The following is a 72,089-nucleotide window of genomic DNA, read 5'->3' as shown; positions in this document are numbered from 1 at the left end:
CCAAAATAGAATGGTCACATTTTTAGGGTTCTGTTCCAATATACAGAAGACCAAGATGGAACTCATTAGGCTTGTACTTTCAACCTAGGGAGGGGCAGGGAACTTCACAGATATGGGAGTAGTGGTGATGGCAGTGGGCAGGGCAGCAGGAAGATAGAAGTGGGGGAATAATAAAGGTATAATAGTACTAGAATTAAGCATGGCTTAGTGGAAAGAGAACAGGCTTGGGAGTCAGAGGTCATGGGTTATAGTCCCGGCTCTTCCACTTGTCAGCTGTGTGACTTTGGGCAAGTCACTTGACTTCTCTGTGCCTCAATTACCTCATCTGTAAAATGGGGATTAAGACTATAAGCCCCACTTGGGACAAACTGATAAACTTGTATTTATTCATTCATTCATTCAATCATATTTATTGAGTGCTTACTGTGTGCAGAGCACTGCACTAAGCGCTTGGGAAGTACAAGTTGGCAGCATATAGAGATGGTCCCTACCCAACAGCGGGCTCACAGTCTAGAAGGGGGAGACAGACAACAAAACAAAACATATTAACAAAATAAAATAAATAGAATAAATATGTACAAATAAAATAAATAGAGTAATAAATGCGTGCAAACATATATACATATATACAGGTGCTGTGGAGAGGGGAAGGAGGTAAGGTGGGGGGGATGGGGAGGGGGAGGATGGGGAGAGGTAGGAGGGGGCTCAGTCTGGGAAGGCCTCCTGGTGGAGGTGAGCTCTCAGTAGGGCTTTGAAGGGAGAAAGAGAGCTAGCTCGGCGATGTGCGGAGGGAGGGCATTACAGGCCAGGGGGATGACGGGATGACATGGTCCGGGGGTCGACAGCAGGACAGGCGAGAACGAGGCACAGTGAGGAGATTAGTGGCAAAGGAGTGGAGGGTGTGGGCTGGACTGTAGAAGGAGAGAAGGGAGGTGAGGTAGGAGCGGGCGAGGTGATGGAGAGCCTTGAAGCCGAGGGTGAGGAGTCTTTGCCTGATGTGTAGGTTGACTGGTAGCCACTGGAGATTTTTGAGGAGGGGAGTAACATGTCCATCTCCCCCAGTGCTTAGAACAGTGCTTGGCACATACCATAGTAAGCACTTAACAAAAACCATCATTATTATTAGTAGTAGTAGTAGTAGTAATAGTAATAGTAGACTGTAGACTGTGACTAGACTGTAAAGTAGACTGTATGCTCCCTGTGGGCAGGGAAAAAGTCTACCAACTGTTACATTGCATTCTCCCAAGTGCTTAGTACAGTTCTCTGCACACAAGTGCTCAATATGATTTATTAATAGAAATAGTAGTGATAGAAATATTAGATATTTACAATGTGCAAAACACTGTACTAAGCACTGGGAAAGAAGTACATGGATGCATGTAGACAAGGTCACTGGCCCCAAGGGTTTCACAATCTAAGAATAAATGGGGAAGGGAGTCAGTGACAGAATGCAAGAAAAGGCAAGCAAAAATGTTAAAGGCAAGGAAGTTGATAAACATTCATTCATTCAATTGTATTTATTGAGCACTTACTGTGTGCAGAGCACTGTACTAAGCGCTTGGGAAGTACAAGTTGGCAACATATAGAGATGGTCCAAAAACGGGCTCACAGTCTAGAAGGGGCTCACAGTCTAGAAGGGGGAGATAGACAACAAAACAAAACATGTGGACAGGTGTCAAAACATGAGCAGTGTGATTTAAGGCTCCTCACAGTTCAGAAAAGCAGCTAAAGAAGTCACTAGTGCGGCCTCAACAGTGACCTTGTCAATATTCTAAAAATGAGGAAATTCTCACACTGTCTCTATTTGAACTATTCCCAGGTTGGCTCAGAGGCTGCAGGGCATCCTGGGATCCTCTGGATGAGTGTAGCATCTCTCCCATACTGCTGGGCCCTGGAGGTCAGGTGAATAATAATAATAATGGTATTTGTTAAGCACTTACTATGTTCCAAGCATTGTTCTAAACACTGGGGTAGATACAAGGTCACCAGGTTGGAAGCAATCCCTGTCCCACATGGGGCTCACAGTCTTAATCCCCATTTCACAGTTGAGGTAACTGAGGCCCAGAGGAGTGAAGTGACTTGCCCAAGGTCACACAACAGACAAGTGTTGGAGCTGGGATTAGAACCCAGGTCCTTCTGACTCCAAGGCCCATGAGCAGTGAATGACTGACATGACTGCTGCTGTTTGAGAAGGAGATTGGGTAGCCTACTGATGAGGCAGCATGGCCTTGAGCATGGCCTTGAGCACAGGCATGGGAGTCAGAGGAGCTGGGTTCTAAATCCAGCTCTGCCACCTGCCTGCTATGTGATCTTGGGCCAGTCACTTAACCTCTCTGTGCCTTTTCCTCATGTCCACAATGGGGATTAAATCCTTCTTCTCCCTCTTCAACTGTGAACCCTGTGTGGTACAGAAACTATGTCCAGCCAGGTTATCTTGTATCTACCCCAGCATTTAGTATGCTGCTTGGCATATAGTAAATGCATAACAAATACCATTATTATTTTCAACCTTGGCAACAGCCACTGCTATAGTCACCACCGCTGCTGTTGATGATGATATTACCACCACAAGGAGACTAGCCCTTCTTTGGGCTATTTTTGCATTTCTGGAGTGGCCAGAAACAGTTATTCTGCCACACTGGAAACTTCCAAGGGCAGCCTGAAAGGGTCAGTTCCAGCAGGGCTGCAGGCAGCTGACTCAATCAAAATTGTGGGCCCAGTCATTTCTATTTGACTGAGGTGGCAACTAATTGACGGCTGGGACCACTGATAGACACTCAGTTTCTGGAACCCAGAAGAACAGACCCTTAAGCAGCATGGTATAGTGGATAGAGCATGAGTCTGGGAGTCAGAAGGACTTGGGTTCTAATCCCAGCTCTAGCACTTATCTGCTGTATGACCTTGGGCAAGTCACTTCATTTCATGGGCTTGGAAGTCAGAGGTCATGGGTTCTAATCCCGCCTTCGCCACATCAGCTATGTGACTTTGGGCAAGTCACTTAACATATCTGTGCCTCTGTTACCTCATCTGTAAAATGGGGATAAAGATTTTGAGCCCCACATGGGACAACCTGATTGCCTTATACCTACCTCAGTGCTTAGAACGGTGCTTGGCACATAGTAAGTGCTTAACAAATACTATTATTATTATTATTATTATTATTATTATTATTATTATTCACTTCTCTGTGCCTCAGTTACCTCATCAGTAAAATGTGGATTGAAACCATGAGCCCCATGTGGGACAGGGACTATGATCAAGCCCATTTGCCTATATCCACCCCAGCACTCTGGATGTTGCCTGGAATATAGTAGGTGCTTAACAAATACCACTATTATTATTATTATTACTTGGAAATTTGGGACAGAAAAGTCTACCTTACGTCCACTTTTCCTGGGTCCAAATAGCTACAGAGGAGCAGTGCTATCAGAGTATGGGAGAGAACTGTAAAAACAGAGTCAGCAGAGGTCACTAGTGGCAGCAGCAAAGATGGAAGAGAAGGATAACAGTGGAAAGAGGCATAGCAAGTTGCCCATCTTCCTGCCTTTCTGTTCTCTTTTCTCCACTTTCTCAACTCCCCCATTCTTCCCTTCTTGCCCTATCTGACTTTCCCTGCCTCTTTCCCCTTATCTCTCTACATCCAGAAATCAAATGGGATGAGGTGGGTCCAAAAAGAGTAGCACTAGAGGGAGGGAGAAAGAGATGAATTCCCAGGGAGATGAATGGCACTTATGATTCTAAATTTATACTCTCTTTAAGCGTTACAGCATATTGATTTTGTCACCTATGTCACTTGCCTTTATATCACTAGCTCTACCAATAGCAGCACAGGTGGTGTTGGGATTAGGGGGGCGGGGGGGATGGACAGGCACCATAGGGAAGTGGAGAAATAATTTTAAGAGCAATGGTGGGAAAGGAGGGAAAAGTTTAAAGAGGGCAGGGGATGGAATAAGAGAGGCAGGGATGGGGGGTGTCTACCTGACCACCCTCTTGAGTCACCCAGGACTGGTCAGCACAACCATTTTACTTAGAGTAAAATAGAAGTTTACTACTCTATCATGCAATCTCTAGGACTCCATTTAAAATGCATTAATGTAGCTTTATTATTGATTGGGTACAAAATTATTGGTAATTTGGGTAAAAATTGAGCATGTTCTTGGTTCTGGAACCAATCCCCTATTTATAACATTGATCTTGTGGGAGAATTAGTTCTAATTTACAGTGTCTTGATTTAAGGAGCATTGTTAAGGAACCACTTGTGTCTAAGACTACTGGCCCTAGACATGATTCTTGTCCTAGAGAAGCTTACAATCTAAGATAATACTGACACAGATAATATAATGACATAGAAATAAAAGAGCAAATGAAGAACAAATGCCCCATATCAATAGATTAGGACAGATGTATCCCACATTACACCAGGATTTTGCTCCTTAAAAATGTGATTGTACAGTGAAAGCTTATATTGTAGACTACATTTTCCCATAGACTTGCAGATAACACTTTAGCATATCTCAGGAAAAAAAACCTCAATTACAGATGAACTAATGCTAGAGGTAAATAAATCTCTCCCTACTTCTGCCCATACACTCCTTCTCATCCAGCCCTCCTGGTTTAGAGCAGTTTTTCTCTCTCTGTCCCCAAACCTGGAACCCACCCATCTCCCTCCCCTGTCTCTGAAGCCCTCCCGCTGTTGCCTCTCATGCCCTTTTCTTTCCTTTCATTATTTTATTACTTTTAAAAAAAGAGCACAGCTAATGCAGATGGTCCCCCAAGATTCCTTCCCTCCCTCCCCTCTCATACTGAGCTAGCCCAGCCCCTGTAACCACACTAGCATTTTTCAATGTTTGAACTTTAATTTTTAAATTAGTGGCACTGCTACCACTGCCATCTCCCACCTCCTCCTCTTTTCTGGCCCTGTCTCCATCCCTGTGGCTTTGGCTAAGCTAAGGAGACAGGGGCTGCAAATCAGTTATAGAAAAGGAGTGGAGCTACTGGCAAGAACAGCAGTGGTACAGTCTCTACGTTAAAAGTTAAATTTTTTAAGAAGGAAAAGGTCTCACCAGTTAAAGAGGTTTGACTGACCATGTGGGAGGGGGGAGAGCCACGTGAGGGGGTGGTTTCAATGGCAGCCACATGAAGTTTTAGGAAGAGGAGGAGGAAAAGGAGGAAGAAGAGGGTCAGGGAGAAGGAGAAGAAGAAGGAGAAACAAGAAAAAGAAGAAAAAAGGAGAACAAGGAAGAGGAAGAAGGAAATGGTGTTGGGGGCACACAGGGAGGCCAAGGGAGACAATTTGTGGTGACAGGTTGGGGGTAATAATACTGCTGGGTACTGAGGAGGGTGGGGAAAATGCTCAGCCATAACATCAGTGCTTGTCAAGCTTATGTGTGGACACAGACTCATAGAATACAGGTCCTAGGGGCAAGTTGGAATTATGGAGTGGTCATAACCCTGGGTACACTTGTATTTGCAATATGTACAAATAAAAGTGCAAGTGTTTTTAGTGATGTAGTGAGTGAAAGGGAGTCATGGGAGTTTCCTATTAAGTTAGGGTGGGCCAGGGAAATATATTCTGCTTCTTTTCCAATTGCAGAAGCAGTCTTTGAAGCACAGTTTGAATGATGAAAGTAAAAAAAAACAAACTACAGGCAGCTCTCAACTTAAGATGTTTCAAGTTGTCAAATAGTACTTGCAACATTTCAAAATGTACACCATTTCGGCTTTATAACACATTGGTTTTGACCTCACAGCACTAGTCTCCTTTATGACACTAGTATCTTTTATGGCACTAACTCTGGGAATCAGACAGTGGTACACAGTGGTGATGGGGGGGGGAGCGGATAGGTGGACTCCACTAGTGCTAAGGGGTATTGTAGAAACAATTTCAAAGCCATAATGAAGGGGAGAGAGGGAAAGTTTAAAGAGGGCCAGGAATGGAACAGGACTAGGGTTTGGGGAGGTGGGAGAGGTGCTTTGATGCACTGGTGGATTTCCCAAGGAGGCCTAATACGTCCATATTATTTCAATCACAGTAAAAGTTGGCTACCCTATTATAGAGCCTCTCTAATGCAATCAATGCCATCTATAGTCGATTGAGCATAAATTGAGCACAAAAAAATAGGGTGTCCAACCTTGGTTCAAGAGCCAATCCCCCATTAATTACATTGGGAGAAGCACCGTGGTTTGGTGGAAAGAGCATGGACTTGGGAGTCAGAGGTCGTGGGTTCTAATCCCAGTTCTGCCACTTGTCAGCTGTGTGATTTTGGGCAAGTCACAACTTCTTGGTGCTGTAGTTCACCTCGTCTGTAAAATGGGGATTAAGACTGTGAGCCCCATGTGGTACAACCTGGTAACCTTGTATCTACCCCAGCACTTAGAACAGTGCTTGGCACATAGCAAGAACTTAACAAATACCATCATTATTACTATTACATTGTTCTTATGAGAAAATTGGATCCATCTTTCAACATCTTGATTTGAGAAACCATTTTCAGGAATGAAATGAACTTCCTGTAGGATATCCTAGGAGCAGAATATGGCTTAGTTCCCACAACAAGTAAGGCCCAGAAATAAGGATTTCCGGAGTCCACCAAATATATTCAGAGAGCCTCTAAAGTATAATGCCCTGTGGTTGGGATGTTGGAATGGTTCTGGGCTGACCCTGAAGCTCTTTGTGGGCAGGAAACCTTTTATACTGTACTCTCCCAAGCACATAGCACAGTGCTCTGCACCCAGTAAGTGCTCAATAAATACCACTGATTGATTGATTGACCCCAGATTGATCCCAGGATTCCAACTGGGTCCTGGGAGGAAAAGAGAAAGTGAGACTTAGGCACAAATTCATAACAGGTCTCTCTCTAAGATACCTGACTTCCCAAATCAAACCTGAAACCATTTTGGGGTCCTCTGGTCTGGAGATCACCTCGTGGGGCCAGTGAAGACCTGCACAGCTTCTGTGGTAGCCTGAAACGGGTGTCGCAGACCACATGAGATGGTTCAAACTTTGCCTAGATATGTCAATCAATCAATCATATTTATTGAGCACTTAAATGTGTGCAGAACACTGTACTGTGCACTTGGGAGAGTACAGTATAACAGAGTTGATAGGCATGTTCCCTGCCTACAACAAGCTTACTGTCTAAATGGGGAGATACATCTCTCAATGGGACATCATTTCAAAGTAGCCTCTCAGAACTCTTATTTTTGCTGTCTTATAAAATTTTCATTGAGATGAAGATGCTGCACATTTATTCCAGTTGAACACAAAGAAGCCGATTCAGAATACAGCCCTAAAATAAGATGACTTTAGCATCAGGATGTGCTGCACTTTCCTTCTTCAATGTTAAAATATTCAATTTGTTGTTGCGTCTATGTGAGCTTATACATATGATATTTAATATTGAAATGATGATCATAATTTTGTTAAAAGTAGCAATTTATACACTTAATTTCAAATATGAATTTAATAAACATCGTTGATTTATACTCACTGATTTCAATTTTTACCCAATTGGTTCTATAGTTTCCTCTCTTAAAGGACAGCTGTTTATAAGTCAGGTTGCAAACTCTGCCTGCATTTCACACAGATCTTCCAGAAATTGGAATTGAATAGGAAAAACATACCTCCCATCTCTCCTTCTACAGCCCAGCCTGCACCCTCTGCTCCTCTGTCGCTAATCTTTTCACCGTGCCTCATTCTCGCCTGTCCCACTGTCGACCCCTGGCCCACGTCATCCCCCTGGCCTGGGATGCCCTCCCTCCCCACATCCGCCAAGCTAGCTCTCTTGCTCCCTTCAAGGCCCTACTGAGAGTTCACCTCCTCCAGGAGGCCTTCCCAGACTGAGCCCCCTCCTTCCTCTCCCCCTCTTCCCCCTTTCCATCCCCCCCACCTTACCTCCTTCCCTTCCCCACAGCACCTGTATATATGTATATATGTTTGTATGTATTTATTACTCTATTTTACTTGTACATATTTATTCTATTCATTTTATTTTGTTAATATGTTTTGTTTTGCTCTCTGTCTCCCCGTTCTAGACTGTGAGCCCACTGTTGGGTAGGGACCATCTCTATATATTGCCAACTTGTACTTCCCAAGTGCTTAGTACAGTGCTCTGCACACAGTAAGCGTTCAATAAATACTACTGAATGAATGAATGAATTTAAGTCTGTGTAAATAAAGCCAATCTTCTTTATGATCAATGCAACTTTACTTTCTTTTCTGCAGATCCCCTACTTTACAGTATAACAACAGACTGAAGGAGATTATATTGCAAGATTTGGCAGTCACAGAGTTTATTTTTTTCAGAATATTTAATAAAAGGCCACCAAATGTTATAATAATTATCTATTTCCTGCCTATGTGCAAAGTTTTTCCATGACAAGAATTCCCCAAATTCTTGAAAATAATTAAATGGAAGTCTCTAGCTCCTTTCAACAGGAAGCAATGTAAAACATACAGCAGTTAAAGGATGAAAAATTATTGTTTTCTCCCTGGTTGCTGTTGTTAAATCATCATACCTTCCAAGTACAAGTACAGTGGCTCCAAAGAAACTTTTCTTCCTTTCCTCCTTGCTTATTGCGTCTATTGACTGTTAAACCTAGTTCCAAAGCTCTTATTTTTATGTATTTCTTTTGGGGGCATGATTCAGGTTCAGATTCAGGTTGAATCTGTTGATTAAAGGAAAATCTCTTTTTTTGCCTAGGATCCTCCAGAATGTTTTAGGGTCTTTAAAAAATTACAGGTTTAATGGCTTTGATTCTCTCCCAACTCTGGGGTCTGATAGTATTAAATAGATGGCCCTTAAGAAACTCTAGGTCAGAGGGAGCAATGATTTTCTGAGGGACCTGGGGTTTCCCCGATGTGCTCACAATGCTTACTTGGTAGAACTGAAATGAGTATTTCTGTCCACTGGGAAAGACTAAAGTCCAAGTAGCACTAGGAATCAGGAGACCTGGCTTCTAGTCACAGTTTCATTCATTCATTCATATTTATTGAGTGCTTACTGTGTGCAGAGCACTGTACTAAGTGCTTGGGAAGTAAGAGTTGGCAACATATAGAGACGGTCCCTACCCAACAATGGGCTCACAGTCTAGAGGGGGGAGACAGACAACAAAACAGACACATTTTCACCACAGATGCATGCCATGAGTCACCGAGAGGTATAGAAAAGGAATTCAGAGACAACAGGGCTCTCCGAGTCAGGAACCATTAATCCCACTCCTTCCTGAGAGGTCTCAGCACATGGTCACCAGTTCAGACTCTGAGCATGGGGCGCTTATACAGGTGGGGTTTTTAACACGTCTGTTCATTTGCATAAGCCCACCCTGAGCTGACACAGTCAACTCCCCTTGGCCTTCCCAAAGATGACCCTGCAGGAGTGAACCATCATTAGTGCCCACGCTGTCAGTTGTGTTCCGTGACTCCTCATTGGCAGTTGAGCAAAAAGTTGGCATTCGTCCATCTCCAGCGGTACCTGTTCATCACTCTTAGTCCCTCCTCAAATGGTCTGTTGATCTCCACCTCGTGGCCCGATCCACCGTTTTGGACCCATGCAGTCTGGAGGGGTAGGGAGGTAGGGGTCAATTCCAAAATACGAAGGTGTTGGGAAAACACAGGATTCTTGGGTCATTTTGGCAGTGGAATAGGGTAGGGGTTGGAGATTTCCTGCAGAGGCTCCAGGAGAGGCTGCAGACTGCGCTCCAGGGCAGGAGCTGGGGTCATACCCTGGCCTGAGGTTTCAGGGTGTGTGTGTGGGAGGGGAGCAGTGGTCCTGGGCCACTCTTGCTGGTCAGACAGTGGAACCAGGCCCTGGGACTGATAAGGGGTCGGGGGATGCTGCATGCAGACACTGTGGATGCACTCTAAAGCAGCAGTGGCAGATCAGGCCCTCAGCATGCATCACAGGCAAGAGGAAACAGACGGAGGGGTGGAGTGGCATCAGCTCCACAACAGTGGCAGCTCAGAGCCTCCTCTCATGCTCTGGGGTCCACCCAGGACCAAGGGGATGACAATAGAGCTCACCTCTCCCCACAGCACAGAGCTCAACCCAGACCACAGTTTAGAGCTGGGGAAGGGAAGGAGTATGGGGGGGAACACTGCCAAGGCAGCAGAGGCTCTATGCACAGGGCTCCATAGCAGAAGCAGCCAGGAGCTCACCTCTCTGCCACAGAGCCCGAGCCTGAGGAGGGCAAGGGGAAGAATGCACTTAATGTATCTCAGCTTCTTCCTGTTTAAACGGGGGTTAATAACACTCACACCCTATCTATATCCCAAAAGTGATATGAAGAATAATTAAATAGTTTCTATAAAGGTCACTGAGATCCTTAGGGGAAAAATCCTACATAAATGTAAGATTTGATTAAATACAACATACTGAGCTCTATTTGCTCCAGGAGGCATAGATAGGTGAAAATCTCAGAAAGAAGAAGAGGATAACTTTACTGTTTCCCCCTCACTTTAAAATTTAATGCCTGAGATAGTGATACTTACCTCAGTCACTGAATTGGAGGCGCAAGTTACATGCTGCGCTCTGTGTCAATCCCCTCAACCTCTCTTTTCTGTCTCCTCCTCAAGATTCCCTAAACAGAACAGGCCAGTGCCCTGAAACTGTAATTTATTTGTTTGTATTGATGTCTGTCTCCCCTCCTCTAGACTGTAAGCTCATTGTAGGCAGGGAATGTGTCCCTGTTGTTGTATTGTACTTTCCCAAGTGCTTAGTACAGTGCTCTGCACACAGTGAGTGCTTAATAAATACGACAATGAATGAACGAAAACATCCTGATGCCCATGGTGGTATAGAGAAACCTGTGGTGGTGGTAGTAGTGGTAGTGGTAGTAGTAGTAGTAGTAGTAATGACATTTATTGGGTAGTAGTAGTAATAATAATGGTATTTATTGGGATTCTATTGATTGTAACACACCACGCTAAGCACTTGGGAAAGTACAACAGAAACAAAACACATGTTTCCTACCCATGTGGTTCTTTTGAAATAAAGCATAGAGGTTCCTCCCAGCTGCTAGGATCTGATATAGACCCTATTGCTAGCACAGAACAGCTGGGAGGAGCAGCTAGTCCCAGTCTGAAGTATCTCCATGCATTCAGAATACAATCAGCTACCCCATTAATTTGGGATAATAGAATTTATGATTATTAAGGCCATAGAGTGTATGCTAAAGTCATGCTGAAAGAGCCCTCATTTCCACTTAACAGCATTCTGTAATAAGCATCAATCTGATTTGAAAACTCTATTGTAATACCATAGCAGATGTCTTAGTGCAAAGAAATATACTTTCTGTGTATGTGTGTTTTTTGGTACTGACATTGTTCATGATGATGTAGTATGTTTGTACACCACTAGGAATGCTCCTCAGCCTGCAATTATTTAACATAAAGTAGTGTACAAGTCCCCTGTTCTTAATGTGCATTTGGTATTATTTAGGAGATGCAGTCTCATTCTCAACCTTCATCTATGCCCTTGTGGAGGCTAAGTTCACTATTCCAACTTTGAACTGAAAAATGATTTGGCCTGGCAAGGAACTGAAGTCCACTCTAAATTTTGAGCCCAGAATTAGCATCCTGAAAGTGTTTGGCTGGTTCTCTACTTCAGTTGAAAAGCACTCTATTTTATCTTCCCCCAATAACTCATACTCCCACTTAAATTATTTTCTCAATTATCTCTCAAGACTGCTGCATGAGGTTTCCTGAATGAAGACTGGAAATATCTACATCACATTCCTTGTCACCTTTTCTGATCCAAATTATTTTAATTGGTAACTTAGCACCGATCTATTTAAAGCCTAACAATATCCTGTAGCCTTGGAAGAGGTTTGGGAACTTTTTGCCTCATCTAACCTTATATTATTCTGGGAAACAGCCAACTTTTTTCTCAGGAGTGTAGCTATTTCCCATTTAGCTAAAAAAGATATTTTAGATTTGGAAGCTAAATTTCATAATTGTGAAAGGGATTTCCAGCACACATTTTCCATTCAAAGCTAGGCTAAATTGGAAGCCATTGAAGTTTCTTACTGTAAACTTTCAGACCAGGGTATTGCCTCATCTCTTATTTTCTAGCCATTTATTTTATTTGCTTGATTTGGAGCCAAAGGAATTGCTGGCTCAGCACATTAGATTCCAAAGAGCCTACAGTTTTATTCTATCCACTTTGAATTCCAGGGCACATGATTTAGCCACAATAAGGATATACCGATTTTTAAGCTATTTTAGAATTGATTGCACTCTGTTCATGCGTTGTGAGCCAGTCCCTGTTATCTGTTTCTTGGTAACAATAAAATCCCACTTCTCTCTGATGAATTTATAGACATGCCGAACAGCTCTATATAGTTTCCTGAATTAATAGTCATCACTTAAAGGTCTACAGTCTTTTAAGGCACAGAACTCTGAAGATGAACAAGGCACAGAGTTCTGCATGAAGATAACCCTCACTCTAAAGGACCATAGCCATGTTAAATCCCTTGCTGAACCTGAAGCCTCCAAAGTAGTTGCTGTCATCCTCAGCCCTCAAGGCATGGAACATGTCTACCACCTCTGCTATATGGAACACTCCCAAGCACTTAATACAGAGCTCTGCACACAGTAAGCACTCCATAGATACCACTGATCGATCCTAATAGCTTTGGGCTGTGAAGGCTGTGAATTGGAATGAAAGACTAAAAATACAGAATTATCTAAACATCAAATGAAACATTTCAGAAAAAAATGTTTAAAGAAGTGCATGCTAGTTTTCAATCAACTCTCATTTCACAAAAATGACTGATATTTTTGCAAGCTTTTGAAGGAAACATTGCAGTTTATTTGGAGGACTAGTTTTTAAATCACTGACACTAGGAAATGCAGGGGTAGGAATTATCAAATTCCATTCTGACCCTTAACATCTATCTTCAATTTCCTCGTGTAGAATTTGACTCTGCACTCAAAATCCATCATTTAGGCGAATGAATGGCAAGTCTTTGATTCTCAAAATTTCCTTTGTTTTCATGAAAAGCAGAAAATGATTCAAATTAAAGCTACATTAATAGTTTACATTTTGTTAAAGATTACTTTGAAACAACTGATGCTACCATTGTGTTTTTATGACCAGGCTGCAACTTTGAAAGTTGGCAGTGCCCCTACCCTCACACTCCCTTCCCACCCTACCCACAGGATCTCAAATATCTGGGGAATTCCAGATCTGTTCTCTTCCCAAAATTGACCATGGAAACATTCAGGAATTATTTTGTAAATCCAGAATTTTTTTTAATTTCTTTAGAAGGTAAGCCTAGGAAATATCAGTCAATCAATCAATCAATAGTATTTATTGAGCACTTACTGTGTGCAGAGCTCTGTCAAGTGCTTGGGAGAGTACAACATAACAATAGAGCAGACACATTCCCTGCCCACAAGCTTACAGTCTAGAATGTAGCTACAGTCTAGGAATGTCCTCAAGAGATGGAAAGATTAGGATGGGAACCTCCAGCAAGATAAGTCATGATCTTCATTGCTGGTTTCTCAGAAGAGCTAGTGCCACTTTGTTCCATTACCTTTCTCAATGCAGAACTCCCTGGTTTCAATGAAATGTTGGATGGAAATAGGTAAGCAAACTCCCCAACCTTGTAAGGAAATAAATGCTCTGCAGGCAGCAAAGTAAATATCCTGACCACAGTGAGGCAGGTAAGCACATGTTGAGAGATGCTGAAATGATTCCACCCACCTTTTAGCTTTTTCAGTTTAAAAGCAGTCATAAAAATCTCTACACAGGCCTCCTTCCTCCAGGTACAGTCCCGCTCTGTATTTCTTTATTATGATTCTTCTGACTGATTACTGTCTTAAAAATTGGCATCTCTCCATTTCAACTTTCATAAATTTTGCTGCTAGGCATTTTCCCTTACCTCTGTTTTCTTTGGAGACTCCTTTAAATTGTTCTTTCCTCTTTCTATTACAGGTCTTCTCCTTTCTTCATTTCCCTGTCTCTATCTTTCAACCTCCTTATTCCTTCTAAGAAACTACACTCTCATACCAGCTCAACCAGATCATTTATTCCAGATCCCACTGTTGTTTCTCTCCTTTCTTTACCTTCCACACTACTCAGACCATCATCAGTAATTTCCTTGTGAACAGGCAATGTGTCTATTGTTATATTGTACTCTCCCAAATGCTTAGTACAGTGCTTTGCATGCAGTAAGCACTCAATACACTTGAATGAATTTGATTGGGTAGTCTGTGGGTGAAGGTGAGTGCACTGTCACTTCAGTGCTCTCTCAGTCTTTCATGGAAATTGTGATAAATGAAACCTCACAAAGCTCAATTTTGCCTAGAAATTTCAAACTTATGATGTTCAAATGCGTTCATAAATTCTCCATAATGAATTTCTACAATCCCTAATTCTCTATTTCAGGTTTCAACTGAGCAAGCAGCTTTACCTGTTTTTACAGAGTCATTCAGATCTTGGCATGCACTTCCCTGCTGCACTTTGTCAGGTTTTAAATCAGTGGTTGGTTCTGTGATCCAGCCACTGTATTTGCTTTTGTTTTTTCTCATCCAAAAGATGATCTTGTAAGATGTATACTACAACTACTATTCTCTTAAATGGTATCTTCTGTATCTCAGTGTTATTAAAAGTCAAAAATATGTGCATCGCCCACTGGGGTAAGTAGATGTGTTTATGTCCAAAACTGGGGAAAGGATTCAAGTGTGAACTTTTTAAAACAATGGCTTCCTTTGAAAATATTTCTTCACACCAAGTTTTTTTCTAGACCTTGAAAAAGGGCTTATAGTCCACTTTATAAGATGCATAATAAGAATTATGAGAGTCACAGCTACATATGAAAGACTAGTTGTGCTCTTTCTGTTGTTAAGGATCAGCCTAGAACCCAAGATAAACACCTGAAAAAGATTTTAGGACATTGTATTTCTTACTGTAAACAGGATAGGAAGGAAAGAGTGAACTAAAGTTAAAGAGAAATGTCCTTCATTAGCTTGCTTTTCTTAAAGATCATTTGGGGCTTCTGTCCCTGTGCCTACAGGCTTCATTAGCCACCATGAAAATTGGAGAATTATAGGCCCGAGGACAAAAATATAACCAAAAAACCCAGATAGGACTGATAGAAAAGTAGTTCAGAAAAATCTCACTTACCATCCACAATTAAATGATTGCTATGATATTAAAGACATATTTTGCACTTGAAGACACCACTGATGGCAAAACTGTGATATTAGAAAAGTTGGCAAGCATTTTCCTGTATACATTCAATGTAAGGGAAAACATCCTAGCTAATTTGCTATCAGAAGCAGCTCCATTCATAAACTCAATCTACTTTTGGAAAACCTTCTTTTTAACATGCCACCTTTAATGATGAGATCTCATTAAAAAAGGGTTAATAAAATAAATGAAAAGAGTCACTCTGAACCACCAATTCAGCCCCATGACACCAGGGAAACTTCTACAGATAGATCAAAGATATGGAATTAATGGTCTCTAGATGCAGGGATGGAGGTAGAAGAGGATCACAACAGCCACTTTCTGCCAGATAGAGGCCAGAGGTGCTGGAAGCTGGAAGAAAGGAAGATCCTGGATAAAAGGGAAGAAAGGAGAGGAAAGGGTATCCCAGGTCATAAAAGGGTAATATGTTTCGAAGTAAAAATGCATTGCAGATGACAGTACCTTGCCTGGCTTGGTTCTTACAAATTGACAGAAAAAGAAAAACCCAATCTCTGCAGGATTCTTAAGTGGAAGGCAACAGAAACTGAAGTTATTTTAGGAGTAAGTTCTTAAAGTAGCTTTAAAACCATTTTGGCCACTTATCCTGCAAGCCTCTCTTTGTTAAGTATATTTTTTGTTTAAACAAGAGGTGGAGATACTTGATAAATAGCAGCACCTCGTTTAAAGGTATATTGGAGACAGAAAAGAGTAAACATATAAGCTATAAGACCCCAGTTTCTCCTTGTATACATATTCAGATAAAGCTTTCTCTTCTAGAACTTACTCAAGTGCTTAATAACTTCCTATTTCAGGTGATATTTCAGCAAATTGTTTTCCTGTTCCAGTTCAGGTAGGTTTTTTTTTCCTATCTTTGATAGAGGAGCTAAAAATCCACAGATTTTATATTCACCTTGCTGTAACTGCAACATCACATTTACTGAAATAAAACTCACTGACAAACTAGGTCAGGTGTGTCTTTATCCACAACAAATGCCATATTGGCCCAATTGTCAGATACATACTTCACCTCTGCTGCCTGGATCACTTTGCTAAAAAGAAACATTCAGTCCATGTCTTTCCCACTCTTCAAGAACTTCCAGTGGTTGCCCAGCTACCTCAGAATCAAAGAGAAACTCCTTCCATCAGCTTTAAAGCACTCAATCAGCTTGTCCACTCCTACCTTACCTCTGTGGTCTCCTACTACAGCCCAGCCCCCATACTTCATTCCTCTAACTCCAGCTTGCTCATCTATCTCACCGCCAACCCCTTTCCCACCTCTTCCCTCTGGCCTGGAACACCCTCCCACTCTATATATGCCAGACAACAAGTCTCCCCACATTCAAAGTCTTATTAAGATCACATCTCCTCCAAGAGGCCTTCCCTGATTAAGCCCTCTTTTCCCTGACTTCCTCTCCTTTCTGAGTCTTCTATGCACTTGGATCTATGACCTTTGGACATTTGATATTTGTCCCACCCTCAGGCCCACAAATTATATAACATTCATATTAATATCTGTCTCCCCCTCTAGACTGTAAATTCACTGTGGACAGGGAACGTGTCAACCAATTCTGTTGTGTTCCATTCAAAACATATAATGGGAATACACATTCTGGCAAAAATGAGTGAGCTAGTTCCTACGTGTTTTAGAAAAAAAAAACAAAGGCCCCATGCCTTAGAACATCTAACTGAAGTTCCATACTAATCTGTGGATTATGAAAGAGATGAGGGCAGAGCAGTGTCTATTTCTGAGGTGACACATAGATAATATTATGTTCTATAATCAGACCAGACCCAACATTTCAGCCCACATTCTTTGTAAGTCTCAAGCTAACCTTTTCATTATGTCTTGTTCTTGACTCTACTACCTATAACCCCTTGCTTAAACCCTTCCTCCTCCTCAATCAGTGGTATTGGTTGAATGCTTACTGTGTGCAGAGCACTATACTAAGCACTTGGGAGAGTACAACAGACGGGTAGAAATGTTCCCTGCTTACAACGAGCTTCCTCTACACCCCAGGTCTCCCCATCTTCAAAACTCTTCTGAAAATCCACATCCCCCAAGAAGCCTTCTTGGATTGTTCTCCACCTTCCAATATTAATTCGATCCAACAACTGATCATAGCTTTTCTATTTCGACATCTACATGTAGCACATATGAATAGTTTTGGCATATTAACACACTTATCAATTTAATCTTCCAAACTGTTAACAACAACTGTAACATTATTTTATTCTGCTCCTCTCTTTGTGAATAGCTGGTGTCTGTAAGACTCTGGACAGACTGTAAACTCATTGAAGGCAAGGACACTTCACCATATTCTCCCAAGCACTTCGTACAGTGCTTTGTCCACATTAGGTGCTGGATAATTGATTGACTAATTGATCAGGGATGAATGAGAGTATAGATGGTACAGAGTTTATACAAATCAAGGACATAGCCTGCTGATGATAATATATTTTTTCTTCCCTTCCCCACAATCTCCAACCTTAAATTCAAGTACTATATTAACAGCCAGATTAATATTAGTCTCTCAGTGGCTGAAAAAGCAGTATCACCTTTTGGCAGCATCATTTGATCCTGACTGCACTTCCCAATGGGACAAAATAGCCAGAAAAGGTGCACTAGTGTCTGTTAATAATAATAATGATAATAATAACGATGGCATTTATTAAGCACTTACTATGTGCAAAGCACTGTTCTAAGCACTGGGGAGGTTACAAGGTGATCAGGTTGTCCCACAGAAGGCTCACAGTCAATCCGCATTTTACAAATGAGGTAACTGAGGCACAGAGAAGTTAAGTGACTTGCCCAAAATCACACAGCTGACAACTGGCGGAACCAGGATTTGAACCCATGACCTCTGACTCCAAAGCCCATGCTCTTTCCATTGAGCTATGCTGAATGACATGCAAATGCACAATTGTATATATTAAAAATGTTCACCAAGCCAATACAAAAATCTTCCAGTCACAATTCCACTTTTTGATGTCTAACAACAACTAAACATTAACTATGGCTAACCACAGAAAATGCTTTATTTCTTTTTAATATGCTTCTCCCAGAATAACATTGTCACTAATTGGCCAGTCCTATGCCACACAAAGTGAAGGGGAGAGCTGGGTAAATGGCTGGATAAATCAGGCTATGAAAAACACTTCCCATAATGATTCAGGCAAGCATAGATTCTGTTGGCTCAATTACCTGGGAAATTACAGATATGTGCATCTGACCATAATGTCAAAATCAGCAAGCTTCTAATTTTTAATTGTTTTATCCTCACAGAAATCTAGTTTTTTTTTCCACACCTTGATTTTAAACCTGCTGCCCACATATCTTATTAGGAAGTCAAAACAATTTGTAGATTAAATGTAAAAACAATCATACTGTTGATACAGGTTCTAGGCTATTGTGATCTGAGTTGATACTGTGTAATTTGATGTAATTTTCATTTACATCTACAGTTTTAAGGCCAGCAGTATTCTCCCATACTCTCAATTTTATCCTTTTTTTATTCTCAAACACTTTTTTTCACCATAATTTAAGAGGAAATGAAATTAGATTGTGTTCTTATTTAACAAGAACATAAAGTTCAATTTCCAAAGCAGCCTATCATTTTGTGGTGGCAGAATACCTTCAAAAATAGAATTTGTAAATTAATTGCTGCTAGGGAGCCAACAGAGGGAGCACAAAGCATTGTTTTTTGTGACATTTGAAAAAATAAGTTACTAATTAAAAAAAAAACTTTCTTAGCGCTACACTGTAAGATTTGAAAAAAATGCATTATGTTGATTTTCAAAAACATTTACCAGGTTATAGTAGTTGAAATGAGTCACATTTCCTGATTGAAAATCTCTAGAGAAATGCAATAATGACTTATGAAATAGCCTCCACTTTAGGAAGAAAGGGTGTTAACTGGTAGTTTTTCAATTCTATTATTAAAGGCAAACACACCATTAGTAATTCTTTTACTCTTGCTCTTCACTTTCTCTCCTTCCTTTTAATTAACTGCTTAGGTTTAATGAAACTGTAGCTGCACAGCCATCTCTGTGACTCAGATTTAAATTTTGAATCTGAATTTGTGCTCTCTATGCTTTCAAAATACTGTAATCTTTAGACCATTAAATGCTAGTCACTGGAACTAGGAACATTCATTCTGTCTATAAATAATGGTACTAGTATCAGCAGCAACAGCAGTACTAGTAAATAGTGATAATAACAGTAGTATTAGTGGTAGTTGTAGCTGTAGCAATAGTAGTCGCAGTAGTAGCAGCAGTACCATTTATTGAGCTCCCACTTTGAACTAGGTAAAGTGACATGTTCCCTACCCACAAGAAGCTTGAACTCAAAGGTGGTAGGCAAACTTTCAAATATTTACAACAAAACATCAAAATGAATACATTGAACAGTCATAAATGGAAATTGTTTCATGTCATTCTTAATAGACTGTTGCTTAATTTAGTTTTTCAAAATGAAGAAACGAACCTGAACACCTAAGCTTCATTGATTTTTCTATGGTGGTCCGTTTTCATTGCTGTCTCAGAGAAGGTTTGAGGACCGTATACAAGCAACAAATAGTCTGGTACTAAACACAGCAAAAGTATTAACCTAAAAGAGAAGTAATATTGAGAGAAAAAGAGTTTCCTAGTGTTACAAGCACTGGATGGTGAGTCAGGATACCTGTGTTCTAATACTGGCTCCACCACTTTCCACAGTAGGCAAGTGTGATGATGAGGATGGTATTTTTTTAAGTGCTTACTATGTGCCAGGCACTGTATTGTGTGACCTTGGGCAAGTCATTAAACTTCTCCATGCCTACATTCCTCATCTGTAAAATGGGATAAAATGGACACCTATTTCCACCCCCGCTTAAACTGTGAACTCTATGTGAAGCAGAATTGTTCTTTATCTGCTTATATTCATTCAATCATATTTATTGATGATGGCATTTATTAAGCACTTACTATGTGCAAAGCACTTTTTGAAGCACTGGGGAGGATACAAGGTGACCAGATTGTCCCATGTGGGGCTCACATTCTTCATCCCCATTTTACAGATGAGGTAACTGAGGCACAGAGAAGTTAAATGACTTGCCCAAAGTCACACAGCTGACAGTTGAGCACTTACTGTGTGCAGAACACTGTAATAAGTACTTGGGAAGTACAAGTCGGCAACATATAGAGATGGTCCCTACCCAACAACGGGCTCATTATATAATATCTACACCAGCACTTAGTATGGTGCTTGGCAGCTAATAGGTGCTTAAATACCACAACTATCATTATTAGCAAGTAACTGTGAAGGAATATTGATTTACTTTTGTTTTCTTCTCCATGTAATAGTTATGAGTATCATGATGAAAAGTCTACTAATCCTAATGTGCACACATTTTATTCAGTTTTTGAAAACAACATTTAAATAATTCCATTTGGGGTTAAAATATTCATGCTTCATTCTCTTTTTATATTTATAATACATTAGAAGTTTTTGCTTGAATATGTACCTTAGAATTATAGTGGAGTTTTCCTTGCTGCACAAATTATATGAGGAGATATTTTTCTATAGAAAAACTTATGACACCCTTGCTTCATTTTTATATTTGTAAGTCTCAGGACTATTGGTTATTCAAAAATGTAAAACTAGTCACCAGATGTTGTAGTCTAACAAAAGCACTATGCATAACCAGCTGTGCCACATAAAATCTCCATTGTTGGCCTTTTGTTTGCTTTGGAGAGTTTTTTGTGTTTTTTTAAATCATCAAGCTGCTGTTGGTTTGCAATGTCTTATTTTTCCATCATCCCTGTTCATACAGCCCACTTATGTTCAAATCCTAATTCAGAAACATAAACTCTTACAGAATCTCAATGATTTTTTGAAAAAATGCACAATCATAAAGCATGTACTTAAATAAATGTTGCAGCTAAATGTATCTTATATCTACCCCAGCCTTAAGCACATAGTAAGCGCTTAAATTCCACAACTGTTATCATAAATCAGTGATTTGAACTATTTAACTGAATTGGGCCATCTGTTGTTAAAGATCATCTTCCCAGTTGATTCTTAGGATACTGTGTCATATCCTCCCAACTTCAAAACAACCTTGCATTTTGACCTCACGATATCAACATTAAGGCCATTTTCACACATATGGCAGCCAGAATGTAGCAAAGGAAATAGTTAAGTGATTTAAAATCTTTGCCACTGAAATCTTTCACTTACTTCATTGACGTTCAAGAAAAAGTAAAAGTAAGAAAATCCAGTATGCACTGTTTGGGCATTAATAAAACAATATGTCATCCACTCATAAAACACAATAGACTTATTTCCTCTCAGAGATACTGTCTTAAGAGATCAATGGAGACCTGAGTTAAAACCATAACTGTACTATGAGTGATCGCTGCATGGCTTTTAGGCTTCTATTCAATTAATGAAAAAAAAATGGCACCAAAAGGTAATAGCTGTTCCTGATCATCACAGCTCTCTAAAAGGCTGGTGGCGAAGCAGAAGAACTGGATAAAATGCATCTGATGGGTGGACCGATATATATACACTCTGAGCTTCTTTACTATCCCCTTTTCATGAGTCAGTACCCTGGCATCTGCTCTCACACTGTTCTCATCCTGTTAAAAAAAACTGACCTGCATATAGATTGAGCTTAATGACCAAATGTTTAAAAATTCATTGCACAAGAACAGCTGAAAGCACTTGATTGGTTTGAACTTTATTGTGTGCACCTTGGTTCCCAGACCTGCAGTAAAGGGAAGGTCAGCTGGTAAGCATTTGGGCATTTAAAAATAAAAAGGCCTAGATTTCCCCACTTCTAGGTCTGTTTCCTTTAACCACAATGTTAGTCTTTCTCAGCCAAGAGGGGGGTGGTTTTTCCTGATGTCTAAGTTTCTAGATAGACCTGGAAGGAAAAGTTCCATGGTATCTCCACACCACTACTAGAATCTTATAGGTCCAAATCTCAGTTCTGGAGGAATTCTACTAATAATCAAATGCTTTTGTTTTGAGGGAAAATATATATTTCCAGAGAAAGTAATAAAATTTTGGAGGGCAGGAGTTTTTCCTCCTCAAGTGCTATGGGAAGCAACATGGCTTAGTAGATAGAGCATGGTCCTGGGAGTCAGAAAGACATAGATTCTAAAACCACCTCTGGCATTTGTATGCTGAGTGACTTTGGGAAAGTTACTTTACTTCTCTGGGCCTCAGTTAACTCATCTGTAAAATGGGGACTAAGAGTGTGAGCCCCATGTAGAACAGGGACTGTGTCCACCCTGATTAACTTGTATTTATCCCAGCACTTAGAACAGTGTTTGGTACATAGTAAGTGCTTAACAAGTACCATTATTATTGTTATGTTTCAGTGATTGGAACTACCTCTTGTCTCTCCCCACTTCAGTCTATACCTCACTCTGCTGCCCGGATCATCTTTGTACAGAAATGCTCTGGGCATGTTACTCCCTTCCTCAAAAATTTCCAGTGGCAGCCTGTCAACCTACGAATCAAGCAAAAACTCCTCACTCTTAGCTTCAAGGCTCTCTTTCACCTCGGCCCCTCCTATCTCACCTCCCTTCTCTCCTTCTACAGCCCAGCCCACACCCTCCGCTCCTCTGTCACTAACCTCCTCACTGTACCTCATTCCCGCCTGTCCTGCTGTCAAACCCTGGCCCATGTCCTTCCCCTAGCCTGGAATGCCCTCCCTCCACACATCCGCCAAGCTAGCTCTTTTCCTCCCTTCAAAGCCCTACTGAGAACTCACCTCCTCCTGGAGGCCTTCCCAGACTGAGCCCCCTTTTTCCTCTCCTCCTCCCCATCCCCCCCGACCCTACCTCCTTCCCCACACCACAGCACTTATATATATATGTATATTTGTACAGATTTATTACTCCATTTATTTTACTTGTACATATTTATTATTCTGTTTGTTCTATTTATTTTGTTAATGATTTGAATATAGCTTTAATTCTATTTGTTCTGACGATTTTAACACCTGTCTACATGTTTTGTTTTGTTGTCTGTCTCCCCCTTTTAGACTGTGAGCCCGTTGTTGGGTAGGGACCGTCTCTATATGTTGCCAACTTGTACTTCCCAAGTGCTTAATACAGTGCTCTGCACACAGTTAGTGATCAATAAATATGATTGATTGAATGAATGAACTACCTCAAATAGTAGTAAACCCTACAAGGAGGCAGTTTTTCATATATAAAGTTGGACTTGGATTCAAATGTTGGTTTTGGGTGTTTGGGAGTATTTAAAGAATGATGTCCAAATTAAATGTGTCACTCTTGTTCACTGCATATTACATAAAATGAAATATGTCCTTAGAGGAGAATTACCTTGAGTAATATTCTATTTCACCACTGCTATCATATCTGTTAGTTGGCTCTGATGCTAACACTTGTGCACCTTGGAAGATAACACAGTAAGCACTCAATAAATATGAATGAATGAATAATCTTGAATTCAGGAGTCTTCAGGATTTGCATTTTTGTGTCCACTTGCCTCCTGCACTAGACATGTCTTTGACTCCTATTATGTGTTCTCAAGTAACTAATACCATGATCTTCCCAAAGTAATAATAATAACGATGGTATTTGTTAAGTGCTTAGTAAGTGCCAAGCACTGTTCTAAGTGCTGGGGTAAATACAAGGTAATCAGGTTGTCCCAGATGGGGCTCACAGTCTTAATCCCCATTTTACAGATTAGGTAACTGAGGCACAGAGAAGTTAAGTTACTTGCTCAGAGTCCACAGCTAACAAGTGGCAGAACCAGGATTAGAACCCATGACCTCTGACTCCCAAGCCTTTGCTCTTTCCATTAAGCCATGCTGCATCTCTACTCAGAAATGCTACTGCTGTTGATAATAGTTGGTTTTGTAATAATAATAATAATAATAGTACTTATTGAGTGCTTAAGATGTGTCAAGCACTGAGGAAGAGCCAAGATAATCAGATTGTTTACAGTCCCTGTCCCAGACAGCACTCTCAGTCAAATAGGGAGGGAGGGAGAACATGTAATTTATCCCTATTTTACAAATAAGGTAACTGAGTCACAGAGAAGTTAAGTGACTTGCCCAATGTCAGGTTGCATGCAAGTAGCAGAGTCTGGACTAGAACCCATGTCTCCTGACTCCTAGTCCTGGGCTCTTTCCACTAGGCCATGCTGCATCCAAGATATAATTCAAACCAAGCAAAGGAAGATAAATAATCAGCTAGCCAAGGACCAGATCCAAATGAGAGCTATGATAGGAAGTGACATAGAATTGAATTCTGCCACATTGTCCAGTGACTCAAGGATATTGAAGGAAGTCACAAATTGAATCAAGGAGGCTGACAGTGTGAGACCAACATGGCATTGAAATTAAAATTAAACTGGTGGTGGTAAGTCTTCCACCCCTAATGTACTCTCCCCAGGGAATAGTGCTCTGCACACAGTAAACACTACTGATTGTTTATAAGGGGCAATTGGAGTGTCCAGTGTCCTTTATGATCATGAGACCTGGACCTATGAAAGGTACCACATTTGACTTTAAGAGCAGCCCCAACACATAACTTACTTGCAATATTTAACATCAATTGTCAAGGCAAGATTCACAACCAATGATAATAATTGTGGTATTTGTCCAGCCTTGTACTAAGCACTGTGGTAGATACAAGATAATCAGGTCCCACATGGGTGGGGCTCAGTCTAAGGGGGAGAGAAAACAAGTATTGAATCCCATTTTGCAGATGAGGGAACTGAGGCACAGAGTAGTGAAGTGACTTGCCCAAAGTCACACAGCAAGTACATGGCAGATCCCAAATTAGAACCCAGGTCCTCCGACTGCTGTGCCCGTGTTCTTTCCACTAGGCCATGCCGCTTCCCTGTGTTCCAGGCCATGATGTCCTGGGACACAGTCAGCTCATTTATGTGAAAGTGATCCTTTTCACATAAATCAATCAACCAGTCATATTTACTGAATGCTTACTATGTGCAGAGTGCTGTACTAAGTGCTTGGGAGAATACAGTACAACAGAATTAGCAGATATGTTCCCTGCCCATACCCAGCTTAGTCGAGAGGACTGTAAGGAATTTTGCACACCACACCTTCACTAGGCAGAATATGTGAGGAAAGTGAAGGACATTAGAAGCCCCAGAAGGCTGCTCAGTGGTGAACTACAAAGGGGGGTCACCATAATAAAGATGGATGGAATAAATAATTTAAGTGAAGAAAAAAATGAAGGGAGTAGCAGCATGGCCTAGTGGATAGGGCATCGACCTGGGTTCTAGTTCTGACTCTGCCACTTGTCTGCTGTGTGACCTTGGGAAAGTCATTTCACTTCTCTGTGCCTCAGTTACCTCACCTGTAAAATGGGGATTGAAACTGTAAACCGATTTGCTGGTTCCACCCCAGTGCTTAGTACTTTGCCTGGCATATAGTAAGCACTTAACAAATACCATAATTATTATTACTATGAGCCCCTTGCAGTATATGGACTGTGTCCAACCTGATTAGACTGTATCTATCCTAATGCATAGTACAGTGCCTGGCACATGTTAAGCCTAAACAAATATCATTAAAATAATTATCAAATGATGTGAACCCTTGGGAGACAGCAGCAGAAGACACATCCACCTAGCATGTAGCAATCACTGATGGGGTGACTGTCCACAAAGAGGAGATTCAAGAAGATTGCAACATCAGGAGATAGGATACAAAACATCCGTAACTAAGGGTAACAAATGTGACAATGCATATGGGACAATCTGCATCTGTATACAATGCAGAAGACACCAATTGTGCTTTGGTTTTATCAGTCCCCGGAACACATCCTTAAAAATTCCAACACCAGCAGTACCATCTTCCCTACCTGTTCTATCCTTGGGTCTCAGAATTGAATCTAATACAGATCAAGATTAAAATGGGAAATTAGCATGTCTGCATTATTATTCCAGTATCCTTCTTGATCATTTTTATATTGCTTTATTTGACCACAAATGCACTCTCATTTGGATTAGAATTACATTTTAAAAACAAATGAAAATATATTCAATCTTAGCCAGCTTTGAATTAAAACCATTGAACCTCAAAACACTGATAAGCAGATCTTCAAACAATCATTGACACCTGTACTGAGGTATATGAATAAATGGGATTGACACTTATTAACATCCAATAGACAGAAATACTTCTTCAAAAAGCTCTTAATGAGCATACACCAATCCTGCCATTCGCAATAAGACAGTGACTGAAGAACGTACAGTACTTCTTATACCTATGAAATCAAGTCATAGAAAATGACATTTAGAAATTCCACATCATTTCAAAGATGCAAGGGCACAACTTCATTCACCTTAAAAAATGGGGAAGGAATGACTGTGAGCTGAAGTCAAATACAAGGAATTTTCCAGGATTATTGTGCTTCCCACCTTGATGAGAATAAGAACGAATATAGAAAATATCTTAATGTTTAAAGTATATTCACATGATCAATGGAAGAGTCTCCAGGTCTGGTGAAAATGCATACTTATTTGAGTGTTTTCTAACAACCTAGCATTGTATGAGCACTAATCAAGATAGTGATTGTCAAATATCAACTTTTCTAGATGGGATATGAGATCTCAATTCATCTCCTATATTCAATGCACATATTCAAACTGTCACCAAATCCTGTTGGTTCTACCTCACAACATTGCTAAAATCTGTCCTTTCCTCTCCATGCAAATTGCTACTACGTAGCTCCAATAATTTATTTTCATTTATATCCCACCTTGACTATTCCATCAGCCTCCTCGCTGACCTCCCTGACTCCTGTCTATCCCCACTCCAGTCCATACTTCACTCCCTGTGTGGATCATTTTTCAAACAAAAGCATTCAGTCCCCATCTCTCCTCTCAAGAACCTCCAGTGGTTGCCCATCCACCTCCACATCAAACAGAAACTCCTTACCATGGGCTTTAAAGCACTGAACCAGCTCCCTCCCTCCTACCTTACCTTGCTGCTCTCCTTCTACAATCCAGACTGCACACTTCACTCCTCTAATGCCAATCTACTCACTGTACCTCAATCTCATCTATCTCACATCTGACCCTTGCCCATGTGTCACCCGTCGTCCGGGGACGGGTTCGTTCAGTGATCAGTGAGACGAGAGAGAGAGAGAGGGGCCAGGGACGGAAAGCCTGAGTTTATATAAAATTTATTCCGCGAGGCGAATTGAATTTGTGTAATTGCAATGGATTACAATGGATTGAACTTCCCTTTCGGGAGGAATATAATCAATTAGCAATATTAGAGCTTCCCTACACGGGAGGAACACAATCATACGTTAATCGCGCGTGGGTGAGGCGGCTAGCTCTCACCCATGTGCACTTCCCACTTGGGAAGAATCCACTTACTTTCCCACATGGGAAGAATTAATTACATTATCCGCACACGTGGTGGGCGGCTAGCTCTCACAATGTGCTCTCCCTACATGGGAGGAATCCATTCATGATTCCCATCAGCAGCAGGGTACCTGGGTCCCACCCACGAGACACTCACCCATCCCGCGGCCCTTGCCTCAGTGTGTTGGTTCTGGTTGTAGAGCGGGCATCTGGCCTTCTGGGCAAGGAGAGACACGTGGGCTGCTGCTGCTGCATGTCCTGGTGTTCTGACCCCGAAGGTCAGAGGCGACAGGTATTTATTGCCTGTGCCCCTAGGCCATTCCAGCTTCCGGCCTCAGTCTATCCAATCTCTGCCCTCCTCCATACCTAATTTGATTGGCACGGGGGCGAGGGACACCTTCTGTATTCCCAGTTTGGGCTGTCAATCTAGCAGATTTGGTCATGGGGGCGGTATCCCACCCTCACTTCCGAGTTCCGCCTGCTGGCTCAGGTGGTCACGAGATAGCTTTTTACCTTGAGATGGCCGGTACCCAAGGGTCACCTCGGGACACCATGTCATCCCTCTGGCCTGGAACTCCCTCCCTGATCTTATATGACAGACCACCACTCTCCCCATCTTTGCATCCTTACTAAAATCACATCTCCTCCAAGAGGCCTTCCCTGACCATGCCCTCATTTCCCCTTCTCCCTCTCCCTCCTGTGTCACCTAGGCACTTGGATCTGTACCCTTTGAGCACTTGATAGTCACCCCACCCTCAGCCCCTAAGCACTAATGTATGTATCCGCAATTTTAATGTCTGTCTCCCCATCTAGACTGTAAGCTCCTTGTGGTCAGGGAATGTGCCTACCAACTCTATTGTACTGTTCTCTCTCAAGTACTTAGTACAGTGCTCTGCAAACAGTAAACATTCAATACCATTGACTAATGGATTGATTGATTCCAGTATCCCAAAGCAAATATTCTACTCCCAGTGAAACCAATGGAGATACCTAAGAAAAGGCAGAAAAACATTTTTGAAGATGCCCTCAAGTCTATCATGCAAAACTAAAAATGAATAGTGAAGCTCCTTGTCGGCAGGCACTATGTCATGAATTTGCTGCTCCTATAGGGCTGACAAGTCCCACAAAGTGCTCACAGTCTAAGAAGAAGGGAGGAGCTGTATTTAATCCCCATTTTACAAATGAGTAAACTGAAGCCCAGAGAAGTTAAGTGATTTACCCAAGGTAGCACAGCAGGCAAGTGGTGGAAATAGCATGAGAACCCAGGTCTCCGAATTTCCAGTCCTGTGCTCTTTTCACTAGACTAGACTGCTTTTCTTTGTTATACGTGTCTACCAACTCTTGTACTTTCCCAAGCAATTAGTACAGTGCTCTGCATATATATAACAAGGGCTCAATAAATGTGATTGACTGATTGATTGATTGCGTCTCTGTACTCTGTCCAAAGGAACAGCTGAAGGAGATGGGGAAACAGCAATCCCCTGCAATGGCTAAGGTGAACAGAGGAATTCATTCATGCATTCATTCAATTGTATTTATTGAGTGCTTATTGTGTGCAGGGCACTGTACTAAGCACTTGAGAAAGTACAACATAACAATAAGCAGTGACATTCCCTGCCCACAACAAGCTTGGAGTTAATTACTATCTCCTGTGAGTCAAAGTAGCACTGCCACAGAATCCATACCGCTGCTACCTCCACAAACTTGTGTTTGTGGCTTTGGGAAAGGGAAGATAGTGGAATTGTTGACACTGATGGGAAAGGAGGAGGGGAATGTTTAGTAGAGAAGATGAGTTCAGCTTTGTACATTTTGAGTTTCCCTTGCTAGTGGGTTTGGTAGAGATGTGCCAGGAGCTCAGAAAAAGTTCCCCTAGAAACAAGAGGAGATATGGGAATGTCAAACAAGTAAGAGAATGGTACTGGTAATATAAATATCTAAGTCATCTACACAGAGGTGAAAGCCAAAATCTTGTGAGTGGATGACATTCCCAAGATAAATGAGTGTAGAATGAGGTAAGTAGAGGACCCAGAATTGATCATTTTGGGATGCCCATAGTGAAAGAAAGGTTAAGGAAAGGAAGAAGAGTCACCTAATGACCCTGAGAAAGAGTATTCTATGACCACCATGCAAGCCAATGGAGGGACACTCCTGGTGACATAGGATGGGAGAAAGAATAGGGGTCAACAATTGCAAGGTTATACTCTCCCCCTGTTACTGAGAGTTGCATGTGAAAACACACAAATCTTACCCTTAGATTAATAGCCTAATGTCTTTTCATATCCGTTATTTAATTCCATTTGATTGTCTGGCATGGTACTAGGGGTTGTGGGGTTTCAGAATCCTGCAGACACAGTTTCTGCCCTTAAACAATTTGAAAGTAAAATGTCATATCCATTGAGATTGTTTAATAATTGTTAATCCATTGAGAATACCTAATAATCATTATTTGATTTTGAAAATGTCCCACTGATATTAAGATAATTTGAAAAAGTCAAAAGTAGGGATCATATTTTGTGTCTTCCATTTGATGGAAACCTCAAAAGTTCAGTTAAAAGGTCAGTGTGGCCCCCAAAAAAGTTTAATTTCCTTTGTCTTACCAAACAGTTTCCACTATTTTGCAATTTACTGCACATGTGGTGAAAGTTCATGAAGTAAAGATGGCTCTTAAGTGTCATGCAAAACAAAACAAAAACATGATCGTAAAGTGCTCTTTATATACCCTCTTTACTTCCGGGATCTTCGATATTCTTTTGGACATAATTATCAATCAATCAATCCATCACTTTTATTGAGTGCATTACTAAATGCAGAGCACTGTACCAAGCACTTGGGATACTACAGTACGACAGAGTTGGTCAACACATTCCCTGGTCACAAGGAGCTTGCAGTCTTAGAGACGAGCTTACAGTTTAGAGACGAGCTTATAGCTTAACTGACACAGTTTCTCAGGACAATGTGATTTAATCCCCATTTTACAGAGGATAAATCAAAGCATCGAAATGGTAAGTGGGTGGCCCATAACAAGTCATTAGCAGAACCAGGTTCCCAAGTCTGAAGCTCCATCTCCAAATTCAGAGTTTTTAATTGGAGAGTATTTGACATTTAAAAGATGAGTTATCTGTAAATTGATACAGTTATCTGGAAGTGAGAATGTAATTGTCTCCCTGCCTACTATTTTTAGTGCTTTCTTTGTGCCACAGTGAAGAAGTTGATTATTTAAAAAAAAAGAAAAAAAAAAGAGTAAAGAAGTCCAGAGATACAAGCCTAAGGAAAGACTTATTTGAGAGTTTTTGACCCTAGGTTAATCCATCCCCAGATAGGATTGTTTTCATCTGACCACTGAAGGCCAGTTTACTACTTTGTAGGAGTGAACAGTCTGTTAACCAGAAGGAATGTACTGGGCAAAGTGCAGACTTCTGCAAGTTTAGTGACCAGGTATGTGAACTCCAATTCAGACACAACATGTTAGACACGTCAATCCTGGAAGTGTATTGTTTACTATGTGGGACTGGCAAGTTTTGGTGACAGTTGGTGTCCATCTCCAGTTGGCTTTTCAACAAAGAATTTTTTCTCTCTCCCCCATTCTATTGTACCACTCCTCTGACTCTCTTCTAGAGGACGCTAGGTCAGCTCTTACAAACACAAGCTCCAGGATTTATTATTGCTGTCTCCCAGCAAATACATGAAATTCACTTTAGTTCAAACCACCCAAGCATGACAACTCTAATAATGATGTTTTAATAGTGTCTACTGTGTTAAAGTTTTTTTGAAATCTGATATCTGACACGAGCTAATATAAGCAGTTTCATCCCCTATTTTTTTTTAATAAAATAGCTACGTAAATGAGGAACTCAGTCGTACTGTACTGATAAACCCTAATGATTTTAAATGTGACACTTTATTCCCATATTTATAATTTCAGTGTTAGCCAAGATTATATTCAGGTATTTCAGAATACACGCAATAATGTTCCTCATTCACAGTGTACCACATTCACCTCAGAAAATTTAAGTAACTAATTATCCAAAACTACTGAGGGGGTTACTGTTTGCTTCCCGTACTGTTGCACCACAATGTATGTTTTTTGTAATGGAAAAAAAATTCCAAATCTTCCCTCTTAATCCAATAGCTACTTTAAAAACTGCTTGGTAAGGTTACCTGCAAATTCGGGGGTAATGAGTATTCAGGCATAGTGAGCTTAACAAGGTCACATTGTTTGGAGGTTACAGATGTGTGCTTAGAGATTTTTTAATAAAATCAAGTCCAAAAGAGGCTCAATAAATGGATGACAATGTTTGGAAAAGAGGGGAGCTCATTTCCTTGGGTAGGGTGTAGGGAATTTAACCAACCCGTGTTTATAATTACTGTCTGGTTTAGTGTGAAAGAATCTCCTTGTTACTCATTTATAAATAAATAAAATAAATCTGCTTTCCTATTCTACAGCAGTTAGACTAGAGTTTCTTTTTTTTGTAATCTGATTATAGAGCGCTTGCTATATGTCTACATTATATTCTTCCAGTTTAAGCATATCCTTTTGTTTTAATTCTTGGACTGTCTCGAGAAGTCTGCATTTTGTCATTACACATTGTAATTCTTTTCTTTTACCACAAGCATTGTGAATTGTTAAAAATAATGTTTTAAGAAAAAAATATTGTCCATGTTTTGATAATAATGGAGCAAACTTTAATTTTTCTTGTCAGTCCATGTGGCAAATTGGTATCACCATGTTAATTGTAAACTGATGTCAAATTAATAACCCTTACTGTTTTGCAGTTTATGCATTCCTTGTTAGAATTAGCGCAGACTAAAGTATATAACCTGAAATCAGACATCTATAAATACAATGAAAATTTGTGGAGGCTCATATGCACGTCTTAGCTGTTTTGAAATATTCTTTTGGAAGTTATGCCACCATTAAATCTACTGGACTATTTTTGAAATCTGTTTCTAGTTAATTGGAGTAGGTATGCTCATTTGAACTTTAAGTTGGCATTGCACAGCATTTCTTTTCTCTTCACATCAACTTAAGAATTAATTGTGCTTACATAAAGATAGGTCACGAGGAGCCAAGTATTGCATTTTCATTTACATTCAGAAATGTAAAATTGTTGAAAAGCTCTCTCAAAGGTGGAGTGCTATTCCATTCTGTTTTGCCTCTTGAATTTATCATGGGGATGTAACCCTGTGATTTAAATCATCCTTTATTGTTATTACCAGAAGATTTTAACCAGTATATTAGTTTACCTTTGATACGAAGATTGCATTAATCCATCAAGAAATTTTAAAAAATCAATAATTTCATTTGACCATAAAAGACGTGCAAAGCCATAAGCATTTTCCAGATGTGGATGTGGCTATACGCAGAAAACTTCTGTTCTCGGAGAGGAAAAACTGTTGACATTTCTTTGAAGTGTAATCTCTGTTGTTTATTTGGTTTTTAATAGCTTCCAGCAGTTAGCCACATATTTTAAAGGTGATGTTGCATGAATACTTGATTTTTTTTTAATCTGAGTGACATTCACTGACTGCCATAAATTTAGAGGGTTACCCTGTAATTGATGAGACCTTCTTTAAGACTGATAATTCAACGCTAGCTAAAATGCTAAGCTAAAGTAAGTCTATATAAACCGAAGAGACTATTGAGACCAGACTGTGTCTTTCCGAATCTACCCATAACGCACTATTTGTAAGCATTGTCGTTGTGTTGTATGTTTTGAATGGTCCACATTCAAAGGAGAGGAGGCTCTAAGATGGTTGTTTTCCCTATCAACCCAATCCATCTTACTGACTTCCTCTTGCCCAGACCAGAATTAGAAAGCTTGCACTTTCTCAATATATACTTCACCTGCTTCATGGCATATTGGTTTGTATGTATGTGTGCATGCATTAAGTAAGTAAATTTGAGAAGTCAAGTGATGAGAAATCATTACAATTGACTGAGTGGCTGAAAACTCATTGACACTGAAAAATGGAAACTATTTGGGAAGTAAGTGAAAACTTAAAAAAAGTATGAGCTTTTGACATTTCATAATGATTTATATAACATGCTGCATGAGAATTAATTTGATATCAGATGTAATACTAGCAGTTGCCAAACTGCAGAAAGTGGAGCACATTCAAGGTTGAGGAGGATTTTTAAACAAATAAGGCTGAGAATCATTTCTCATTTTGTCCAGTCAATGTTTTTAACTATTACTTATAATGTGACTCTAAAGGTCTTACTCCAGCTAACTCCATATATGTGTACAATAGAATATTTGAATGGTATGTTACTCTCAAATGGAGAAATCGTATATTCTCCTGATCAAGGAATGTCGTTCCTCAAAAAAACCTTTTTAAAATAGACTGCTTTGAAGCACCTTTCTATTGCCATGAATGATTTAAAGAGCTTGTGTCACTGTTTGGAAAGAAATACTGAGAAAAATGGACTTGTTTTGGTTTTTCAGGCTCTGCCAAATAATATCTTTTACACAATAGTAATAAAATCACTTTAAGTGATGCTACTTGAACAGTTACCCCAGCTACACATTAAGATTTGTTCTGTTTTTCATGTGTTTTCCATCAAGGAAGTCTGTGGTTACCTTCCTGATTCTGTTGGACTGGAAAAACATAGCTAATATGGTGTGATCTGGAGAAAGCTTTGATGCAGGGGCCTTACAAATAAACCTCCAGATGCCATATGGTTTACATTCATCTCTCAATTTATTTCCTATAAATGTCTATTGAATATTCCATTGACCCAACACATGTGAAACTAGAGCTGGAAAAGAGAGAGGTATAGAATACTCTGGCAGCATGTGATTATCATATTTCTTTTTCAATATTGCTACCAGCCTTAAGTGCCTCGTAAGTTAGTTAAATTCCAGAGTTTTCAGACATAAAGTGAAAATAAAGAAAAAAAGTATTTCCAAAGTTCTCAAAACAAACATTCCCTTTTACATTTTGTATTGTATCTTGTGCACTGGAGCTGGAATCATTTGTGGTGGTGCTAAAGAATGTGTTAAGTTTCTGCCATTTAAAAAGTCCTGGATAATTCATTTATGGTAATAAATATTATTAAAACACTGCAAAAGAAAAACAAATGGCATAACGAGAAATTGACATCAAGAGATAGGGTTTTTTTTTTGGATTGACAACTTTTATGTCACCCTTCTTGGATTCCTACTCTTCTGAAATCTATATACTATGACTGTAGGTTTTTGTACCATGGAGCTTAGCCAAGTCTAATTCTTCTTCTGAGAGCCTCACTTTCTGAATGTTCTTTTTTCCTTAAGGGTAACTTTACAGAAGATTGATTCTTTGCAAGGACTGAAGTCATGAAATACTTTTTAAATCTTCTTTTTCCTGAATTTGTCATAACTTTCTGCCTTACAACAGGAAAGCTTCTGCCTTAATCAACAATCTAACCAAAATGTGTTTTTAATGTTATATGAATGGAGAGGCAGCAGGAGCATTCTGATGGATCGTTCAATGTCTTGTTCCTACTTATTAAGTATGCTTCTTCCAAGCTGAGTAATCACTTATGGCTGAAACTTTGGTACCATCCTAGAAAACATTAAAGCTAAATATAAGGAGAAAAATCTCCCCGGCCACATAATTTTTTGATTTGCAGAATTAAATTTTGTGTGACTTTGTTTTCATGATTTAGTACATAGGATAAAGTGACAATGAAATTACATCATAAAAGTACAACTAATCAGTGTTACTGTTACGGGTAAAGAGGGCGATGACCCTTCTAAGAGAGAAAAGTGAACTTTTCTTTAACTCCTTTTAGCCAAAATCCACAGGGACCAGGGCTGGGACCATGGGATTGCAGAGCTTCAGTATCCCACATCAGCAACCCAACATATTATTAGTTTTATTAATTTTTTTAACAAAGATTGTGGCATTGAACTGAAAAACATCATATCCTCAGCCAAAAGTTTCATGAACTACAGACCAAAAATAGTTTTTACCATACTGGAAGCCATATAAAACAGCAAAAACAGTTGTGAAGATAAAATAAATCTAAAAGGGGGAAAAGGCACTAAAATATGGTAACTGAATTGTTTGCTCCATGCATCATTCTTTATGTTCCACTGAAGCTAGGGCTGAGAAATCCTGTATTTAGCATATTAGACTTTGATGTTGAACACAGGGACTTATTCAGATAAGCTTTTAGAATGAATGAATGGAAAAAAAATCTCTTCTTGTTTATTCTTAACCATAAAAGATGTTTGAGACACTTTGCATGTATTTTTCCATTTATTTTTATTATTACAAAATAGAAACTGCCAAATGCTCATAGGCAGAAAGGTGAAGAGTTTCCTTCAAAAAAAATGTTTTGAGTGGCTAAGGAGGAAAAAGGGAGAAAAAGAGCCACTCTGATATTGTAATGGCTATGCTAAGTTTCTATGGGAGTATTGAATTATTTATAGACTTAATCAAAATTGATGGTATTGTGTATAAAAAATAAATTCCTGAGGAAAAAATAATATTAAATCTATCATTTTCTGTTAAATTTCAAATGTAGCACAAAATGGAATTTTACTCTTCTTAATTTTGTAAATTATATCATTTTCATTTTACATATTGCATTTTCTTCGAGAAAATGCCCAGATTCTATGGGCATTGTACATTTCCATTTTTGACTCAGCTACTGAATGATCCTTTTTCCCTTTGAATTAAGAAGATAAAAGCATGCAAACGCTGTTGGTTCAGTGAAAAGAGCTTGGCGCTGGGAATCAAGAGACCTATGTTCTTTTCCTGGCTCCATAGATAGGGGAATACCAACTGAGGCTATGCTATCGGTGGTGAAGGTTTCTGGTTTCTGTGCTTCTGACCCCATTCCCTCTCATCTCATGAAATCTCTCACTCCGTTCCTTCTCCCCTCCTTAACTTCCATCTTCAACCGCTCACTCTCCACTGGTTCCTTCCCCTCTGCCTTCAAACATGCTCATGTCTCTCCCATTCTCAAAAAACCCTCTCTTGACCCCACCTCACCTTCTAGTTATTGCCCCACCTTCCTCCTACCATTCCTTTCCAAACTCCTTGAACGAGTCGTGTACATGCGCTGCCTCAAATTCCTCAACACCAACTCTCTCCTCGACCCCCTCCAGTCTGGCTTCCGTCCCCTACATTCCACGGAAACTGCCCTCTCAAAGGTCACCAATGACCTCCTGCTTGCCAAATCCAACGGCTCATACTCTGTCCTAGTCCTCCTTGACCTCTCAGCTGCCTTTGACACTGTGGACCACCCCCTTCTCCTCAACACGATATCCAACCTTGGCTTCACTGACTCCGTCCTCTCCTGGTTCTCCTCTTATCTCTCCGGTCGTTCATTCTCAGTCTCTTTTGCAGGCTCCTCCTCCCCCTCCCATCCCCTTACTGTGGGGGTTCTTCAAGGTTCAGTTCTTGGTCCCCTTCTGTTCTCAATCTACACTCACTCCCTTGGTGACCTCATTCGCTCCCACGGCTTCAACTATCATCTCTACACTGATGACACCCAAATCTACTTCTCTACCCCTCCTCTCCCCCTCCCTCCAGGCTCGCATCTCCTCCTGCTTTCAGGACATCTCCATCTGGATGTCTGCCCGCCACCTAAAACTCAGAATGTCCAAGACTGAACTCCTTGTCTTCCCTCCCAAACCCTGCCCTCTCCCTGACTTTCCCATCACTGTTGATGGCGCTACCATCCTTCCCGTCTCACAGGCCCACAAACTTGGTGTCATCCTCGACTCCGCTCTCTCGCTCACCCCTCACATCCAAGCCATCACCAAAACCTGCCAATCTCAGCTCCGCAACATTGCCAAGATCCGCCCTTTCCTCTCCATCCAAACTGCTACCCTGCTCGTTCAAGCTCTCATCCTATCCCGTCTGGACTATTGCATCAGCCTCCTCTCTGATCTCCCATCCTCGTGTCTCTCCCCACTTCAATCCATACTTCATGCCACTGCCCGGATTGTCTTTGTCCAGAAATGCTCTGGGTATGTTACTCCCCTCCTCAAAAATCTCCAGTGGCTACCAACGCCACCTACGCATCAGGCAGAAACTCCTCACCCTCGGCTTCAAGGCTCTCCATCACCTCACCCCCTCCTACCTCACCTCCCTTCTCTCCTTCTATAGCCCAGCCCACACCCTTCGCTCCTCTGCCGCTAATCTCCTCACCGTGACTCGTTCTCGCCTGTCCCGCCATTGACCCCTGGCCCACGTCATCCCCCTGGCCTGGAATGCCCTCCCTCCCCACATCCTCCAAGCTAGATCTCGTCCTCCCTTCAAGGCCCTACTGAGAGCTCACCTCCTCCAGGAGGCCTTCCCAGACTGAGACCCCTCCTTCCTCTCCCCCTCCTCCCCGTCTCCATCCCCCCTGCCTTACCTCCTTCCCTTACCCACAGCACCTGTATATATGCATATATGTTTGTACATATTTATTACTCTATTTATTTATTTTACTTGTACATATCTATTCTATTTATTTTATTTTGTTAATATGTTTGGTTTTGTTCTCTGTCTCCCCCTTCTAGACTGTGAGCCCACTGTTGGGTAGGGACTGTCTGTATGTGTTGCCAACTTGTGCTTCCCAAGCACTTAGTACAGTGCTCTGCACACAATAAGTGCTCAAAAATACGATTGATTGATTGATTGATTGATTGGAGGAAGAACCACCTAGACAGAACTGAAACCCAGGTGACTTAGAGCCTTCTGAAGACTAGGACTCCAGGGTTTACTGCCAACCCTGCCCCTCTACCTTGCATGCCCTGACTAGCCTCACCAGAGGGAGAAAATGGAGGGGGACTGAGATATATGTGGCTTGAGCGCCCTCTTAAAAGCAGGGCCCCAGGTCTGCTGCTGGCACCACATATCTCACCCAGCATCTCAGAGCACCCCATACTGGAAGAATTTACAATATCTTTTGAACTCTGGGGAGGCTGTAGTGGTTTGAAAATTAGGACAATTGGCCTGAAGTACTAGGGAGTCTGAGGACTCCCCCATCCAGGAACTGTTCATTTATTTGTCTTGGTTTATCAACTCTGTTGCTTGTTGTGGATTTTAGTCCACTGCTATCATTATTTTTATCTGACTACTACCACCTAGCTTGTAAACCCAATATTGGGATGGGGACTGAGTCTGACCTGTAATATTTGTATACCTCAGCACATCACAGTGCATGGAACATATTAAGTTGGTAATAAATACCCAAACTAACTACCTAACTCGGACATTCCATGAGGTGACCAGGTACAGCAGGAATCCTGAAAAACAGCTGAAAGACATGGGCAGCCAAGGCTGCAGTGGTGACAAACAGTCTCCCCCACTAAACTGTAAGCTCACTGTGGGCAGGGAACATGTTACATTGTACTCTCCCAAGTACTTAGTATCATGCTCTGCACAGAGTAAGCACTCTATAAATATGATTGATTGATTGATATAAAGGCTACTGGGTTATGGCACCATGGGAGACTGCCATCACTATGCACAGTCACTATGACCATATATGGTTCCTGCATGTTAAATACCTTTGCATGCACTTCATAATATGTTGCATCTTTTAGTCACTTAATTCATGGCTTTCTGTGCTCGGACATTCTGTGCTCCAGTGGGACCACTGGAAGGAAGTAGGGAAGCAGCATGGCCTAGTGGATAGAACAGGGGCCTGGGAGTCAGAGGTACCTGGGTTCTAATCTCGGTTATACCACTTGTCTGCTGTGTGACCCTGGACAAGTCACTTCAATTCTCTGTGCCTCAGTTACCTCATCTATAAAATGGGTATTAAGATTGTGTGCCCCAAGTGGGAAAGGGACTGTGTCAAACCCAATTCCAGCACTTAGTACAGACACTGAGTAAACATTTAACAAATACCACAATTATCGTTATTATTATTATTACTGTAAAGGATGAGTGAGTGTGAGTGGTGCCACCCAGACTGCTATTGCTTTACTTAATTCTGTAATGCAGGCCTTGGGTTCTGAAGTATCAGGATTGAGGCTCAACTATCATTCTTGAAGGGAGACTCCATCATCACATATATAAATTATATAGAATAAATAGAAAGAACTGATTTTGTTTTCAGAGATTATGCTCTTTATGATGCAATCCTATCAAGAGAAGCAGCATGGTCTAGTGGAAAGAGCCCGGGCCTGTGAATCAGCCACTTGTCTACTGTGCGACCTTGGAAAGTCATTTACCTTCTTAGTGCCTCAGATTTCCTCACCTATAAAATGGGGATTAAAGCCTATTACCTTCTATCTAGAGCATGAACCCCATATGGGACAGGGACTGTGTCCAAACCTGATTATCGTGTATCTACCCTAGAGCTTTCCCTCTCAAGATCACACCTGGAGAGTTTCCAGTACTCCACCAGTCTCGGCTATGGGAGGGAGAGTCAAGCAGAGGCATATCCATTCCGTTCCTAGCTTGGGCAGTGGCTAGTGAGTGGAAGGCAATCTGCTACAAGTCAAAACTCATCTGTGCTGGGCAGCAGCAGCATGGGAGAGAGTTGAGGGAGAAGACTAAAGTTAACTGCATGGAAGAAGGCAACGGTGAACAACCTCTGGATTTTTACCAAGAAAACTCTATGGATACACTACCAGAATGATTGCAGATGGAGGTGGGGCAATCTGGAAGAGATGTGTCCATGCAGTCACTATGGGTCACAAACGACTCGACAGCATAAGACATGACAAAACCCAAGAGCTTAGAACAATACTTTACATATAGTAAGCACTTAGGAAATACCATAACTATCATTATTATATCATCATCAATCGTATTTATTGAGCGCTTACTATGTGCAGAGCACTGTATTAAGCACTTGGGAAGTACAAATTGGCAACATATAGAGACAGTCCCTACCCAACAGTGGGCTCACAGTCTAAAAGGGGGAGACAGAGAACAAAACCAAACATACTAACAAAATAAAATAAATAGAATAGATATGTACAAGTAAAATAAATAAGTAAATAGAGTAATAAATATGTACAAACATATATACATATATACAGGTGCTGTGGGGAAGGGAAGGAGGTAAGATGGGGGGGATGGAGAGGGGGACGAGGGGGAGAGGAAGGAAGGGGCTCAGTCTGGGAAGGCCTCCTGGAGGAGGTGAGCTCTCAGTAGGGCCTTGAAGGGAGGAAGAGAGCTAGCTTGGTGGATGGGCAGAGGGAGGGCATTCCAGGCCCGGGGGATGATGTGGGCCGGGGGTCGATGGCGGGACAGGCGAGAACGAGGTACGGTGAGGAGATTAGTGGCAGAGGAGCGGAGGGTGCGGGCTGGGCTGTAGAAGGAGAGAAGGGAGGTGAGGTAGGAGGGGGCGAGGTGATGGAGAGCCTTGAAGCCCAGGGTGAGGAGTTTGTGCCTGATGCACAGATTGATTGGTAGCCACTGGAGATTTTTGAGGAGGGGAGTAATATGCCCAGAGCGTTTCTGGACAAAGATAATCCGGGCAGCAGCATGAAGTATGGATTGAAGTGGAGAGAGACACGAGGATGGGAGATCAGAGAGAAGGCTGATGCAGTAGTCCAGACGGGATAGGATGAGAGCTTGAATGAGCAGGGTAGCGGTATGGATGGAGAGGAAAGGGCGGATCTTGGCAATGTTGTGGAGCTGAGACCGGCAGGTTTTGGTGACGGCTTGGATGTGAGGGGTGAATGAGAGAGCGGAGTCGAGGATGACACCAAGTTTGCGGGCTTGTGAGACGGGAAGGATGGTAGTGCCGTCAACAGAGATGGGAAAGTCAGGGAGAGGGCAAGGTTTGGGAGGGAAGACAAGAAGTTCAGTCTTCAACATGTTGAGCTTTAGGTGGTGGGCAGACATCCAGATGGAGATGTCCTGAAGGCAGGAGGAGATGCGAGCCTGGAGAGAGGGGGAGAGAGCAGGGGCAGAGATGTAGATCTGGGTGTCATCAGCGTAGAGGTGATAGTTGAAGCCGTGGGAGCGAATGAGGTCACCAAGGGAGTGCGTGTATGCCTGAAGAGACCAAAGCAAGACCAAAAATCTGTTCCACATGGGCATACATCTATAGTTTGTGGCTGAGCTGATGTGTTAGTTGAAGTTACAGTACTCTAGACTGTAAGCTCATTGTGGGCAGGGAATGTGTCTGTTTATTGTTATATTGCAATAGTAATAAACAATAATAATGGTATTTATTAAGCGCTTTCTATGTTCCAAGCACTGTTCTAAGCACTGGGGTAGATAGTAGGTAATCAGGTTGTTCCACGTGGGGTTCAGTCTTAATCCCTATTTTACAGATGAGGTAACTGAGACACAGAGAAGTTAAGTGACTTGCCCGAAGTCACACAGCTGACAAGTGGCAGAGTCGGAATTAGAACCCACGACCTCTGACTCCCAAGCCCATGCTCTTTCCATTAAGCCACTCTGCTTCTCTATTAGCACAGAGATCTGCACACAGTAAGCACTCAATAAATATGATCGAATAAATACAACTGAATGAAAGTTGTCTGTTTTTTAGACTGCCACTTAGACTCCAATCCTTCACAAAGCCCCTGTTGCTATAGCTTATTGCTGCATTTAATTGTTTGAGAACACCCTTCACTATGTCTTCTAAACATCTGTTCTACTTTCCCTGATTGTTGTATCCCCTTACATTCACCATTCAGCAGTTGCCTGACAATCCCTCTATTATCCACTCTCCTCATGTGACCTACCCAGCAAAGTTATGTTTCTAGGGACAGCACATTGCTTCGATGATGGTAAAGCTAACAGAGCTTTTCCTGAGGATTTTGCCTGCCATTTAATGACTAATAGATGACTCAGAGATGCTCAAGAAACTGTATAAGTCTTCAGTAGTTAATCCAGATCTCATGGTCATGTTGTGCACCATTATGCTTTATAGGCCTTCAATTTGGAGAGATGGAGGGAAGCTGCATACTGAAAGTAAATGTGTCAGACATAAAGGCACGTATAATGGCATTTATTAAGTGCTTACTATGTGCAAAGCACTGTTCTAAGCATTGGAGAGGTTACAAGGTGATCAGGTTGTCCCACAGGGGGCTCACAGTCAATCCCCATTTTACAGATGAGGTAACTGAGGCCCAGAGAAGTTAAGTGACTTGCCCAAAGTCACACAGCTGACAATTGGCAGAGCCAGGATTTGAACCCATGACCTCTGATTCCAAAGCCCGTGCTCTTTCCACTAAACCACGCTGCTTCACTTGGTACTATATTGTACAAGGCAGAGGACATACCATCTGAAAAACAGATTATCCATTCCAAAATCAGACACATGGCCACCCTACTACTCACACATGTTTACTAGCTTGATCTGCAGGTCTGTTTTATAATCGTGAAGAGCTGCAATGTGTTGTTGAGGGCTTTCTTGCTTGCATTAATTATGGTATTTAGGAAGCCCATACTTCTGTGTGAAGGCCTGTGGTGGGATAGATGCAAGGTAACCAGCTTAACCCCTCTCAGGATCGCACCTGGAGAGTTTTCTGTACTCTACTTGTGTTGGCTATGGGAGGGAGAGTCAAGCAGAGGCCTACCCATTCCATTCCTAGCTTGGGCAGCAGTTAGTGAGTGGAAGGCAATTTGCTACAAGTCAAAACTCACCTGTGCTGGGCAGCAGCAGAATGGGAGAGAGTCGAGGGTGGAGACAAAGTTTACTGTGTGGAAGAAGGCAGTGGCAAACCACTTCCGTACTTTTACCAAGAATGATTGCGGATGGAGGTGGGGCATTCTGGGAGAGATCTGTCCATGGAGACAAGACAAGAACCAGCTTAGCCACAGTTCCAATGAATCAGTTAATTAATCATACTGTGTTCAGAGCACTGTACTAAGCAACTGGGAGAATACAGTATAATAAAGTTGGTAGACACATTACCTGCCCACAATGAGCCCCCACCATGGCTGCTTTGAGTCACTTTCAAGAAAGCAGTATCGGTGGTGTCTCTTCGCAATCTCCAAATTTTTGATGGCTCTCTGGCCAACAATGTTTTGGAGAAGAGTTTGGAATCTGTATTCCAGTAGGGCTGCTGTGATGTTGTTACAGAGGGTCTTGCAGGATCTTTCATTCACAAGAAAGATCTTTGGGTTTTTTTGGTGGCCTGGATGCCACTTTCTGATACATTACTAGCCTTGATAGTTCAAGTTTGCGGCATATGAGCTGATGGTTCTTTCAACAATCAAAATCTAGCATGGCTGTTATGATCTCTAACCATTTTCAAGCCTATGGGTCAGGCAATGATACATCACTTATATAGTCATCCAGGTGTTTCAGGTCAGATAATTCAATTACCCAGGAATTTCAGGCCAAAAACCTGAAGGATTTTTTTTTGGAAGCTGAATTATCTGGATTTGCATCAGTAGACATATAGTTACATAGACAAAGGATGAGAAGATTACATAGTTAAGAAGGCATCAAAGAGTGAACAGTCAGTAAATCAATCAATTGTATTTATTGAGCACTTACTGTGGGCAGAGTGCTGTACTAAGCACTGGGGAGAGTACAAAATAACAGAGTTGGTAGAAACGTTCCCTGCCCAAAATGAGCTTACAGTCTAGAGGGTAAGACAGAAATTAAGATGAATAAATAAATTATGGATATGCACATAAATGCTGTGGGGATGAAGGAGGGGTGAATAAAGGGAACAAATCCAAATGCAAGCATGAAACAGAAGGAAGTGGGAGAAGAGGAAATGAGGTGATTAGTCACAGAAGGCCTCTTGGAGGAGATGTGCCTTCAGTAAGGCTTTGAAGGAGGGGAGAGTAATTGTCTGTCAGATATGAAGAGGGAGGACATTCGAGGCCAGAGGCAGGATGTGGGCAAGAGTTCAGTGGTGAGATAGTCAAAACTGAGGTACAGTGAGTAGGTTGGCTTAGAGGAGCAAAGTGTGAGGGCTGGGTTATAGCAGAAGAGCAGCGAGGGGAAGTAGGAGGGGGCAAGGTGATTGAATGCTTTCTCTCCCCTCTAGAATGTAAGCTCGTTGTGGGCAGGGAATCTGTTTATTGTTGTATTGTACTCTCCCAAGCACTTAGTACAGTGCCCTGCACACAGTAAGCTCTCAATAAATATGATTGAATGACTAAACCTGATGGTAAGGAGTTTCTGTTTGATGCGGAGGTAGATAGGCAACCACTGGAGGTTCCTGAGGAGTCGGGAGACATGGGCCGAACATTTTTGTAGTAAATGAGCCAGGAAGCAGAGTGAAGCATGAACGGGAGTGGGGAGAGACAGGAGGCAGGCTAATCAGCAAGGAGGCTGATACAGTAATCAAGGCAGGATAGGATAAGTGCTCGATTAATGTAGCAGTTTGGATGGGGAGGAAAGGGTGGATTTTCCAGTTGTTGTGAAGTTTAACAATAAGAGATGGAAAAATTGTTTCATGAATTACCCAAAGCCTCTCATGGACCATTTTCTGAGTCTGTGAAAAATTTACTAAACTCTCAATTTCTCTGAGCTGCACTCCAAGGCTGCCATGAAAAGCATCCATAGCAACCACTGCCTTCCCTCCCATCCCCCAGGGTCCTGGCTCCCTGCATGCTCTATGCCTGCCGAGATGAGGATAAAAGATATTCCCACCTTCCATCCCTACTGAGAAAATCACCATGTTATCTGCAGCCTTCCTTCCCACCACTGGGAGTCCTTCCTCCTGACATACTCTGTGCCCATCGGACCAGGGATGAAAGCTGCTCCTGTGTGCACCCACAGAATGAGGCCTCCACAAAATCCCAGAAAGTCTGATGGCTGTTGAGTGTGTCCTGAACCCTGAGCCCTGTGGAGCCTGAAATTATATTCTAGCTGCAGCACTCTAACCGATTTTGTGCATAATTTTGTGTATTTGTCCATGTTGTGTTTTAATGTTTCATCATTCCTGATGTGTCTGTCTCCAATCCATTCTTGCCACTTATACTCCTAGATTGCAAGCCCCATGAGGGCTATGGACTGTGTCTAATTCGCACCTGTGTATTTTCTCCTAGCACTTGGTACAGTTTTCTGCACACAGTATGTGCTTAATAAATGCTATTATTATTACTACTACAACAACTACTACTGTTTCTATTTATCCAGCTTGTTGTGGGCAAGGAAACAGTGTTGTCTAGTTGTCTAGCTTTATTTCTATTTATTGTGATGACTTGACACCTGTCCACGTGTTTTGTTTTGTTGTCTGTCTCCCCCTTCTAGACTGTGATCCCGTTGTTGAGTAGGGACCGTCTCTATATGTTGCCAACTTGTACTTCCCAAGCGCTTAGTACAGTGCTGTGCACACAGTAAGTGCTCAATAAATATGATTGAATGAATGAATGAGTAGTGGATAGAGCATGGGCCTGGGAGTCAGAAGGACTTTGGTTCTAATCCCCGCTCTGCCACTTGTTTACTGTTTGGGCAAGTCACTTCACTTCTCTGGGCCTCGGGAGCTCATCTGTAAAATAGGCATTAAGACTGTGAGCACCATGTGGGAAAGGGACTGTGTCCAACATGATTAGCTTGCATCTACCCCAGTGCTTAGTACAGTGTATAGTGCCTGGCACATAGTAAACACTTAACAAATACCATAAAAAAAGGAACATGTCTATCAAATCTGGTGTATTGCACTCTCTCAAGGACTTAGCACAGTGCGCTAGATTGTAAGCTCATTGTGGGTTGTGATCAATGCTTGTTACATAGTAAGCACTTAACAAATACCATAACTATCATATTGCACGGTCCAGGAAACCAATAGCTCTTGAGGATATTCAAGTGAGGCAGTGTCCTATCCCAGGTTCACAATCAAGTGTTCTCCACGACCCCTGCTCCCACCTCAGAATCCAAAGATCATTTGCGAGGGGTATATCCAAGGTGAAAATAAACCCAAAGAAAGGCTAACAAACATTGTAATAATAATAATTGACAATTATAGCATTTGTTAAGCACTTTACTATATGTCAAGCACTCTAAGCACTGGGGTAGATACACAGTTATCCCATGTGGGTCTCACAGTCTCAATCCCCATTTTACAGATGAGGTAACTGAGGCACAGAGAAGTTAAGTGACTTTCCCAGGGTCACACAGCAGGCACGTGGTGGAGACAGGATTAGAACCCATGACCTTCTCACTCCCAGTCCCATGCCCTATCCACTATGCCATGCTGCTCCTCTAGCTTCCTCTCAGGTAAGGTAGAGATGGGTGGGAGGGAATTCCAGTTTCTGGTCATTTGACAGGGAAGGGCTGAACTGCATTGACATCAAGGATCAGGGCAAAGTCCTTGAAGAGCTGGATTAGGAGTGGAGTCCACAATCTAAACAAAGCAAGACCCTGGGATGCAGGAAGGAAATCCAATAGGGATTTAATTGGGCAAGTTGTCTAGAAGGAGGAATTTGGCAGGAAATTATCTGGGCATGGCCTATAGTTCCTGTTTCTTTTCCAGAACAGCTGCTGTAGGATCCTTTCTCCATTCTATTGAGTTGCCTGTGAAAAATAGAGGGTTCTCCTCTTAAGTACCCAGTTGATTTGGTATACAGTAATTTTATTAGTATAGGCTTTGCTCATATAAAATATAAATTTTTAGATTCCCTCAGGATTCTATAATGAGGTTTTACTGTAATCACAAAAGTGACCCTACTTTTTCTTGTGCCCACATCCCTGACAAATGCTGCTTCAGCCCTATCAGTTTCAGTTCACTAAACTCATAATTCTATTGAATGGCTCATTACACGTCTTGAATCCATAGAATTTAGCTAAAGATTTTATTGACTTTCAAGGTTGATTTTTCAGGAGTAAGTATTGAAATTTAAAGACACTCTGTCCTCTAGAATTACATGGCTTCATGCTAAAACCCAATTTTTTAGATTATATTCTGCCAATTTGCAAGTGCCAATGAAGAATGAAAAACAATAATGCCTGTCTTCAAACGTGCGGTGTTGAGAAACAAGCTCTGGAGGAATTCATCATAAGTTCAGAAAGGAAGAAGGAGCGAGTAGGAGTGTGACACGCTGAAGAAAGATGTGTTTTGGGAGAAAAGATCTATCCTGAGGCTGACTAGTTAAGGGATAGGTGTTGTCCAGAAAAAGTATTGTGTCTTAAGGAGGCAAGTGTGCAAATGCAGCATTCAATCCATCCATCAGTGGTATATATTGAGAGGGTTCTGTTTCCAGAGCACTGTACTAAGCACTCAGGAGAGTACAATAAATTTGGTAGACACTAACTCTGCCCTCAAGAATCTTACAAATTTGTTGGGGAGACATTAAAATAACAGATAGGAGAAGTGGGAGAGTGGGATATGGACATAAATGCTGTGGGGATGGAGTGGAGGAAGTATCAAAATGTTTGGGGGACAGATCCAAGTGCCTAGGTGGAGCAGAAAGAAGGGACAATAGAGTGGGGAGTTGAGAGGTTAATCAGGGAAGGCTCCTTGAAGGAGACACAATTTTTTCTATGGTTTAGAATATGGGAAGGGTGGTGGTCTTTCAGTTCTGAAGAGGCAGGGAGGGGGTTGCAGAAGGAGGGTGTGAGCAGGGGGTTGAAAGTGAGAGAGTTGAGACTGATGAATAATAAGTAGGTTGGAGTTAGAGGAGCAAAGTGCGCAGGTCTAGAACAAGGTTAGGTAGGAGAGGGAGAGCTGATCGAGTGCCACCAAGTTGGAAAGTACAAAGGTCTTGGATAGATGTCCATCAGGTCCATGAAGGGTTATGTGAGGGAAAGTTAGAGAAATTTGATGGCACATTCATACTCATAAAGATGAATACCTGTCAGGAAGAGGTACCATCCAACCATCCTCCCACATACAAATTTACCCTCCATCCAGTTTTATACCCAACGGCTTGGTTTCAAATGCCCTGTCCCATGTCTGGTTCTGATATACCATTCATTCATTCATTCATTCAATCGTATTTATTGAGCACTTACTGTGTGCAGAGCACTGTACTAAGTGCTTGGGAAGTACAAGTTGGCAACATATAGAGACGGTCCCTACCCAACAGTGGGCTCACAGTCTAGAAGAGGGAGACAGAGAACAAAACAAAACATATGAACAAAATAAAATAAATAGAATATGTACAAGTAAAATAAATAGAGTAATAAATATGTACAAACATATATACATATATACAGGTGCTGCGGGGAAGGGAAGGAGGTAAGGGGGGGGATGGAGAGAGGGAGGAAGGGGAGAGGAAGGAGGGGGCTCAGTCTGGGAAGGCCTCCTGGAGGAGGTGAGCTCTCAGTAGGACTTGAAGGGAGGAAGAGAGCTAGCTTGGCGGATGTGGGGAGGGAGGGCATTCCAGGCCAGGGGGAGGACGTGGGCCAGGGGTCGATGGCGGGACAGGCGAGAACGAGGCACGGTGAGGAGATTAGTGACAGAGGAGCGGAGGGTGCGGGCTGGGCTGTAGAAGGCGAGAAGGGAGGTGAGGTAGGAGGGGGTGACGTGATGGAGAGCCTTGAAGCCAAGGGTGAGGAGTTTCTGCCTGATGCGTAGGTTGATTGGTAGCCACTGGAGATTTTTGAGGAGGGGAGTAATATGCCCAGAGCATTTCTGCACAAAGACAATCCGGGCAGTGGCATGAAGTATGGATTGAATAGGGGAGAGACAGGAGGATGGGTGTTCGGAGAGGAGGCTGATACAGTAATCCAGATGGGATAGGATGAGAGCTTGAACGAGCAGGGTAGCGGTTTGGATGAAGAGGAAAAGGTGGATCTTGGCAATGTTGCGGAGGTGAGACCGCCAGGTTTCAGTGATGGCTTGGATGTGAGGGGTCAACGAGAGAGCGGAGTCGAGGATGACACCAAGGTTGTGGGCTTGTGAGATGCGAAGGATGGTAGTGCCGTCAACAGTGATGGGAAAGGGTGGGAGAGGGCAGGGTTTGGGAGGGAAGACCAGGAGTTCAGTCTTGGATATGTTGAGTTTTAGGTGGTGGGCAGACATCCAGATGAAGATGTCCTGAAGGCAGGAGGAGATAAGAGCCTGGAGGGACGGAGGGAGAGCAGGGGCAGAGAAGTAGATTTGGGTGTCATCGGCGTAGAGATGATAGTTGAAGTCATGGGAGCGAATGAGGTCAACCAAGGGAGTGAGTGTAGATCGAGAACAGAAGGGGACCAAGAACTGAACCTTGAGGAACCCCTCTAGTAAGGGGATGGGAGGGGGAGGAGGAGCCTGCAAAAGAGACTGAGAATGAACGACCGGAGAGATAAGAGGAGAACCAGGAGAGGACAGAGTCAGTGAAACCAAGGTTGGATAGCATGTTGAGGAGAAGGGGGTGGTCCACAGTGTCGAAGGCAGCTGAGAGGTCGAGGAGGATTAAGATAGAGTATGAGCCATTGGATTTGGCAAGCAGGAGGTCATTGGTGACCTTTGAGAGGACAGTTTCCGTGGAATGTAGGGGACCAGGAACCTTAATGTCTGATAGTTTTATTCTTAAATTCCTAGCCTCTCTTTACCTCAGCTCTGGTATTTACAGGGACTAAGGAGGGGAACAAGATGACTGAATTGATAGAGGAGATCAGGGGTCCATGCAGCAATATGCTCAGAAACTGCAATGAAACCCAACTGGCAAAGTGTGCCTGGGATTCTTTAGTGCCGTGACCACCCTATCCACGTAACCTTTGGTATAATGATAACAATAATTGTGGCATTTGTTAAGCACTTACTATGTGCCAGGCACTGTACCAAGTGCCAGGGTGGATACAAGGAAATCGGGTTGGACACAGTCTCTGTCCTAAAAGAGGTTCACAGTCTCAATCCCCATTTTACAGATGAGATAATTGAGGCACAGAGAAGTGAAATGACTTGCCCAAGGTCACACATCACCATCAGAGTTAGAATTCTGACCTAACTGATGAGTGGTCTGAACCAGGATTAAGCAATCAATCCATCAGTGGCATTTGTTAAGTGCTTACTATGTGCAAAGCACTGTACTAAACGCTTGGGAAAGTACAACAGAATTAGCAAACACGTTCCCTGCCCATAACGAGCTTACAGTCTAGAGGGCATGTTTGATGTTCACGTGGCCCTAGAAAGTTATTGTCTTTCTTTAAATAATCAGTCAGCTCCAAAATAAGGAACCATAATCTCCATTTATAGAAGAGAGAAAATACAAACTCAGGGAAATTAAATCATTGCAGTCATCATAATCACACAGGTCAAGGTTAAACAGAACATATTTCACTGACTTCCTTATCATTAGCCCAAGAAAAGACCCAGGTATAATATAGTATCTCTGTACACAATTCACTTTATAAATCCAGTGTGAACAGAGGACCACATTTAACCCACATTCACTGGTCAGGACACCTATTGATAACAATAATCATTGCCAGAAGAATTGAGGTAAATCTGATCTCCTGCTAGGAATGTTCAGCCATTCCAAATTTTATTGGCTGAGTACCCTTTAAATGATTTAAAATAAACATTGAAATAAGATTTCAAAATATATTATTTTCACTAACTAAAAATATTGAAGCCAATTGTTTATGAACTGAATCTGTTGGCAGTTAGGATAGCTAAGAAAAACCCTCCAAATATACAGTTAGTCCAGTGCTCACTGAGTCTTGCAGTATTTGCCGATATGTCACTTGAAAACTTTGTAGATGCATAAACTCTCTGTAAATAGTTCCATTTTTTGTATATCTAAATTTCGATTTATTTATGAAACAAAGACTCCCTTCCTCTATCATTTTCCTATGTCCTATGTCCTATGTCCAAGAGAAGCAGCGTGGCTCAGAGGACAGAGCACAGGCTTGGGAGTCAGAGGTCATGGGTTCTAATCCCGGCTCCGCCAACTGTCAGCTGTGTGACTTTGGGCAAGTCACTTAACTTCTCTGTGCCTCAGTTCCCTCATCTGGAAAATGGGGATTAAGACTGTGAGCCCCATTTGGGACAACCTGATTACCCTGTATCCCCCCAGTGTTTAGAACAGTGCTTGGCACATAGTAAGCACTTAACAAATGCCATCACTATTATTATGTCATCTTCAACAATGAATGGGAGATCCCTTGACCAGAATTTCCTAGAGAAGTGAATGAAAAATGCCTTCATTGAATTAAGATTTAATTAACATTGTTAATTAACATTGATTTTAACTTTTTCAGTTGAAGGGTAGCATTTAACACTGACCTTAACTTTTAAAATAAAAGTTAGGTGTTAGGAAAGCTGGCAAACGTCATGATTGATAACATGCATTATAATCCAGCTGTATGTGATCTGTGCTGAAGCTATGAAGTAATGTGCATTGTACCATATAAAACCCTAATGAGAGTTAATGTTGGTTAATTAAGATGAACACTGAATGGTGTTAGCTGTCTTTCTTATGAGTGTTATCATATTAGAGTTTAACAAAATATTATTTTAGTTAAAGTCATATAGAGTGAATCATTTTGCATTCGTTCACTGAGAGGCATATTTTGAATAAAATTAGACTAAAGAACCATATACCAATAATAGTTACCAGCACAGAAAATATTGAACACCATATTGAGCTTAACAGAATCAGGGGTTCATTCTTTCTGCCTCAAAATTATTTTTCAAAGATCTGGCATCTGTATGGTAAAATATATTTAAATATATTTACCATGATATTTAAGAAACTTGATAGTTCCCAATGGCTCTGAGGAATTCAACTTTCCTTTTCCTCAAGAGTATTTTTCCTACTGATTATTCCCTTAAACAATTGAAATGGAAACATTACCTGTATTGTAATGTGCAGTCATTTCAGCTATTAAATAGAAAATCTTTGCAAATTATCTCTGACTTTTGAAGAAAGGGATACCAGATACATTGTGTTTGTATTGATCAAGTGTTCCTTATGTAGTTAGATGACATTGCAGGCAGAGTAGTCTAAAGGAAAGAGTACTGAACTTGGAATCGGAAGCCCTGGGTTCTGTTGTTCCTCACCTCTGGGCTATTAGTGAATTATGGATCAGTTTGTTTCAGTTTCCCTACCTATACAACGTGAACCAACTCAGAAATTTTTGTGACATTAAATGAGATCAAATACGTGAAGCTCTTTGAGATAGAAGAATGTAAATATAAATTGACCATATCTTGGTAATATATAGAATATAATTAATTAGAAAATAAATCATTGCATTTTGTTTGGATTTTAAAGAACCTAGTGCTAAAAACATTTGTCATTATAGAATTTTAAGTCGCTTTTTGGCAGTAACTATAACTTCAGAAAGTTATAGGAAGAAGGTATGCTATTCAAATAATTCTGTCTTTCAAATTCTACTTTGAAGTACTCCTGCCAGGTGCTCTGCTCCCGAAGATCATAGTCTAAGGGTCACATCTGATTCCTTTGCAAGTCCAGTCACAATTGTTTAGGGAATTTTGCATTGCCAGAGGCTGTCTTAGAAGTAAACTGTTCTTGTTCTTGAGCTTTAGGATTACCTTTCACTTGAGGAATATTAGTGTTGTTGGGTTTTTTTGTTTGTGCCTTTTTTTTTATTTGGGGTGGCTTTTTTTTTAGTTGACACTATGTCTTTGGTGTTCAGTGGCTCCAGAAAAGAATATGTGCATCTCTTTGTAAAAGCCTCAGTTGTTATGTGTTTACCTCATGGGATGAAGCCCAGGGTTTGTATTTGTCTTTCTGTTGAACATGCACATTGGCCTTATCCCTAGTCACATCCTAGTGTGGCTCACACTGAAGTGACTGACAGTGAATCAAAATTAAAAACACCAGTTGGCATTAAAGGTCACTGCTTTATTAGAATTAGTCATCCAAATACAATTAACTTACACACTACTTCGGAGGAGGAAGGGTATACACTAGGGAAGAAGGAGGATCTAAAGGAGTCTCCATTATATCCTTTTGGCCATTTGAATTCATTTTTCAACAACTTTATTGGCATGACTGGCAGTTCAAAACCAAAAAGGACAGAATGTATGAGGACATTTACTCTGAAGTGTGAGAGTTCAGTTTGCTTCCCTCAGAGAAGCTGATCTCTGATTGAACTAACCCATGAAAGAACCTGCAACTCAAAATGTTTCAGCAAAACTGACTCATGGGTGGGGTTTGGGCAGGGGAAAGGAAATAATTGAAGGTGAGGAGAGGAAGGATTGAGCCAGGTTTCACCATTTGAACCAGAGAGTCAATGGGCATAATTCGAAATGCTAGCATCAGACTTCCTGGTGCCATGTCAAAATAAGATCGGGGGCATTTATGAAGCAGTGCGTAAGGGTTATATTCACAAGTCTGTAATTTGCTAATGGTATTTGTGCCTATGCTTCTGAGGCACAGCTTTCAAAGGGTTATGCGTTATTGTCTGTCTGACTTCATTCTTCTAACCACAGGACTCTTAGGTGATGCAATTCCCAAGCTAAATGCCTACACATTATCTGCCTGCAAATTCTCACACTATGGGCTTTAACTTAGTGCTACACATGGGGCTAGTAATAACAACAATAATGATGGTATTTGTTAAGCACTTACTATGTGCAAAGCACTGTTCTAAGCACTGGGTGGATACAAGGTGATCAGGTTGCCCCACCTGGCACTCACAGCCTTAATCCCCATTTTTACAGATGAGGCAACTGAGGCACAGAGAAGTTAAGTGACTTGCCCAAAGTCACAAAGCTGGCAAGCGGCGGAGCCGGGATTAGGACCCGTGAATGCTGACTCCCCAGCCTGTGCTCTTTCCACTGAGCCATGCTGCTTCTCTTAAAGTAATATTTCAATAGTAGAAGCAATACTCTTTTCCCCTGTTGAATTCTCTAAAAGGTAGAAGTTTTTGCTGTTGCATTTCAAGCTCTTGGATTACAGCAGCCTGCCATAGAAATGGTAGTCCTATTTTACATTTCTAATAAATAATTAGAAAGCAAAGTGCATTTGACTTCTTTTACTTTCTCAAAATAAAGTTCTAAAGTTTGAAGGTCAAGACTAGTGTCAAATAAACAACTTTACTATTTTGAATTTTTTAAAGGTTGAAGCTGTAGATGAAACAACCTTCTTCTATGCACATTATGCCCTGTGATCAAATGACATGATTGATTGCAAGTCAAAACAAATTTTGTTTATTCAGCTTTAAAGTGAACATGGTGGTCAAGGGGTTTTTTTGTGGTTCTGAATGCTACTAGATAAAAGTTCATAAACACAATAAAGGTAAAAGTCTATCTTACTAACAGGAAAATGTTTTTTTGACTAAATCTTTCAGGAACTTTAACAAGGTATTCATGACTTCTCTGTCTTTTAAATGGCTATTAATCAATCAATCAATCAATCAATCAATTTATTGAGCGCTTACTATGTGCAGAGCACTGTACTAAGCGCTTGGGAAGTACAAATTGGCATCACATAGAGACAGTCCCTACCCGATAGTGGGCTCACAGTCTAAAAGGGGGAGACAGAGAACAGAACCAAACATACCAACAAAATAAAATAAGTAGGATAGAAATGTACAAGTAAAATAAATAAATAAATAAATAAACAGAGTAATAAATATGTACAACCATATATACATATATACAGGTGCTGTGGGGAGGGGAAGGCGGTAAGGCGGGGGGATGGAGAGGGGGACGAGGGGGAGAGGAAAGAAGGGGCTCAATCTGGGAAGGCCTCCTGGAGGAGGTGAGCTCTCAGGAGGGCCTTGAAGGGAGGAAGAGAGCTAGCTTGGCGGATGGGCAGAGGGAGGGCATTCCAGGCCCGGGGGATGACGTGGGCCGGGGGTCGATGGCGGGACAGGCGAGAGCGAGGTACAGTGAGGAGATTAGTGGTGGAGGAGCGGAGGGTGCGGGCTGGGCAGTAGAAGGAGAGAAGGGAGGTGAGGTAGGAGGGGGCGAGGTGATGGAGAGCCTTGAAGCCCAGGGTGAGGAGTTTCTGCCTGATGCGCAGATTGATCGGTAGCCATTGGAGGTTTTTGAGGAGGGGAGTGATATGTCCAGAGCGTTTCTGGACAAAGATAATCCGGGCAGCAGCATGAAGTATGGATTGAAGTGGAGAGAGACACGAGGATGGGAGATCAGAGAGAAGGCTAGTGCAGTAGTCCAGACGGGATAGGATGAGAGCTTGAATTAGCAGGGTAGCGGTTTGGATGGAGAGGAAAGGGCGGATCTTGGCAATGTTGCGGAGCTGAGACCGGCAGGTTTTGGTGACGGCTTGGATGTGAGGGGTGAATGAGAGAGCGGAGTCGAGGATGACACCAAGGTTGCAGGCTTGTGAGACGGGAAGGATGGTAGTGCCGTCAACAGAGATGGGAAAGTCAGGGAGAGGACAAGGTTTGGGAGGGAAGACAAGGAGCTCAGTCTTCGACATGTTGAGCTTTAGGTGGCGGGCGGACATCCAGATGGAGATGTCCTGAAGGCAGGAGGAGATGCGAGCCTGGAGGGAGGGGGAGAGAGCAGGGGCAGAGATGTAGATCTGGGTGTCATCAGCGTAGAGGTGATAGTTGAAGCCGTGGGAGCGAATGAGGTCACCAAGGGAGTGAGTGTAGATTGAGAACAGAAGGGGACCAAGCACTGAACCTTGGGGAACTCCCACAGTAAGAGGATGGGAGGGGGAGGAGGAGCCTGCAAAAGAGACTGAGAAAGAACGACCGGAGAGATAAGAGGAGAACCAGGAGAGGACGGAGTCTGTGAAGCCAAGGTCAGATAACGTGTTGAGGAGAAGGGGGTGGTCCACAGTGTCAAAGGCAGCTGAGAGGTCGAGGAGGATTAGGACAGAGTATGAGCCGTTGGATTTGGCAAGCAGGAGGTCATTGGTGACCTTTGAGAGCGCAGTTTCCGTGGAATGAAGGGGACGGAAGCCAGACTGGAGGGGGTCGAGGAGAGAGTTGTTGTTGAGGAATTCTAGGCAGCGCGTGTAGACAACTCGTTCAAGGAGTTTGGAAAGGAATGGTAGGAGGGATATGGGACGATAACTAGAAGGTGAGGTGGGGTCGAGAGAGGGTTTTTTTAGGATGGGAGAGACATGGGCATGTTTGAAGGCAGAGGGGAAGGAACCAGTGGAGAGTGAGCGGTTGAAGATGGAAGTTAAGGAGGGGAGAAGGGATGGAGCGAGAGATTTCATAAGATGAGAGGGAATGGGGTCAGAAGCACAGGTGGCCGGAGTAGCACTTGAGAGGAGGGAGGAGAGTTCCTCTGAGGATACCACTGGGAAGGATGGGAGAGTAGCAGAGAATGTTGAGAGCCGGGGGGTTGGAGAAAGGGGGGAAGAGACTTTGGGGAGGTCGGACCTGATGGATTTAATTTTGTTAATGAAGTAGGAGGCCAGATCGTTGGGGGTGAGGGAAGGAGGAGGGGGAGGAACCGGGGGCCTGAGAAGGGAGTTGAATGTACGGAAGAGCTGGCGGGGGTGATGGGCATGGGTGTCAATAAGGGAGGAGAAATAGTTTTGTCTGGCAGAAGAGAGGGCTGAGTTAAGGCAGGAAAGGATAAACTTGAAGTGAACGAGGTTGGCATGGTGTTTAGACTTTCGCCAGCAGCGTTCGGCAGCTCGAGCATAAGAGCGAAGGAGGCGGACAGTGGCAGTGATCCAGGGCTGTGGGTTAGTGGTGCGAGAGCGGCGAAGGGAAAGGGGAGCGAGCGAGTCTAGCTGAGTAGAAAGGGTAGAGTTGAGAGCAGTAATCTGATCATCAAGACTGGGTAGAGAGGAGAGGGCGGCGAGGTGGGGTGTGAGGCGTTCCGAAAGATGGGTGGGGTCCAGAGAGCGGAGATCTCTGTGAGGGAGTAATACGGATTTACAGGGGAAAGGAGTGTGAGTGAGGAGGCAGGTGAGAAGATTATGATCAGAGAGAGGGATCACAGAGTTGGTGAGGGTGGACACAGTGCAGCGGTAGGAGATGATGAGGTCGAGGGTATGACCAAGTTGGTGAGTGGGTGAGGTGGGGTGGAGGAAGAGGTTGGCAGCGTCAAGGAGAGATAGAAGGCGGGCGGCAGAGGAGTCGTTAGGGATATCCATGTGGATATTGAAGTCTCCAAGGATCAGAGTGGGCATGGAGAAGGAGAGAAGGAATGTGAGGAAGGGGTCAAAGTCGTTAAAGAAGTTGGAAGTGGGGCCCGGAGGGCGGTAGATGACGGCTACAAGAATCTGGAGGGGGTGGTAGAGGCGAATAATGTGGGCTTCAAAGGAGGGGAGGGAAAGGGAAGGGGGAGGAGGGATAGTGCGAAAGCGACATTGGGGGGCGAGAAGGAAACCGACACCTCCTCCTTTTCCAGTGAGTCTGGGGGAGTGGGAGAAGAAGAGGCCTGCACTGCAGAGAGCAGCAGAAGAGACCGTGTCGTCCGACGACAGCCATGTTTCAGTTAGGGCGAGGAGGAGTAGAGAACTGGAAAGGAAAAGGTCCAGGATGAAAGGAATCTTACTTAAAACGGAGCGGGGGTTCCAGAGGCCACACTTGGCATCAGCTGTCGAGGGTGGGGAGGGAGGGGGAAGGGTGCGAGGGGTGGGGAGGGTTTGGATTGGGATGAGTTGGCGGGGGCCTGGGCGGGGAGAGTGGGAAGGGGGGTGGCGATGGGAAAGGAGAACTGGGATGGGGTGGGGGCGGGGAGAAGGGGAGGAGGGGGGTCGGGAGGGAGAAGCAGAGGACCTGCGCTGGTACAGAGGAATCCTTGGTAGGGGTTGAGGGGGAGCGGTCTTGGTGGGTGAGAGGGAGGGAAACAGCTGGGTGGGAGAGGGGAAGGGGAAGGTGAGGAATGGGAATGGCAGTTGGGAGCAAGGGAACTGAAAGTTCATGGTGAGGTCAGCAGGGCGAGTGACAGTACAGTGGGGGGTTAACAATTGAGATGCAGAAGCAATAAAACAGTAGCAATGATAAAAGTAGGCGATGGCATCACAGGGTGTAGTTGAGCAATCAATATGCTATGGCAATAATAGAATTGGCAAACAATGATGCCACAGAGAGCAGATACAAACTATTAAGAGCTGGAGTAGGGTGGGCCAGTTAAGGGGGGTCAGGGAGCAGAGATACCTGGGGAGGGGAGCGAACAGTCAACTAGCATGGGAGGGCTGAGGAGGTGTGAATGAGGTTGTCGTTAATGTAACATGTAACATGGTGCTAACAAGGTGCTAACAAGGGCTTTTTACCTGGGGGCGGGCGGGGGTAGAGTCAGTCAGGACCGGACCGGGAAGGGGGGGGGATGAGGGGCACTTTACGGAAGGCCTCCTAAGTGGGGGGGGTGGAAGCAGGCGGGGCGTCCGTGGGGGCGCTGAGATGGCGGGAGGGTGGGCGGCCAGGCCTCTCGGGAACGGAGTCACGGGCGTCAATGGCGGCGCTCTGAGGAGAGGAGCCTTCCGGGAGCGGCAAGTCCTCGCGGGGTGATGGCGGGCGGGCGGGCCTCTCGGGAACGGAGTCCCGGGCGTCTATGGCGGGACTATACTATTAATAATAATAATAGTAATAATGCTGGTATTTGTTAAGCATTTACTATGTGCAAAGCACTGTTCTAAGCGCTGGGGGAATAGAAGGCAATCAGGTTGTCCCACGTGGGGCTCACAATCTTAATCCCCATTCTACAGATGAGGTAACAGGCACAGAGAAGTTAAGTGACTTGCCCAAAGTCACACAGCTGACAATTGGCGGAGCCGGGATATGAACCCATGACCTCTGACTCCAAAGCCTGTGCTCTTTCCACTGAGCCACGCTGCTTCTCCATGTGCTTCTCCATGTGCTATTGCACATTTCAATCTTGAATTTCTTAAATTTTCAGAATTTGTACTCATTTCAATAATTTTATTTTGCATGATGTAGAATTCTGAATACATTGATTAGCTGCAAATGGCTTCATATCTGAGTTCCCCAATTTTCAGCAGAAGACTCCAACTCCCAAAATGCTGGGGCAACAAAAATCAAGTACTCGTAATACTTGTTTTTAACCACGTGAACTTCAATCAAGAATTGGTAACCAAAAAATGAACTACCAATATCCATAGACAATATCCATTCAGTGAACCTTGTATTTTTCAAATGGGAAATACAGCATTTTCTTTTTATATGTAAAAGTTTGGCATAGCTGAGAGCAGCAATTGTCCTCAGTTTCTCTTGCAGCAATGATCACACCGATTCAATAAGAAAATACTAGTGAGGTCATGGTTTTTTTTCTGCCAACAAAAGCATTCCCTTGAGAAATTCAGCAATTTCCTTACACAACTATAGTTCAGCCTCAGCCTTTCCTTGTGCTTATTTTTAGAAATTCTTCGCATATTCTTCTTCATGAAACTTCTGGTGTTATAATGAAGCATTTGTTATAAACATTAGTGTCTATAATCTGATTTTAGTTTGAAACCTTATATCAGAAAACTTATGTAGTAAGAACTAGAATTGCATATAGTGCTATTGAATAGTTAATACAATTTAACTCAAAAGGTTTATGGCTAATTTTAACATATTTAGCATATTGTAATTATATGATTACCTATAGAACCTCCATAGTATGGTATTTGAAAGATCAAAGTTAGTAAAAAGTCAGCATGTAATTAGTTTCTTGCTTTGGAGCACTAGGTAGAATTACTGCAAAGAGGCAAAACTATCATTTTATAGGGACCCTTAGGAGATTTATAATGATGGTAGACAAATATATGCATACAATATCAGTTGGTGTGCTAAAATTTAATTTTCATGAGGAAATGTGGTTGAAGATGATCTCAATACATGGGGATGTTCTTATTTTAATATTGGTGGATGTTATTATTAGAGAATCATATCAAAAGATATGTTACCAGGGAGAAAATATTATTTATAAATCACTAATGAGTAGCAAACATTGTTTTAGCTTGGAGGTATAAGACATCTCACAATGTGCATTTATGATCAAACATGAAAGATCAAGTAAAAAACGAATAGTAGATCTATACTTTATCTTTTATAAAGAACATTTTCTATACAATAGTTAAATAAGGAGATGCAATGTCTGTAATGCATTTTCTCCTCATTATGAGGTTCTCCATAATTACAAACTCTATTTCTTTTTTGGTCTAATTTAGAAGTATCTCTTGAGATGAACCATAGAGGTCAATGATTTAAATTCTGTGTTTAATTATCTGGTGATAAACATCACTACTTCTACTAGCTACTTCTTGGCCACAGAACAAGTATTCCATGAGCTTTAAATTACAGGCCCATTCTTGTTAGAGAAAACACTGAGGCTCTACCAATGGCATTATTATTGTTTCTCCCATTTGTAGGGAATGGCTTTCAGTGTTGTGCACATGAAAGTTTGGAGCAGAATTCTACCCCAACCTAATATCACTTGGTGCTTCACCGGATCTTCCCAGAGGAAAGGACCCCAATGACTGCCCTTCTTGTCCCAGGTCGGGATGACCCAGGCTCAGAGGCCCCTCTGAAGGAATGCCCCTTAACTGAGGGGTCGCCATTCTGGGTTCACCACATAATATAATGACATTACACTCCCTTATCTTGCGTATTTTGTGGAAAAGCACTTATCTTTGGGCCCTTCACACAGTAAGCGCTCTGTGAATACCTTTGATTGAAAGACACATTCTGCCTGAATTTGGAGAATTTTGGGGGGTGGGGAGAACTCCTGACCCCTCCACTTTCTCCAGAGCCATTGTGTTCTCTTTAATAAACATTATATAGAAATCTTAGCTTTGCTCTCTGCACTATTCTTGTCACTATATAGATTATATCTGCTGTGTTGTGCTTAGGTCCTCCTTCTAGACTGTGAGCCCACTGTTGGGTAGGGACTGTCTCTATATGTTGCCAACTTGTACTTCCCAAGCTCTTAGTACAGAGCTCTGCACACAGCACTCAATAAATACAATTGATTGATTGATTGGTTGATTGATAGGTCTGAAATCACATTGGGATTCAAGCAGTGCACAGGACAGTTGACTATGTCCTTCAGTAGTCTATTCAGTAACTTATTGCTTGCAATGGAAAGCAGACAGAGTTGAATGGCAACATCTTTCAAAATATGGAAGAATTAGGCTTCATGTACAAAACAAAAGAATTTTTCTTTCCAAATGTGGGAAAAGCAAAAAATCTACATGGGCCCCATGCAACATCATGCTCTAACAGAGAAAATAAATGTGACTTAACTGAAACTTCAACTCACACAAAGGATAATGTTCATTCCTTCCTTGTTTCTCCTCTTACTCTCTTTATTAAAATTTAAATTACAAGTCATTCTTGTCACCCATTTGGATGGTCAAAATTAGGAACAGTAGAATCTAAGTGATTATAAAATGACAAAATTAGGTTCAGTGGTTACTTGTAGCTACCAAGATAAAAGAATAAATGCCTATATATGAATCTCAAAAGATGCAAAAACCCTTTAAGGAATGAAATTAAATCCTCTTCTTCCTAATTTATTACTATCTTTCCTCTCCCTCCATATTCACTCCTCCTTTGGTCTTTATGTAACTGAGCAAGTTTTATCATAAATGCTCATTTAAGGATTTACATATATTCATGCTTCAATTGGCCCCCTAAATTGGAACGTTCATAACATTTTTTTTTTCAAAATCACAATCATTCTGTATATTTTTTACCAGGTGCATATTTCATTTGCTATAGGGGAGACTAGTCCATAGATTATACAGGCAGCTAAAGACTTCTGAGTTTAGCTGGATATGGGAGGATACATACATATACACAGGATCAGAATAGAGCACAATGGGTTTGCTCTCCTAGTGAGTGAGAGTCTTAAACTAAGATTAACCTTGAAGGTCAAATTAGATAAAAACAAATAGAAATTTCTCCACAGGAATAAGAGCTTAATATAAAGGAAAGTATTTCATAACTCACACAACTTTAATTAAGTTGAAAGATTTTTCAAGGTTTTCTTCCTTCCTTGGCAATCATATGTTTAAAAATGTCTGTTCAACGGGGAGTACAGAAGCTAGTACACATATCTCATTATTAACTAACAAATCACTAGCATGTACCTCCCTTATACTTTGAAAATCTCTTTCTTACAGTTTCTTGCTTACACTCTCTCTTTCCCTCTTTTTCTGAATCTTTCTCCTTCCCCATTTATGCCTTTCTCTGAGTCCCTGAATGTCTTGTGTGCCTCTCAAGACAGTACTTATAAATAGACCCACACCCACAAACCCCTCATTGACAGTGCTCTCAGTGCTCTTCTCTTCTGCTCACTAGTAACATCACCCTCCTGATGGCCAAAAGGACTTGGAACTTGGAAACATTTGCTTTGAGTGATTTATGGGGCTCCTTCGCTGATTGACCACTAAATTTAATATATAATAATATTATATATTATAATATAGTTAACAAGGACTAAATAGAATAAGAATATGAATAGGGACCATCCTATATTGAAAGCAATCCAAGGAAAAAGAGGGTCATAGATCCATTTGGTAACTGCAAAGGCACTAGTGATGATGGCTGAACTGAATTCCCAAACAGAAAAAGCCGCTGAAGGTTGAAGTTGAGAATGCAAGGCTTAATTGCCTGATTACAAAATCTGTTTACCATGTGCTAGGTCACATGGACACCCTGGACCTAATGCCTTTCCCAGGGAAATAGGTGGGAAATGTTTAAATTGAAATAACTCCAAATTATCTCTTTTAATTCAGGTAATGTTTAAGCACAGAGAAAACCACGGCACCACATGGAAGATCTCTATCAGAGATCCAGGTTGGAACAGATCAAGGAACAGAGTGGTTAGTAGGGCTCAAATTAGCACAGCAGACTGAGATTTCTTTCACAGTCCTTCCTGAGAAAAACTATCTGCTCAGAGTGGGAGTAGAGATCTTCCACTTTTGGCAGGGGAGACAAACTCCTCAACGGCCCCAGTGGCCTTTGAAAGGTGAAGGCAAACTAGCCCCTTCATACCCTGTGTTCTATAGTTTTTCTTGTCTTGTCTTTCATTTCCTGAATTTCTCTTGCCAGACTTTTAGTCAGTCCAGCTGACACATGCACTGCAGAACTATTTCTAGCAGGGTCAGAACTACACCCAGGCTCCCTCAGATATTCTGGATAGATACACAATAGAGTTGTGGGGTTTTTTTTTAATTTACTACTGCCTCAACAAATGAAAGACCGCCAGAACACCTTTGTTGTTCAGATTCTTCAAATGAACACATTGGTTCATGATCCACCCCCTCCAACTGCTCCTCTGATTCGTTCACCCAGGCAGGATCCGATTGGGTGGAAATCTGCCTATCGAGTGTTTGCCTCACCTAGACTGGACACAATTGGTGGGAAAATATGCCTGAGTCCCCTGAGCCGGTGGTGCAGTCAATGACTGGGAATCGAACCCAGGGAAAGCAGGTATGGTGGGCATCCAAGCATGCACTGTTTCTTGCTTCTCATAGCAGCAAGCACTCCATTTCCAGGTCTCCTGACTACCAGGCCCATGTTCTTTCTGTAGCAGAAGCTAAGACTTTCGGGAAAAGGGATACCAGAAACTGAGGGAGACAAGGGGGAAGCCAGCAGTCTGAATGCAATCGCCATTGTTTGAGCTGAGTTACACTCACTCAGGACCCGGCCTTACAGTTCCATGAAAACTGGGGGTAAAACTGCATGGTCTCCGAAGAGATGGCCCGGTGGCAGAAGGTGCAGGACGCTCTGCCCACTCTGCCTTCTCTTCTTCCCCTGCCCCCTTTTCGCTAACAATGTTATAATTGAGTATTAGGAGAGTTAAGAAAGGGACCAACGGCTTTCTAAAGCTGCCTCTAAGACGATAAATCTTTGGAAATTTGCTAAACAGGAGGATCTCTGTCCATACAGTCAGATTAGCTTCATGGTAGCTTCTGAATTCATTCGTTTATTCATTCAGTCAGTCAATCATATTTATTGAGTGCTTACTGTGTGCAGAGCACTGTACCAAGCACTTGGGAAAGTACAATACAACAATCAACTGTGACAATCCTTGCACACAATGAGCTCACACGCTGTGGGGGTGTGGGTAGGCAGACAGCAGTACAAATAGATATCAATACAATAAATAAAATTACAGGTTCATTCATTTGATTATATTTATTGAGCGCTTACTGTGTACAGAACACTGTACTAAGTGATTAGCACTGTACTAAGTGCTTAAAATATGATATTTGTTAAGCACTTACTACATGCCAGGCACTGTACTAAGCACTGGGGTGGATACAAGCAAACCAAATTGGGCACAGTCCCTATCTCATGTGGGGCTCACAGCTTCAATCCCCATTTTACAGTTGATGTAACTGAGGCCCAGAGAAGTGAAGTGACTTGCCCAAGACCACACAACAGACAAGTGATGGAGCCTAAGTTAAAACCCATGACCTTCTGGCTCCCAGGCCCATGCTCTATCCACTACACCATGCTGCTAGTGCTGTGGGGCTCAGAGGGGTGGGAGAAGAGCAAAGGGAACAATTCCGGTTGATTCAAAAGGGAGTGGGAGTTGAGGAAAAGTGGGGCTTAGTCCGGGAAGGCCTCTTGGAGGAGATGTGCTTTCAAAAAGGCTTTGAAGGAGGGGGGAGTGATTGTCTGGTGGATTTGAGGAGGAAGGGCATTCCAGGACAGGCGGGGCGTGGACCAGGGGTCGGCAGGGAGACAGGCGAGTTTGAACAACAGAGAGAAGGGTAGCACCAGAAGAGTGAAGTATGAGGGCCGGGTTGCAGAAAGAGAGAAGCGAGTTGGGATAGGAGGGGACAAGGTGATGGAATACTTTAAAGTCAGTGGTGAGACGTTTTTGTTTGACACGGAGGTGGATAGGCAACCACTGGAGATTTTTGAGGAGGGGGAGTGACATGTTCTGAATGTTTCTGCAGAAAGATGATCCAGGCAGCTGAATGAAATATGGACTGGAGGGAGGAGAGGTAGGAGGTTGGGAGGTCAGCAAGGAGGCTGATGCAGTAATCTAGGTGGGATTGGATGAGTGAAGCATTAACATGGTAGTCGTTTGGATGGAGAGGAAAGGGTGGATTTTAGCTATGAATTATGAGGGCCAGCAAGCCAGATCTCCTAAAGTGGCTCTAGACTGGAAATGGTTCCTGGACCTGCATCACCGATGTATCAGATCAAGCGCCGACCACCCTTGAATGGAGTTGAACTCTGGAGTTACTGAGCTCCAGCTATTTCTCTCAGGCCTGGTGTATATCAGAATGGTGCACACATCCAAGATATGAGATATCCAGTGACCTAAGGTTTCAGCAGCACATGCTCTGTATTCTATGTTCCTAAGAGCACCAAAGTAGAACAGAGCTTCTCAATTAGGTAGCATCGTGGGCTTCGGTGTTAATATTTTAATACTTATATTGCTCACTCACCTCTCCAGTTAGCAGAATACACCCAAACTATATTCAGATACCTCTAAGAAGAAAATGATCAGCACTCAGTAGGGTTTTAATAGTGATAGCAGTGTAAAACAGAAAGAGGGCAAGAAGCAGCATGGCCTAATGAGAAGCAACATAGCCTAATGGAAAGAGCACAGGCCTGGCTCTGCCAATTGCTTGCTATGTGACCTTGGACAAGTCACTTCACTTCTCTGTGCCTCAGTTTTCCCATCTATAAAATGAGGATTAAATTCTCATCCCTCCAATTTAGACTGTGAGCACCATGTGGGACAGGGACAACTGATAAACTTGGATCTACCCCCCTAGCTTAGAACAGTGCTTGACACACAGTGAACACTTAACAAATGCCATTTTTAAAATCTGAGGGAGAGAAAGTGGGGAGAGACAGTATTACATAGAATCTGTCTAACCCTCCTACTGCCAAACAGTTGTCCATTGTTTCCCAGTTCTGATTCCTAGGACCAACATTATTGAGGAATTTTATTTCTTGATGGATTCTACCCAGTCTTACAGGTAAATTCAGACCTAAAACTCAACAGTTTGGGGACCACTTTTGGTAGGGAAAAAAAGAAAACCTGCCTCTGCCTAAGCTAAAACCCTTCAGGGGTTTGATAGACTCTAGATCCTAAACCACTACAGCATTCAAGTCATTTAAAGGAAGTTTGAATAGGACAGAACATGTTGCTACTGCCTCACAAATCCATTTAGTCTTTGCCCTTTCTTTATCCCACCCCTTACCTTCTATTTTCCAAGTATTTACTGGGGTGGGGCATTAAGGACAAGGATTGCTTCAAAATAACAAATGTTAATCAAGAAAACCACTCCCTATAACAGTTCATCCTGGTCTCACCCTATGCACGCACACACACACAGACAGAAACACACACACACGCACACCACCACCACCACCCCCTCCCCACTTGCACACACCCCATGGGAAGAAAAACATTAAAATGCACTTTGGTTTCCAAAGAGAACAGCAGAAAACTGGTATAAAAAGGAGCAGTGAAAGCTATTTTCATCCCAGTCCCTTTCAAATGGTATTTTTCCAAACTTTTCTTGTGCCCACTTAACATTCTTCCCTGTCCAAAACAGTTCTGTTGTTATAAGTAATGAATGACTAAAGGAACCTAAGAGTGCTAAATGCTATTAATAATTAGTGGCAAGGCCTTGATGGAGAACGTGGTCTGGTGGACACAGCTTCAGGCTAATAGTTGGGGTTTGATGCCAGGTTCTGCCACCACATTGTATGACCTTCAGCTGGTTACTTAACCTCTCCAGGTCCCAGTTTCTCCACCCAGAAAACAGAGGCAAATATACCCACTCTACTTTTCCATGCTACTGTGAGAACTAATGTTAATGTTGGCAAAGTGCTTGGAGATCGGCAGTCGGAAGACTTTCTATAAATACAAGGTGTTGTTATTTGGAGAATTCAGTCTGTGGAAATGTGCTGTAACCAGCACAACTTGCTTCCAGAACATGAAGCAGAATTAACTTTTTATTCACTTTTTGAAAAAACAGAAAATTTAACATCTTTCTTGTTTTTTTTCTTTACATGTAGAATATTTTACACAGCCCTGTGAGTTTTGAGAATAAATTTTATAACTTGACTATTCACCATTCCCCCAAAGTCTGTCATTTCATAGTATTATGTATAGCTTTCCATTCAATTAATTTTAATTCAGTAATTTTTTTTAATTTTTCCTTAATCTTGACAACCCAATATGGATTTTTTTTCTGTTAATAAAATATAGCGTATGCTGATTAAAAGACTACTCTGGCTGGTCCATCTGCTTAGATGGACATTGCACTGAGGAGGCTTTGGATAAAGGTAGGGAATTGGGATTTAGATCCCCAGAGTCAGAATCCATCAAGAGAGCAGAAGCAGAGGAAGCCCAACTTGCTAAATAGGCAGCTGAGGGTGTGGTCGGAATCCTGGAAAGTGTCCAAAAATGTCCCAAAATTGATTTCCTGTATGGCTAAAGCAAAAGCATTAGCTGTGATTCAGAGTAAATAAAGCTGAAAAACTTATTTTGGGTCTGGGAAACATGTTTTATTCAATTGTCCATACCAGCTGCATTGTGGAATGGAATGCCCTTCATCATAACTTTGCGTTTCCAGTCTTATTTCCTAACTTGTGGATAAACCAAATATTATTGGTTTTCAAGGAATCGAACATTAAGTCTCTCCATAAGAATGAAGCCACAGAAAACTTCCCCTTATCTCTGGAGACTGCTTAGAGGCAGTGCTAGCCAGGCCTGGTGACTAGGGGATCCGTTCCAGTTCAGAGAGGTCACGTTGGAGTTCTCCAGACCCCCAAACCATCCTCAGTCCTTAGGAATTCAGGAAGCCAGGCCCGGACAAGGATTGGGGATCCACTCTAGATCCCGATATCTCCTTCTGTCCATTATCTGAGGGACTACCCCACTCTATGTCTGGAAATCACACATTGTGAGGTACTCACAAATTTGGGGGGCTCTGTGCCGCTGTCCAAAAAGCTTCTGACAAGAACCACTTTTCTTTGGGATGTAAAGGCTACCTTGTGGGGGTTTCCAGGACAGCCACTGTAACATTGTGAAACCATGGTGGAAACCTCTAGGGTACATTTGGTGCTGGTGGCAGGAGCTCGGCTCGCATAGCTCAGGCTACAGGGATGGTCATGAGGGCTGGATCAGTGAAACTTTCACTACAGCTACCCGCTTGTGTGTGTCACTCTGTATCCCCTTCTCCCCTTTTTGTCACTCCACTTTTTGACTCTTTTTTGTCTCCTTTAACCCCAAATCCACTTTTGCCTTTTTCTTTCTCTGTCCCTCCCCACTCTGTTACTCTTCTCTCTATTGCTTTCTTGGTCTTTTCCCTTCTCTGTCTCTCTCACTCTACTTTGGTCTTTCCTGCCTTTTCAGCACCCCCCCCCCTTTCATTGAGCCCCCCTTTTACTGGTTTAGAGACACCCAACCACTCCCACTTTTCCCCTGGCCCACATCAATCAATCAATTGTATTTATTGAGCACTTACTGTGTACAGAGCACTGTACTAAGCGCTTGTGAGAGTACACTGTAACAGAGTTGGTAGACACATTCTCTGCCTACATGGAGTTTACAGTGCAGAGTGGGAGGCAGACATTAAAATAAATTACAGATACGTACACAAGAGCTGTGTAGCTGAGGGTGGGGTGAATTAAAGGTGCAAATCCAAGAGGAGGGGATGCAGAAGGGAACACATATCTGTAGTCTTGTGCTCTCTGAGAAGTATAGTTCTAATAGACCATGTGACCTTTGGCCATCATTAGTCCTACCTTAGGGGTGGCCCTGTTCCCCGGGTGAAAAGAGAAAGGTTTTAAACCTTTTTTGCAAAGACAAAATGCCAAATTTCAAAATTCAACCTAGTCTATTCACACTATGAAGTTTTACTTTCTTTCAACCAGCTTAGTCTAAGATCTCCTACATTTTCTCTATACCGAGCAGCTTCTGATACACTTCCCAGCAAGCTCAGCATTTTTGTCATGCTTTGCTATCCGTGAGCAATAATAATAATGATGGCATTTGTTAAGCGCTTACTATGTGTGAAGCACTGTTCTAAGCGCTGGGGTGGATACAAGGTGATCCACGTGGGGCTCACAGTCTTAATCCCCATTTTACAGATGAGGGAACTGAGGCACAGAGAAGTTAAGTGAGTTGCCCAAAGTCACACAGCTAAGTGGTGGAGCTGGGATTAGAACCCATGACCTCTGACTCCCAAGCCCGGGCTCTTTCCACTGAGTCAAGCTGCTTTCTATGAGCAATGAGCAACACTCACATAGTACTGAAAAGTAACAATTGCTTGCATAGTAAACATGGGTTCATATCACACTGAAGACACATCCCAATTGCCATAAACTTTATGAAACATCCTTCATTACTTGTTTTGTGTTCTCACTTTTTTAATGACATTTGAAAAGTGCTTACTTTGTGCCAGGTGCTGTGCTAAGCACTGGGGTAGATACAAGCTAATCGGGTTGGACACAGTCCCTATCATTCATTCAATCATATTTTTTGAGAGTTTACTGTGTGCAGAGCACTGTAGTAAGCGCTTAGCACTGTACTCCATAAGGCTCACAGTCTTAATCACCATTTTACAGATGAAGTCACCGAGGAACAGAAATGTGAGGTTACTTGCCCAAGGTCACACAGCAGGTATGTGGCAGAGCTGGGATTAGAACCCAGGTCCTCTGACTCCCAGGCCCATCCTCTTTCCACTAGGCTACACTGCTTCTCACTTCTTACCCATTTCTATTACTTCTGAATCACTAATCCTTGGATCACTTCTTTTGATATCCATATAACCTTGTATCTTACTCAGAACTTATCATAGTGCTTTCACACATGGTAAGTGCTTCACAAATACCATAATTATACATTTTCTGTGGACTCCCTGTGACAAGCATCAGTGTGAGAGCAGCATTTGTTCCAAATTTGGCAATTCTTTGGAGGGTGTGGGCAATCACTTATCGCTGACAGCATCCATTCTTTCATGGTTCACGGAAAAGTGGAAACTCCCTGGTACAAAAGTGTCTATGTACTGAAACATGTAATGGCAAATTGGAAATCATGCATGTTTATATAGGCAAAGTAAAAAATAAGCAAATTCATTTGTAAATAGTAACAGAAAACTTGAGAAAGGAAAATATTTGAAAACATCAGAGTAACCTGTTCCACAGAATACATGATAAATTCTGAGAACTACCAATTTAGTAGTCTCAAATTTTATTTATTAAGGTGTTACAATGTGTCCAGCACTGTGCTACGTTCTGGGGTAGATACACCATAATCAGATCAGACATTCTGGGCTGTCCCACACAAGGCTCACAGTGAAAGAGACAGGGAGAGCAGATATTTTATTACCATTTTACAGATGAAAACCTAAGGCATAGAGAATTTAAGTGACAAGAAGCAGCATGATCTTGTGGAAAGGGTCAAGAATGGGAAGTCTGGAGACTTGAGTTCTTATCCTGGCTCCACTATTTGCCTGCTGTGTAAACTTGGTTGTCATTTAACTACTCTGTACCTCCTTTTCCTCAACTATAAAATGAGAATTAACTACCTGTACTTCCTTCCCCTTAGGCTGTGAGCCCCATGTGAGACAGGGAATGTTTCTGATCTGATTATATATCCTAATGCTTGGCCCACAGTTAGTGCTTAATAAATACAGCATGATCTAGTGGACAGAGCATGGGCCTGGGAGTCAGAAGGACTTGGGTTCTAATCCTGGCTCTGCCACTTGTCTGCTGTATGACCTCGGGCAAGTACTTAACTTCTCTGTGCCTCAGTTACCTCATCTCTAAAATGGGGATTAAGACTGTGAGCCCTGTATGGGAAAGGAACTGTATCCAACCTGATTAGCTTGTAACCCAGCACTTAGAACACTACTTAGAACAGAGGAGCAGCGGGGCTCAGAGGAAAGAACACAGGCTTTGGAGTCAGAGGTCGTGGGTTCAAATCCCAGCTCTGCCAGTTGTCAGCTGTGTGACTTTGGGCAAGTCACTTAACTTCTCTGCGCCTCAGTTACCTCATCTGTAAAATGGAGATTAAGACTATGAGCTCCCCATGGGACAACCTAATCACCTTGTAACCTCCCCAGCACTTAGAACAGTGCTTTGCACATAGTAAGTGCTTAATGAATGCCATCACCACCAGACAAAAAATTGTGCAAGTTCAGGGAACATGTTGGGAGGATTGTCCAAGAACGGCCTAACTCCCATGTGGCTTTCTATCATACATCATTTAAAAATAGGTTCAAAACTGCTGAGCTCTGCAGTGCTCTTCCAATGGGAGCCAGGAGCCATTGCTGCTGCTCAGTATTCTGGATTTGGTAATGTCAGATGCCTGGGGTATGCTGAGCCTGGGATCCAGGGCCTGCAGCTTACTACAATGCTCTGCACATATTAAGCAATCAATAAATACGATTGAATTATTGAATGAATGCAGCTGACAAGTGACAAGTGGCAGAGCCAGGATTAGAACCCATGACTGCTGACTCCCAAGCCTGTACTCTTCTTTCCACTGAGCAACACTGCTTCTCTAGAGTGGATTCATTGAATTTGCTGCTTCACTTAGCGTGGATTAGTTAGCCTGGACTCTGTCAAGCAGCAAGTTTTTTCTCTCATAATGGTGGGTGAGGTTTAGTCTCTGTTTTGGGGGTGGTCTTAAAGTGAATTAATCATGAAATACTTTTACTTATATGCAACAGAAAGGATTTGCCCATTCAATGAAACCCATTAGACCCACAGCACTCATGTATATATCTTTAATTTACTTATATTAATCATTTAATCAATGATATTTATTGAGCATTTACTATGTGCAGAGCACTGTGCTAAGCACTGGGGAGAGAACACTATAATACTACTACTACTAATAATAATAATAATGGCATTTATTAAGTGCTTAATATGACCAAGTTGGCAGGCA

The 72,089-nt window shown here is 42.2% G+C and overlaps 2 non-coding genes across 2 annotated transcripts; both read left to right on the top strand.

The window, feature by feature from the left end:
• Positions 1–39,854: 39,854 nt before the first annotated feature.
• On the top strand, positions 39,855–39,992 carry LOC119920260. Its single transcript, XR_005448019.1, has one exon. It is a non-coding gene; the product is annotated as a small nucleolar RNA SNORA7 (small nucleolar RNA).
• Positions 39,993–42,956: 2,964 nt separating this feature from the next.
• LOC119920529 lies at positions 42,957–43,094 on the top strand. Its single transcript, XR_005448269.1, has one exon. It is a non-coding gene; the product is annotated as a small nucleolar RNA SNORA7 (small nucleolar RNA).
• Positions 43,095–72,089: the final 28,995 nt, after the last annotated feature.

This window comes from Tachyglossus aculeatus, chromosome X1, assembly GCF_015852505.1.
Source record: "Tachyglossus aculeatus isolate mTacAcu1 chromosome X1, mTacAcu1.pri, whole genome shotgun sequence".
NCBI classification, from domain to species: Eukaryota; Metazoa; Chordata; class Mammalia; order Monotremata; family Tachyglossidae; genus Tachyglossus; species Tachyglossus aculeatus.
The sequence above is the reverse complement of the archived record's forward strand: the minus strand, read 5'-3'. Positions and strand labels throughout refer to the sequence as shown.